Source organism: Hetaerina americana, unplaced genomic scaffold (genome assembly GCF_022747635.1).
Source record: "Hetaerina americana unplaced genomic scaffold, ioHetAmer1.1.p SCAF_3, whole genome shotgun sequence".
NCBI classification, from domain to species: domain Eukaryota; kingdom Metazoa; phylum Arthropoda; class Insecta; order Odonata; family Calopterygidae; genus Hetaerina; species Hetaerina americana.
The window spans coordinates 109,302,470-109,374,558 of record NW_027286874.1 but is presented as its reverse complement, the minus strand read 5'-3'; the positions used below and the strand labels follow the sequence as shown (position 1 = coordinate 109,374,558).

General features: G+C 39.3%; 5 protein-coding genes across 5 annotated transcripts in view; 3 read left to right on the top strand and 2 right to left on the bottom strand.

Annotated features, from left to right (window-relative positions):
- The window catches only part of LOC139690580 (mitochondrial glutamate carrier 1-like), a 40,424-nt gene extending 20,984 nt beyond the window's left edge, over positions 1-19,440 (bottom strand). The window contains exon 1 of the mRNA XM_071588057.1: positions 19,191-19,440. Coding sequence (XP_071444158.1) covers positions 19,191-19,216 — 26 coding nt within the window. The 5' untranslated portion in view covers positions 19,217-19,440. The remainder of the gene's footprint in view (positions 1-19,190) is intronic.
- Positions 19,441-39,476: 20,036 nt separating this feature from the next.
- LOC139690501 (PR domain zinc finger protein 5-like) lies at positions 39,477-42,367 on the top strand. Its single transcript, XM_071587958.1, has 2 exons — positions 39,477-39,739; positions 40,448-42,367. The coding sequence occupies exon 2, from the start codon at positions 40,592-40,594 to the stop codon at positions 42,365-42,367; it is 1,776 nt and encodes a 591-aa protein (XP_071444059.1). The 5' UTR covers positions 39,477-39,739; positions 40,448-40,591.
- Positions 42,368-45,823: 3,456 nt separating this feature from the next.
- Positions 45,824-56,190, bottom strand: CRIF (growth arrest and DNA damage-inducible proteins-interacting protein CRIF). Its single transcript, XM_071588423.1, has 3 exons — positions 55,615-56,190; positions 47,411-47,510; positions 45,824-46,439 (listed from the first exon to the last, which is right to left on the bottom strand). The coding sequence occupies exons 1-3, from the start codon at positions 56,100-56,102 to the stop codon at positions 46,215-46,217; spliced, it is 813 nt and encodes a 270-aa protein (XP_071444524.1). The 5' UTR covers positions 56,103-56,190; the 3' UTR covers positions 45,824-46,214.
- Positions 56,191-58,504: 2,314 nt separating this feature from the next.
- On the top strand, positions 58,505-60,771 carry LOC139690549 (histone-arginine methyltransferase METTL23-like). The gene is made up of 3 exons (XM_071588017.1): positions 58,505-58,797; positions 58,962-59,204; positions 60,323-60,771. The coding sequence occupies exons 1-3, from the start codon at positions 58,693-58,695 to the stop codon at positions 60,659-60,661; spliced, it is 687 nt and encodes a 228-aa protein (XP_071444118.1). The 5' UTR covers positions 58,505-58,692; the 3' UTR covers positions 60,662-60,771.
- A 206-nt stretch (positions 60,772-60,977) lies between these two features.
- Positions 60,978-62,108, top strand: anox (acyl-CoA-binding domain-containing protein anorexia). The gene has a single exon (XM_071588015.1). The coding sequence runs from the start codon at positions 61,094-61,096 to the stop codon at positions 61,922-61,924; it is 831 nt and encodes a 276-aa protein (XP_071444116.1). The 5' UTR covers positions 60,978-61,093; the 3' UTR covers positions 61,925-62,108.
- The last annotated feature ends 9,981 nt before the right edge of the window (positions 62,109-72,089 follow it).

Here is a 72,089-nt window from a genome sequence, read left to right as displayed (position 1 = left end):
CACGAAGCGAAGGAAGGCAAATAGACAAGATTCAGGAAATTAACAAGAGCCCTTGAAAAAATGTTTGACACAAATTGGTGGCTTCCAAATGTCGAGTATGTGAACCCGTGCACACATGACCGGAAAAGATAAGAGAAGTATCTTACCGTCCCGAAAGTTTTCTTCCATTGAACAACTTTTTCAAAGAATAATATGCAGTACCTACGTTACGATAGCAACAAGGATAATGAACGAATTGATAGGATCTGATGAATCAGCCCATTATAATTATTAGACATCGAAACAAGCCCTCCTGAGAATTGAGGAGAGCGAAAGAACAACTTTTAGGCCAAAATATCTCATAACATGAAAGAATTTCTCAACAAACGCCGCTCAAAGTAATTTCGTACATAATTACACGAGGTTACGCCAAGTGAGCCAGTGTTAAGCTCAGGACTGGAGTGGTTAAAAAGGTACGAGCCAGAATGCGAACTTTAAATAACAATGGACTGCAAATTAATTATGTGAAACCTATAAACGTTTTAACCTCTGCACGTCTTTCTTCCAAAATTTTTGAGACATAAATTAGAATTTTGGAACTGAGGACTTTCATGAACAGTCACGGTTCATGTTCTGTCAGCTGTTCGGGCAGTTTCATCATCAGGATGTAAACAATGTTCTTTTGGGTTGGTTAAGCGGATATGAATGCACTACGACCCTAGACACAAACACGATTTCGGTGGGAATTCAAAGCCTGACCTCACAGGAAAAAAAACTGGAGGCCGTTGAAATACCTCAACGGGATACGTTGATAACCATCGCATTCGGATTTGAACCTTGGTCAACCCTCGGGACGACGCTCAAGAGCAGCCCGGCATACTAAAAAGACACCAATTTTCCCTCTCTGTCCACCCAAATCCAATCCCCGATTTCCGTGCGTGCCAGCTACTTTGAGGCAGCACTTATTTTTAGTCTTCAGTATATTTCTTTCGCCAAGTGACCCAAATACTGCGCACAAATATGTCAAACGCACACCCAACTTCCTGGATTCCCTGGGCGCAACCATGAATTTGGCATCGATATCCCCTAATTAGAAAAAAAGGATTTATTTCCCAAGCTGTTCCATTAATACGCCCCTCGGAGACAAAAAACGAAGACGCGGAACTAATTTCCGTGGAATAGAACCTTAACCCTGGCTCGCGCGCGCGACTCATCAAGGCGAGCGGGACAAAGAAAGCGCGGCTGCTTGGGAGCCCCACGGACGAATTGGAGCAACCCTGCGACGCCCAGGAAGCGAATGGGGTCGTCTGAAAAATCCGACATTTCCTTCGGAAGAGAGTGATTCGCAAGGCCGTGATAAACCACGTGGGGGATGTGAGAGAAATATAGGACGTGACATCGCAAATGCTGTGCCCTATTGTTTCAAAATAAATACCGTGACCTTTGTAATTCCAAATTTCAATCTCTTCTTAATCGTCTGCTCGAACGAGAAAACTTTCCTGATTGCTCTAGTGGAGAACTTGATTACATGGTTAAAATGTGACCTCTGGAATATCAAAAAAAAGTAATAGTATTCAACTTTGTGACCAACAGGAAATATTACGAAATGTACATTCATATACAAAGCGAAAAAAGAAGCATGCTTGGGTTTTGAAATTTAAATGTAGTTGCGTAATTTGAAGAAACGGTCACTTCATTGATTGGTCGCCTACATTCTCTCGATAATCCTGCGCATGAAAGTTACGTGTTTCGAGGGCGCGAAAAAGTGCGATTATTCATATCGAGTTGATTACAGTAAAGAAAATTGATTTCATGGTGATTACAGCAGTGAGAGAATTCCTTTTACTCGTTCTTAACTATTTGATTAGATTCGCGCAGGGATCTTCCTTTTTTTTCTTCTTTTTTCCTAACATACTTGTTCATCCTTCCGGTAAATCTTTCAACCTCATGGGTCCAAGGCAGAGGCGATGATGGCCTCATTGTGGGAAAGGGCAGACCATGAGGGCGTGAGCCAGGGCCTGGTGCATTTCCCGGGTGACGGAGGCGGTTGAATCGGCGACTGCGGGTCGCGGTCAACGATTCCGAGGACCACGAATCTTGGGAGATTCTGCATTCCTTTATGGAATTGAACTCAGAGTGAAGAGGGTGGGTGGGAACAAAGGGGTTGATGTGTCGCTTCCGATCTCTAGCCCAGTCCCGAGGATTGATCGTGGACCTCTGGTTTGGAGCCGAATGGAAGGCATAAATCGAGAGGTTCCGTTATTTCTGCAGGTATATCGGCGCCTCCGTCGTCGACCTCCTGCCTATAATCCAGTCTTGTTTAAAGCCTTTGGACCGCTTTGGTGTTCACTATACGTCTGAGGCCACTGAACGCGTAGCGGGTAGGACATTCGAGCACTGCAAGGCTTTTTTAGATTAAAGTGTAGGACAGCATTTAGGTCAAATAATTTACGAGCTTTAAATGAAGTGAGGGTCAGTGCTAGATATGCATACAATAGGTCACTTAACATTAATCATATAGCATCGGACGGAAGATTTTAAAAAGGATTCTACATAAAAATAAGAAAACGATCCCCGTTAAATATTCAAGCAAACGTAATTTCATGGTAACATTATCCGTATTAGTAGTTAGTTGCCAATGTTTCAATTAAATAAAGTCGCTGAATATCATCACCTTATTTGAATATATAGAACACATGGACAACTTATATGAATATAGGCGCAGATATAATTATTGGAACTGAAAGCTGGTAATCCACTGATATCGCCGACGGTGAAAAGTTCCCAAATTCCTTTTCTGTTGACCGAAATTATTTCCTGGAAAACTGCTGATGTTACACCTATATCTTAAGAGGGAGACGGGGAGGAATCGAGAAATTACGCTATTCCCCTCACATTCATATTTTGCTGGAACGTAAAATTGTTAATTCGATAGTGAGTCACTTCGATATTCAAAAGAGTAATTGATGAAAAACCAGCACGCTTTCCGAAAGAGTTAATTCTGCGAGGCACAACTTTCGCTTTTTTTTAAGATATCTTTGGTTCGGGAGAGAACGATGTTCCAGAGGACGTGGTTTTTTTAGTTCTCAAAAAAGCTTCAAACTAAAGTGTCTCGTAGGAAACTTCTCACAATGCTAGAAGCCTATGGCAAAGATGAAAATACCCTGTGCTGGATTAAAGAATCAAAGACAGGTCAGGCATAAATGGTATTCGCTTTAATGCAGTAAAAGTCACTTTGGGTGATCCCCAAGGAAGATTTTTCGAACCTCTTTTATTCTTTCTCAACGTTAACGACATTGACTCCGTAGTTGATATTAAGATATATTCATTTGTCGAAGAACCAGTAGTTTACCAACCAGCAGGGCAAATGATTAATTAGGGGATGATCAATACGTGTATGGGTTCAGGAAGGGGAGAGGCACGCGTGATGCCATAGCAATGATGAGGTCACTAATAGAGAAGAACATAGCACACAATCAGGGCTGTTTATTTCATGAATTCCGATCGGTCATTTCACAGAGTAACTTGGGTTTATGTTGATGAATGTGTTACGGAAAATAGAAGTAGATTGGAGGGATAGAATATTTATTAGGGCCCTGCAAATGTCGTGGAAGCTCAGGTGGGATTTGCAGATGGCGAGTCCGGGTGGGCAGTGTTAGGGAGAGGGGTTGCAGATGGGCGCCCATCTTCACCCGTGATTTTCATCGCATGTGTGGAGGAAATGGCAAACATGGCACGGGAAGAACTGGAGGTAGAAATGAAAGTCATAGAAAAATTCATGGAACCAATTACATGCTCATGATGAGTACAAGGACATGCCTCGGCGAGTTCCTGCGGATCATGTTCCACCCACATGCTGTCTACGTGGGTGTATCGTTTTGAAGCAATTAATAGTAATATATTTTTAGCAGTAAAATTATATCAGCCTAAAAGGAGATTCAAGTTGAAAATGAAAAAAATTACCCACAAAAATAAAACGAAATACATTACAGATAACATACATTCAGAAATTGGAAATATCTCCGACGTAAAAGTGCTGATTATTTCTATTTCGGATAAAAACAATACCAGGGGAGGATAGGATTGTAATAACATCAATAGCAAACTCTATAGAAGTTCCCTAAAACTAGTCCTACCAAATCTTACCGGAACTGGAGATTCGTAATACAGGAAATACAAAAAGTGGATGTATGACGCGAGTCGCTTTGGGAACGGCCATCTATGGCGACTTGCATGCGAGAACTGTGTGGATCGGGGCGATTATAAGATTGCGAAGTGCCCCCAATGATTGAAAGAACGACACTCTCCAAATCTCTTCTACGTTTCTAAAATGAATCCCCGGTAGAATTGCCACTCGTAGCAGGAATGCAGCCGCGCGAATGTGTGGGCTCACGTGTCGTCCACCAATCAGAATTTAAATGGAGAAATTGAGAAGCTTTGTAGAGGGGGGGCCGAAGGGAAAACGGAGGGGGGAGGCGGCGAGAGGGGGTGGAGATCGGTACCGCCACTCAGCGTCAATAGGTTAGGAGAACAATACAATGTGACGTAAGCAAGAGGCTAGTCATTGAAGTCAAGGTCAAATTGAAGAGACCTCAAGGATCGGGAGTTGCCAAATTCCCACCATCGCCAGGATGAAATTGGGTTTTTATTCATCAATAAATAATAATTCGTCAGTGTTCAGAATGGACGAATGAAGCAATGTGGTGCACACGTGTAATGAAGTTGTTAATGTGGGGTACGAGTGTTTTTGTTATGTTCTCCATAATGATTGTATAAGATTTCCGGGAACCGTGCAAATCTTAGCTCTCTCACATCTCATCCGAAGTAAAAAAAATAAAGCAACAACGAATTGATGAGAATACAGTCTTCAAGTAACTAGTTTCAAAGTAAAAGGGGGCAAAACATCCATTTGATCCATAAAATAACAAGACGTCGTTCGTGCGTGACTCATCAGGGCCACGCGAGGCAGTGGCATGGACCCCCGGCCCTGGCAACGGACATCTCGGCTTATTTCTTTCTCCACACCCGCACTAATTCTCTTTTTTTTCAAAATAAATTAGAGATTCGCAACTAACTATTGACATGAACACATCCTGGGCTTCACGCTGAAGACAATTTGATGGCATCATCGCCCGAAACATCTTCATTGAAAATGCCTCAAGTGCTACTGCGGCGATCCCAGTTTTAACCAATCCAGCCACCTCATACGCTGGAAAAAAATACGTCCCATAAAGATTTGATGCTCGGAAGCTAAGTGTCGCTCATCAACGGCGGAGAATAAAGATGGTGCAATTCCTACACTTGATGTTACCGCTACTTTTCCCAGCTCCAGTTGCGGCGGCGAGAGGTTCTCGCCGGACAACCTAGAGATCGCGGGTTCGACTCCCACCTAGGTGAGTTTCCTCCACCCAGAGCTTGATTACTTGTTATCATCCTCAATGTTAAATGAAGCGATTACGTGGAAGAAGGGACTATTACATCGTCTCCATCTCGCCCAAATAAAAGTAGAGACGAATATTAATTAAAACAATTAATTTTTACAGAAGAAGCCGCTAAAATAGCAAAATAAACACAGAAACGAGTCATTACCCGTGGATGGATACTTCGTTAAATATTTATGTTTCCATTCGTAATGGAAATATTAGGTATCATACCAAATTTAGGGTTTCTCATTCGTGGAGGCAACGTTTTAAGCAATTATTACTAAGAAATAACCGAGATATCTGGGTAAAAATTCTTCTGCATATTAATTAATCCTCACGTACTAAATGTTGTAAATTAAAGCTATTAATGCAGAGTAGTTTTGTTTCAGGAAGCCATAGATTGAAGTAACGTAACCGTGTCCGATGTAAAGGCAAGAAAGTGCTGTTTTTCGGACTAAGACTAAATAAATAAACTCGCAGTATGGAGAAGATAAGAGGCTCGCAGTGTGATTCAGGTTACTTCATTTGAAAGGTTAAACCGGCCGGTAAATCCATGCCGAAATGATGGCTCTTTACGGAAATGATAGTCCGTGAGATGATGCAGTTGTGTGTGATGGATAAGGAATTTTCAAAATGGCTTCCACATGTCCCCCACAGACGACAATCCAAGAAGTTGAAGGCCATCACTCACGGACGAGGCTGCCACAGGAAAGAAGAAAGTGGAGGTCTTTATCCTCGTGTTAGACCGAAGAGCAACCATCCAACTGATCACATCAAGACTGATCTTAGCTACGATAGCGAGTGGAAAATTATTCGCGAAGAACTGCACGCGGCATTCGCAAAGAATTTGCAAAGGCGGCATCCACGACTGCTGACTCCTTTCCAGAAGCAAGCACGGCGCGACCTATCAAGGGGGATGCTGAATATTTCGGAGCAAGATGAAGAGGATTTTTTTGGTTGCGAGGAAACTATGGATGACTCTTGGATCTATTAATACGATCCAGAGACCAAGAAGTAGAAGCAGAGCGACTCGCCTCTCTCCAAGAAGGCTAAGGCGCAGAAGCCCACAGGGAAGGTCATGCTGTCTATTTTTTGGGTCTGTCGTGGAGTCATCTTAACAGACTGCCCGGAGGTGGTTCAGTCCCCGCAACTGGTGCCTATTAACACACACTGTCAAGCTAATTACGTGATGCTCTGAAAAAGAAACTGCATGGTTTTATTAATTCCATAGAAACTGCGGGAGATGCCTCAACAGTAACTTTTAACGGAGCCATCCGCTAATATGCATTTCAATGCAACAATTCCAGAGTGTCAAAATCATTCGTCTTGACCGGGATTCGAACCCGAATCTCTCAAAGTCCGGTCGAGTGCTTTAGCCAGTTAAGCTATAGAGTCGTCCTCTTATACTTTGACATTTTAAGAGGACACCTCAATAGCTAAACTGGCGGAGGCACTCGACCGGACATTGAAGGATCCGGGTTCGAATCCCGGTCGAGACGAATGATTTGTACACTCTGAAATTGCTGCATTGAAATGCATGGTTTTATCACTAAAGCACTCGCCTTTTACCCGACAATGCACCTGCTCACTCCACTCGAGGTGTGGTTGAGGAATCAAAGCGAAGTGGCTTTGAGATTTTGCCACATCCGCCCTAGTCCCTCGATCTCACCCAAGGCGACTCTTTCTCATTCCCATGACTAAGAAAACCATTGCGGGGTCAAGGATTCGATTACGGTCAAATTAAATCATTCTCGAGGTGGAAAAATGGGTTTAGAGCAAATCTACTGAGAGACAACGGTCTTCGAAAGATCAAGAAACGCTGCGAGAAATGTAAAACTCAGGATGGTGACCATAGAGACAAATCTTAAATATAAAAAATTAAAATTAAGCTTCTATCGCGATTATTTTTAGTAGTAGGTATGAGTTCACGATACCCCCTCATACATACTACAGAATGCAGCGATCTGCAAGAATCAACAAGATAATTTCAAATTACTAAACGTGTGCCATGTCTCTGGAGAGGGAACTGATTCGTGAGTAGAAGGAGATGAAGTAAGGAGAAAGGTGGAGTTACCCACTTACAAAGTTTTCAATCGACCGGTGTCGATGTTCCAATTTCATATGTGGGTCATTCGTTAACTCATTAGAAAATCTGAGAGATGGCACTCGCAGTATCAGGAAAGGTTTGCTTTTATTAGTAAGCCTCATATCTCACCAGACTGCTGTTAATATTTCTTCTACATCCATCACGTGGTTTCATTTTCATTATCGATTGAAACACAAACTGTTGTTTATTTATAAAAATGGAAAAAAATTGGTGCGTGTGGTGATTAAATACTTCTATTCAAAAGATTTAAAACCTAAAGAGATCGATGCCGAGATGGATGAAGTTCATGGAACATCTGCTCCTTTATTTGCGACTGTTTGCAATTGGATAAATTACAATGCAACAATTTCAGAGTGTAAAAATCATTCGCCTTGACTGGGATTCGAACCCAGATCCCTCAATATCCGGTCGAGCGCTTTAGCCAGTTAAGCTATCGAGGCGTCCATTTAAACGCATTGAAATGCACATTAGCGGATGACTCCGTTAAAAGTTACTGTTGCGGCATCTCTCGCAGTTTCTTTGGAAGTTGGATAAATTAGTTTAAAATTGGCCGTACATTCACATATGATGAACATCGTCCTGAAATTCCAATGGAAGTGACTTCCTCTGAAATGATTGACAAAATCTACGATATGGTTTCGAGTGATGGACGAATCACAGTTCGCGAAATAGATGAAGCCATAGGCATATCACAAGGCACAGTATTTTCAATTTTGCCGACAAATTGGGAGTGAAAAAAATATCGGCAAGATGGGTGACGCATTCGCTTTCAGTGGCGAATGCATAAACGCAGTCGGTCAGTCAATTCGGAGGCCGGTTTGGCCCTTTTCCGTCGTAATCCACACGAGTTTCTGCACCGATACATAACTGTGGATGAAATACAGTTGAAATGCAAAGGAATAGTCGAAGCAGTACGTTTCCAAAGGGCATTCGGCTCCAAATAAGGCGAAGACGGTGAAATCGACCGACAAGGTCGGTCGGTCGATACGTGGTTACTGCACCGGTGGAGCGAACGCATTGTTTAACCATTCACGTATTATCATTATTATGAGATTGATAATTGTGTAGAAACATCACCCAACATATTTTTGAGAAGAAAACCGCAATAACTCTCTTCACTATAGAAATGTCAGTGCACATTGATATTATGATGATAAAAGAGGATTTGCAGCTATGTAGGCTAGCTTAACCATGCTGAAACCGATACTTATCACGCTTTTAGGACCTAATCCGGGAGAGTTGATGAAGAAGGACACTAATAATCCGAGGGTAGGCCGAAAACTAATACACACATGCTTGAAGACCACACACAAAATCACTAGCACTCCTGGTGGAATGTGTAAGTAACATTCCCCTAAACAGGCGTGCGCAGGTTTGAGGTCGTTTCATTCATCCAATGTATTTCGTTAACGCGAGTTAAACAACGTGCTGTTATCGAATTTTTAAAGGAGGAAAAGTGCCTCCTACTTAGATTCATCGTCGTTTAAAGGCTGTTTATGGTGACGATGCTCTAGATAGGTCTACTGCAAATCGATGGGTAGTAAACTTTCGTGGTTGCTAGCCTGGAAAAGCCATTATTGTTGATGAAACACGCAGCGGGCGTCCGATCACTGCCACAGACGATAAACATCGCAAACTCGAAGATTTGATTCAAATTGACCGGCGAATCACTCAAAAGCGCATCGCAAACCCTATTGGAATGCCCATGGACCTTTAAAGGTAGCCTGGCGCCAATAATCTCGCAACATGACAACGCTCGTCCACACACCTCGCGCGCAACTGGAGAGGCTCTGCGAAACCTGAACTTTGAACAGATTCCACACCCTCCTTATTCCCACCCGATCATGCGATTGTTATTTTTTTCTTCAACTCAAGAGACACCTCAAGGGTAATCATTACACCTCGAACGATGAGGTGAAGGCAGCTGTCAAGTCCAGGATTCGAGAAAAGTCGGAAGAGTTTTTTAATGACGGGATGGATAAACTTGTTACACGTTGGGAGAATGTGTTAGCCTAAACGGTGATTATGTTGAATATACGTAAAGATACGAATGATTTTGAAACTTAAGAATTTTACTTTAATGTACTATTCGCCCGTTCTAGCTATTTGTTTTTGTTCGCGTTCTACAAGCATGTGTGCTTTACTTTTCAGCCTACCCAGCCTTTTCGTCAGGGATACCAAGCCCAATGAAATAGGTTACTTTAAAATCCCTCGGTTCAATTCATGGTCGCAATGGACAGATAAAAGATTAAGTTATCGTTCCGCAAGGATTAGATAAAACTATCCCATTGGCACAGTGAACGTGACAGCATATTAAATGTCGCCGTAGGTGAATGTCGGTATGTTGGGCGTGCTCCGCCTCCCTCTCCGCTCGCTCGCCTTTACTATTCTTGCCATCTTCGAGTTATTATTATCCTTCAAGAGCGCCGATTGAGTTAAATTGATGCAATAAAAGAGCGGGAAGCATTGATCCAAGAGTTAAAAGGCCCTCTTACACAATTCGCCGACGACTGATCCGTTCAGTTCCATGCCAACCGCTCTTTGGTTCCCAACAACATGAACACTATTAATTTCACGCCTAACGATCTCCTCAATGATTCTCACGTCCCGGTTCGCCCCTTTCCCACTCCTCATTCAATGACATATTACGCGTACGTCTGCGAGTTCCAGAAATAATCAACGAAATAAATAATCTCTTATAACTTTCCATAATAATCGACATAAACGAAACCTTGGCGCAAACCGTATACCCTTTCATTTACCTACACATCCCTAACGCGCATCTGCTTTCTTTGTTTTTTTTTATGAATGGAAAATTTGATTCCATTGCGTAACCGGCCGATTTCCGCAAATTCTAGAATACAAGAGATGGTGGGATATGCCTACATGTAGAAAACAGAAAATGGTTATTGGGTAAAAAAAATTAAACACAGCAATCATTTGCTTTTTTTACGTATAGGCGTTCGGAGCTTTTTTCGAAAAACAGGACGCCCTTCAACTCCAGCTCGAAGATTGGTTGACAGCAACTATTTATCCTTCACCTTCAAACGCTTTCTCTCTCTCTCTCTCTCCCTCGCACAAAAATAACTCCGCCGTCTTCAAATGAGGCGCACACTAGGCCCGGGATCTTCTTCGTGGGACCAAAACATTAAGTTCGCTATTGCGATAACGACTTCTTTCAACATTAAGTTCATTATTAATTCGTCATCTCCGTTTCACCGATATCTCCTTCCTCATGGAGTGCTCCAAATGAACCTCCCTCACCGGCGTACACACGACGCCCTCCTCATTCCATCACGTCTTCCGCATTCGCCTCGAATACCGAATTCCGAAGGTGCAAGTCTCATACTTCAGGCTCCATTGACCACACGAAATGCATTCTGATGCATATCTACCAGATTCCGCATTTCAACAAGTCCTACAAAGCTTGCGCTAGAAAGAGAGAAAGATATTCAATTGACTATTTTTCCACTGCATCTTTTTTTACAAAGTCGGAATAAATTCGACTACGAACAGGGTGATCCTACAAATCACGGAGGGGATCGAGATGGTGCGGGGGCTAACGTACTGGCTTCCCAAGGCCCGGGTTCAAATCCCGGCGATGATGAATATTTTTCAGAGGTATCATGCTTTAGGTGTCTAAGCTACCGGTGGAAAAAGAAGATAAAATTTGAAATGAATCTGGCGATCGAGATGGTGCGGGGGCTACCCGTACTGGCTTCCCACCCAGAGGGCCCGGGTTCAAATCCCGCCGGTGTTGCATATTTTTCAGTGGTTTCTCGATCCCTACTTGAGGTGCTCTGTGGAGGGCACTTTGAGTGAGTACGCCGTCCGTCAGATGGGACGTTACACTGCGGACCCCTTGGCGCCTTTCGTAAAGAGTAGGCTAATGCCGGCGTCGGGTTTCTCTCCACCCTTCATCCTTTCCTGTCCATCCCCTATGGTGCAAATGACCTCAGCTGTCGGTCACCTCCCCTAAATACTACTACTACGAGAGACGGAGAAATGCTTGAAATGTTTTCCACCAGTAGCCAACGCAAATGAATAATCCATCTGGATACCAAGAAAAATATTCACGAAGAGTTCAAACAAGGGATATGGAAGGGCTTTCATAAAGAGCAGGAAAAAGGGAAAAACATCCACTTAAGAAATATTTTAAAAGGTGTGCATGGGGGTGCACACATATACATTTTAGCGGTAAACTAAGCGTTAAAGTATGCGTAACCTTTATAGGCTGCACAAGTTCTCGGTTATATTAAAAAAGAGGGAATTGAAATGAACATGGGACACACTTAAACGAGAGACCACCGCCATACTAAGACAGGTCATTGCAGAACTGGAAGGCAATAAGGGGAAAATTTTGTCCATTAGCGGTTTATCGGTCCCCACCCAGAGAGACGCCGCCGGTAGAAAATGTCCAACCCTTCTGCTGGAAGTTTAAGAAGATTTCTTTGTCTGCTAGTTATGCCGTCTATTTCTCGCATTGATCAACCAAACGACCTTTGTATGTCGGATTGCGAATAACTGACGAGACATCGGCGCTGAAACATTCGGCTCTGAATTTATTTAATCGTTCAACCTAGCGTTACTTCTTCGTTGTTCTAATGATTCCCACAAAAAACTCTTAGTTGCATTTCTATGACGTTTTTCGTTTTGTCGCGAAACATTTTTTTCGAGCAACGGGCCTCACTGTCTTAAAAACCGACTCAATTTCCTGACTTTCGTCTGATCCCTCACACAGCATGCATACTCTAAATGGGACTCCTAAGACCACGATAGCACATCCCCTGACCTTATTATATTTCCGTTTCAATTTCGATACGTAACTGCGGACGAAACATGAATACTACACTCCAGAGACAAAGGAACAGTGGGTTTCTAAGGGCGATCCGGCCCCGAAGAAGGCAAAGACGGCGGACAAAGGGACGACGGCCTTGGTTTTTTGGGATGCAGCCGGAACCATCTCAATCGATTACCTGCATAAAACAAGAAACGATGAATTCGGAGTATTATTCGTCGTTATTGCACCACTTATTGAACGACCCACGTGTTTGCCTGGCCGCAGATTTGACGTATGTGATGGTGACCATGGTAAATCGTCAGTAAGATTTACATCTAGGTACTTCACCATATCAACCACTTCTAGATAATATTCGGGAGTTCCTGGACCTTCAAAAGAATTTTCCACCGAAGATTTGTTATGGTTTAACGTCAATCCCCATTTTGTGCAACATTTTGAAATGTAATCGAGATCCCTTGCTAGTATTAATCAATCCTCTTCCCCAGATATCGCCCAGTAAATCACCGTATCATCCGCTAAACATCCTAACCTTACTTTTCACCTCGCGGTTCAAAAAAATCAAGAAAAGCAAGGGCCTGATTACACTCCTCTGAGGTATAGCAGAGGTCACTCTAAGAGAGGTCACTCTAGAGAGGTCACTTTATCAGAACTAACGCCGTCAAGGACTACCCTTTGCTCCCGTTCTGGCAGAGTCTCCGACCCAATACATTGCGCTCTTATTTATGCCGGTTAACTCTAATTTAAAAATTGGTTTACCATAAGGGAACCTTGTCAATTATCTTCTGAAAATCCAAAAAAATCACATTCACTCTCCCCGATACAAGTATTTTTATACAGGGTATGTCCTTAAAGTATCCGACCGGCGTTTTTAATTATTTTCTTTAATTTTGAGGGTTCATAAATTCATCGAACCTTGAGCAGCAATTTATGGCGAAACACAGGAGATTATACAGCTTCGCCAGCCTCCTCCATACAGTGCCGAAACATAGCTCCCTGCGACTTTCGGGGATGTTCCCAAAATTGAAAAAAGGCGCTCAAAGGAAAGCGGTTCGACGACATGTGTAGAGTAATGCGATGCGCGAGCTGAAGGCCATTTCAAAATCTGCGTTCGAGGACTCCTTTAAGATGTGGAAGCACCGCTGGTAAAGCGTGTGGTTCAATCAAATGGGCAAAACTACTTCGAAGGAAGGATGCCACACGGTCCGGGAAGACCATAAAGATTAGCACCAATGCGGAGATATGAACACAGGTCGGTTATTTTTCGGATACACCACGTAGGTAATCTATCGATTAAAGTAGGTGAACACAACTAACAAATAATTCACTTGTACCTCCTAACAAAACACAACCCAACATTTTCCTCTACAACAAGCCCCTCTTCTTACCTGAATACTTCCTCCCTTAATTGCGTCCAACATTCCCATCCTATTTATGCCCCCTCTTCGTTCGCATAACATTCTACCCTCTATCACAGTCTTCAACATCCCACTGCCAATCAATATCTTTCGCATCCAAATTGTCAGCCTCCTTATGATTTCTCCCAACAAACTCCTCTCCTTCCCCACCACACTCATTTGTTTTTCTTTCAGTATACTTAACCTTCTCGATCCACCTCCACATTTCATAAGCCTCCAGTCTACTTCTATTATCCTGCTTCAATGACCACGTTTCCGCGCCGGACATAGCTACGCTCCATATCAAAGTTTTAAACGACCCTTTTCTTAACATCCTTATTAACTATACCTGTCATCAATTCTCTCTTCCTTGTGAAAGCTTTTTTGCTTAGCGCAATTCTTCGCCTTACGTCCCTAACACTTTGACCATTTTGGTCCAAAACAATTCCGACATACATAAACTGTTCCACCTGCTCTAGTTTCTGCCCTCTTAATTTAACGTTTGCAGTAAAAAAGATCACCGTATCCCATTATCTAACGGACAATAATGCATTCTAAAATTTTGCAATAAATGGCCGTGAGGAGAAATGAGTCTGCAATTGCTGGGAACCTCCCTGTCACCAATTTTTAAAAAATAAGCGAGGTTTTCCAACCCTTAATAGGGACTGGGCACTCTTTCAGGGATTTCTTCGATATTAGTGAGATATACAGTAAAATACTATGAGCTAGTGGCTATAATGCCTTGGCCGATACATTTTCGGGACCCGGGGATTTGTTGGGTTTATCCTCTTTAACCCTAGAATGGTAACACTACTTTTTCACCCTATTCTGGTAACGCGGGGTGACAATTTTCAAAAATTCGTATCTCACACCCATTATGACTGTAAGAGTCCAATGGGGGGGGGGGGGGGATGATTTTTTTCGTTTTTTAATATAGAATCACGTGACACATAGATTGACGTGAATTATGGTATAGGTCTCGAGTCGCAAACGTAAGCCATTATCGTTTGGCGCGAGATTTCAACCCGCTCTGGGGTGTTTTTTAACCCCTGTTACCACTCTTGGGTTAAGCAATTCGATAATTCCTTGTTCGTCCGCTGTTACCATATTCATTATTTTGGTTCATAGAATATCTGGGAAATCCTCGGAGGCAACATCGTTCGCGAGAGCACTTTGGAAGTATGTATTGAAAGTATCAGCTCATCCATTGCTATATGTTTGAATGATATATCGTTACAATCCCTTAAGCAGGCCACGGTTTGCCCACACCCCCCCCCTCCCTCCCTGGCATACAAGCAGAACGCTCTTGGGTCACTGCCCAAGTACTCGCGGAGAACTTAGCGCTTAAAGTACCGCATCGTACCATTGCCTCGTTTCCGCTTAAGAGGGCTAGAGGGAACCAGAGAATGAGAGGAACCCCGCGCGCAGAAGGGGGACACCTTCATTTCACTCTGCTTCCTTACCAAGTGCTAAGCAGGACTACAGCGGCGAGCACGGCGTCGAATGGCTAACCGACGTGGACGAGTAAGGAGTGACTAAGCCCCATGCGGCCCACCAAAGGGTGTGTGTGTGTGTGTGTGTGTGTGTCGGACGTGGAAATCACAACCACGGTCGGGTTCTAATCGCCAGTCTCTAAATCCCCAGTTTCCCCTCGCAAATTCGAAGGCCAAAGAGTCAAGTGACGTGACAGTACCAATTAGCGAGTCGCGCACCGACAAGGTGATTATTGGCTAAGGCCATCGAATGTGAATGCCACATTACCACGTTGGTCCAGTTGGAAAACCGCTGGGAATACGGATTAGAAACTGGCGGACGGGATTCTATTCGCCCGACATTCATCCTTTTAATATCCATTCAGATTTTCTCAATCGGAACGTTTCATCGGCGCCGCGCCAATCCCTTAAAAAGCTGACTTCCCGCTCCGAAGGAACTCTTCCGCTGTCCAATGCATGCTCCCATTCCCATTTCCAGTTCTATCTCAGACTGATGAGGGGCGTCCATGAATCCGCTCGGTGCTAACAAGGGGGCGATGGGTGATCGTTGAGTCGCGGTGGACCCCCTGGGCGCAATACGAGCGCATTCACTCGACACCCTTACAGTATGTACACCTAAAGGCTGAAGGCGCATGATACGTGGGATACGCTTGAACCGAAATGGTCCAGCGTGCTGAGATACCACCCCGCACGTGACCATCCATTTGATACCCCACATAGTGGTGTATACATTCACTACGGATGAACACTTGTTTGTTGAGTAATTAAGAGGAGAAAAGTGGAAATTATCAATGAATAAAAGTTGGCGATTCATCTCTGTCACTCCCAACAAGTTTGCACGTGCACTAGGCATCTTCCTAAACAGCATCCACAGTGGACATACATCAGTGGACACACAGTGGACATCCAATGGCCATGAAGATTACCTTCGTTGGATATACAAATGTCCTCCAATATCCAAGCATGGATTGCAAAGGAAACACTTGGTTTTTCCACATAAAATATTTACCCCCCCCCCTCCCCCCCCGGAGACTAACCTTGACTCCTCCTTCTCAGTAATACCCCAATCCCGCTCCTTTCCCTCCCCCACCATCTCCTCTTCCTTTCTTACATCCATACACACCCCCCCCCCCACCTCCCCATTCCTTCTGTTATATAAAGAAAGATTTTGGCCTGTATTTCACCTGAAGATGACGCTGAGCGTCGAAACCTAGGTCGTGAATAAATATTTTATGTGGAAAAACCAAGTGTTTCCTTTGCAATATGTATCGTTTCCACAAAGTGACGCCTGAAGCTATCTCCTTTTCCAAGCATGGATATTGAGGGACATGGATATACACTGCATATGCGCTTTCTTATTCAGTGGAGCAGCTTCAGATGTGTCTTTCAGGTTATATCCATCTAATTAAGACACGAACCTTTCTTTTCTTTAGAAAAGTTTGGTCTACAAGGTTTGTATAAAGAATACCGCTAACAGTTTTTTACAGACATGTTTGCGTTAAGTGCTGAATTCAGACTGTCGGTCAGGCATGTTCGCAGATCGTATTATTGGCATTGATAAGATGACAGTGCACACACGATCATCACTGAAAATTTGGCGATGCGAAATATCTGCGCTAAACTCGTTCCGAAGTTCTTTGAACGGACAATCAAGAGCGGGGTCTAATGTCTGCTTGAGAAGACCTTCTGCAACGGCATTGCGACGATTTCCCAACCCCTTTACAGTTTTTACTAGGCAGCAGGAGACTATCTTCTACTCCCAAAAGGGAAATACCTCAAAGGACACCACCATGGGACCCTAAAAGCCGTCAAAGAAGCTCGCACTCGTACCCTTAAAGAATCTTCCGGAATCCGCCTACCAGGGAGCCTTAGAGTGGTGGAACAGCCGCAGGAAAAAGTGGGTCGACATCCAAGGGATGTACTTAGAATAATATTGAGGCATTGTAGCAATATCTGAAATAAATTATTTTCCCGATACTTTTTATACAACTCATGTATCCCTGGATGACCAATGCATCATTATGCGTCGATTAATATGTGATACTGTATATTCATACATGGGTTAACGTAATTATATTAAATATAAGCTCATGGAGTGGATATGTACCCTATATTGTGGATATCTATTCGCCATCAGATAAATAGTGAGGGGTGGAGAGGGTGGGGGCGGAAAATGTCGTGAATCTTCTGATCTTCAGGAGACAGACAAACGATGTGCCAGATCGTTCTCCATTCTAAATGATACATCGCCACTCGATTGAACAAATACAATTTTTGAACTAACAAATTCACGCGATATGCTCCGCATGGAACCACATCCTCCACGTACGGAAACTACTGCCGCACTAAGACACACTATACTCTTGAAAGAATTGCAAATAAATTATACGAGGGTGTTAACGTTTGGGAAAATTCACAACAGTTGCAAATATGGGCGTCGGGAAAAATCACTGGCATCAAATAATTATTAGAAAACAGCATCTTTTTCATTGGGACTAACAATTTTGTTTGTCCGGTTATTTGACTATGGTGAGATCCATGGTTTGATAACTGTCCCACCGTTAGTAGCATGGTGCCAGAAAGCGATGGTGTGGTGCAACAATAGCGTAAATGTGCCAGCTGCACTCGCGTCATTCACCACAGATGAACACTTGTTTCTTCAGTGATGAAGAGGAGAAACGTTGAAATTCATCAATGAATGAAAAGGTGTTTCATCGCTGTCACCCCAATGAGTTTACCTGTGCACTAGGCAGTTCCTAAACAGCATTACTTCTTTACGAGACTCCCCTTGACCAGGTCAAACGCACCAAGAATTGACACCGATGGTAGCAGTTGAAGCCATAGCTTTCCTAAAGGTATTGTTAACTTTCAACAAACTGGAATATTTATATTGCACACCATGGAGAGCACATATGAAAATTATATAACTGAGAATATATTGTATCCAAGAAATTACTACGTTAAAAATGTATGTTTTAAGGTTTTCATTGGATTCTGTTTGGTATATACAGCCACGACTGAAATACAACTAGAAGGCTAGATTCATATGAATTGATATCATTAAAAATTCAGATTTTTTCAGGCGTAAATTTACAGAATCTGTTGATCTTGAATTGAAACGCATACACGCACTTATTCCGCACAACACAAATATATTTCGTCGCGACACGAGGTTTCAAATGCTGCATACCTGAACGAACATCATCAATGAGGCGAAATCGGAACAAACCCATTTTTAATATCTGCAATAAATAGGCATCGAATGAATGAAACGACCTATCGAATAATGATATCCGTTTATTGAACCAATTTTTAATTTTAAGGCATTTGGATGCTAACTAGGGCAACGGTTAAGCAGGGGCCCATCAATTCTGCGCTCATATTCGGCGGCATAATTTTGCGAGGAATTTTAGAAAAACAGAGGTGAAAGATAAGTTTGAAGACAAATCATACTTAGGACATTGCGATCGAATGATGGGAGGAAAACTGTTCTTTGCCAGTTTTGAACAATTGAGTTATTAAAATGCACAGATCAACGAGAAGTCAATCTCTTACATTACCTCGGACAATGTAAAATCGCATCCAACGGAAATTTAATAATTCAAGTATGCAGAGGATGTCACCAATGATGTATTATAGAATGCACTTTGCTTAATTCGGAGTACACTGGCGTGATGGTACGATTTACAATTTTTCCCCCGTTTCATTAATTGATACTCCTTGCGAGGAAGTTGAAACCAGCGGTACGCATCGCTAATGTACCACTCGAACCAAAGATCGCACTGTCTAAGACTCGCTTAAACCTGGGAATGGCATAAGCAAGGAAAAACAGTAGCACGAAGTCACATAATTCTGTAAAAATTAGAATAAACTAATAGAATATGTATCAACTCGTGGTTATCTCAACGCAGTTCGATAAAACTCGAAAAGAAAGCTCTCCGGGGATTTATAACTTATTACTTTAATGCTAAGAGGAGAGAGTTAACAACTTACGTGAATTTCGGCTGCTTTTCGTCCATTGGTCCCACTTGAATTACAGTGGCCTAGCGGACTTGGAGTATTGACAGTATAGTGATTTCCACTTGTCCTATAATTACTGGGCTAACACGAGTTGTCCTGATTAATGCGGACTCAATTGGAAAATAATATACCCTTGAAATCCCGTCAGTATTCACTCATCATAAACTGACACAGAGCGACCAAGGACGACCACGCGAACCACCACCACTATACTAAGACGACTTTAGAATACATGACATGACCTGTGCTGACATCTATACAAGTGTATTGATTTCTCAATAAAACAATTGCCGCGAAGTACGCGGTGCGCATGGGTAGTTGCCCATTGAATCATGCCCGTGTCACTCGGGCCATCTCTGAGAGGATTTTTGAACTAAAAAAGCCGACCAACTCAAATGAAGCGTCATCCAGGGAGGGAACAGTTTTCATTTCAAACTGAATCTTTGTATTTTATTTATTTATTTTAGAATTACGTTGCAATTAGGCCATTTTCCTAGTGGAAACGGTCAAGTTTGGTCAAAAATAGCTCTTACAATGAAAATTACATACATACACGCACTAGAAAAACAGATAAGAGACAAAATATTTTTACATACAATGACACTTCCACATCACCTACAAAATCCCGTCCACATCACATACAAACAATATTTTAATAACTACAATGAAGTTTATTACCCAGTGGCTGCGTTACATTTATACTTAAAACTTCTAAAATTGGATGGAAAGGGCTCAAACAAACCTCCAGGCAGCTGGTTCCAATCAATTATAGTTCTATTTAAAAAAGAGTATTTTTTCTTATTTGTTTTTTGCGTCCTTGTTTTTATTTTGAAACTATGGTCGTTTTTTCCCTTAATGTAAGGCTTTTCTATCCCTTGCTATAAATCTTCCCACGCTTCGTCCTTTTTAACAATTCTAGTATATCTGTACATCGCGCCTAACCTACTCCTTTTTCTTCTATTTTTCAGACTCTCCCATTTCAGTATATCTAACATTTCTGTGACACTATCTGTTCTTTTGTACCTTCCGAGGATATATCTTGCTGCCTTTCTTTGACCTTTTTCTATCTTTTTAATATGTCCCACCTCATATGGATCCCACACTATGGAGGAGTATTCTAGGGTAGGGATAACCAGTACCTTATATGCTTTTTCTTTTGTGGCTACGCTACTTCCTTTTAAATTTCTCATTACCCAATGCAATACTTTAAATGCCTTCCATGTCAAATTATCTACTTGGACTCCCTACCCAAGATCCCTAGTTAAGTAAATGCCTAAATATTTGCATTGACTGGTACTCTTACTCATATTAATTCCCATATTATTATTTGTAACCCAGTCACCAAGGTGATCGATGTCATTTTGTAGTATTACGTGGTCATTTATATGCTCTATCCGTCTGTATATAATGCAGTCATCAGCAAAGAGACTTAATTGGGAATGTAAATTGTTTATTAGATCGTTTACGTAAATTAGGAAGAGTAATGGCCCTAGAACACTGCCTTGTGGAACTCCTCCTAAAACACTCGCCTCATTTGAAAATGTATCCCCTAATTTTACTTTATGAGTTCTGCCTCAAAGAAAATTTTTTATCTATTGTTTTACCCTCAAGTCCAATGGTAACGAATCCAACTTTAATAATAATTTATCGTGAGGCACTCGGTCAAAAGCTGTATACATACAGGGTCGCATCCAAAAGTGGTAGGACTGATTTTCTCTGGCGCGAACGGAGCGGTGGAGGGGGGTCTGCCTGGCAGGGTAAGGTGGAGGGGGCTCTTAGCAACAGACCGACACCAACCTCAATCGCCTGCCGGTTGTCGTTGAGTGAGGACGCCGTTTTTAGTGAAGCAAGTTTTTTGTCCGCGTCGAAAAACAAAATGAATCTGAATTTAGAGCAACGTTATTCCGTGAAGTTTTGTGCGAAACTCGGGAAGACGGCAACTGAGACCCTCGATATGATCAAGCAGGCTTATGGGGACACTGCCTTAAGCCGTTCCACAGTATTTGAGTGGCACAAGTTGTTTACAGAGGGTAGGGAGCTCGTTGAAGACGACCATCGCTCCGGACGGCCGTCGACGGCAAGAACCGACACGAATATGGACAGAGTGAGGACTCTGCTGAACACAGACCGACGCTTAAACAGTGAAGAAATTGCAGACCAGTTGGGTCTGTCTGCATCCAACGTCCAACGCATTATTTCACAGGATTTGGCCATGCGCAAGGTGTGCGCCAAGATAATGCCGAAAATTCTGCCATGGCGCGCTCGTCGTCAGACAGCTCCTGGCCAAATACGGCGTTGCCACGTTGCCGCACCCGCCCTATTCTCCCGATCTGGCACCACCGGACTTCTTCTTCTTCCCTCTGATGAAAAGACAGCTCAAGGGACGACGTTTTGACTCGATAAAGGCCGTTCAAGAGGCTTCGACGAGGGTCATCAACGGCATCCCCAAAGAGAATTTCCAGCGGGCGTACGGGGAATGGGAGTAACGTTATACTAAGTGTGTAGCAGCTCAAGGAGCATACTTTGAAGATTATTAAGTCGATGTAAGTATATCGTCAATAAAATTCTTGTAAAAAAATCAGTCCTACCACTTTTGGGTGCGACCCTGTATATCTCTTGTCCACCATACCCCAATGTAGTCAGCAATTCTTTTTTCCATTATTTTGCAAACAACTGAGGTTATGCTTGCCGGTCTATAATTGTTGACAGTTGTTTTATCCCCTTTCTTGAAAATTGGTGTAATATTTGCTTTTTTCCAATCATTGGGCAAGGCATCATTATTTAAAGTTACTTTGAATAGATGACTCAGGTACAAAGCTATTGCGGTATCACCCAGTTTTAAAATGTCAATTGAGATATTGTCCGGTCCCACTGACTTATTTTTCCTCATCCTCCTTATTTTTTCACAAAATATGAGTCCTCCAAGATAATACCGTTTGTCGAGGGCAGTAAGCTATTTGGTGCTGTTATGCTGATGAAGTTCTCTGTCGTTTCTGAGCAATTTAGGCAAGCCTTATTTTCCTTTTTGTTTTCTATTCCCCGAAAAAAATACGTAAAGCAGGAGTTGAACATATTTGCTATCTCTACAGTGTCCGTTATAATGCTATTGACCTTAGTTTTTAATATATTCACGCGTTCCCTGTTATCTTTCCTCGTTCTCATGTATCTATAAAAGTTCGTTGCATTGTCTTTCGAAATTGCATTTATAAGAAAAATTTCCCTTGCCTCCTTCTTTTCCCTATTTAGGTTCCGGACCAAGGTCCTGTAATGGTGTGACATTTCTTTACTTTCATTCTTGAATCTGTGCCATTCTTACCGCTCTCTTGAGTTTTTTTATGGTTTTGTTGTAGTACTCCGGATCCGTGTTCTGTTTCAAATTTTTAATGGGAACATACTTAATTTGCTCTTCAAGAATTAATTGCGGGCACAGTAGCTTTGAAAGAAGTTGAGATTTCCGTGCTCTTTACTTAGTCAAAATTATAACGTGGACCCTGAAAGATGTTCTTCCGATTGCAAAACAAGAGGAGGTACACATTTCGATTTTTCGAGGGGAGTTGGTAGGTAAGTAAGTCGGGCAATGAGATTCATAACTAATCAACTGATTGCCAATCCATCAATTATGGAATCACCTGTAGCTTTAGTTGCCACCAAAAGTTATTTCATATGTACATTAATCATATGGTACACATTAGGTTGCCGGTTAGTGAAAAATGGTTTTACCTTCAGTTTGCTCCGAAGTTGTAATGCGAAAACAATTCTATTATAATGAGCTTAGGGTCATATGTTGACTCTCTGGCTGATATTTATTGATATGTAACAGAATTTGCGTATTTCCTTAAGTTTTAGTCGACTTACTAATTAATGGAGTTGTTGTGCAAGTGGATTGCTTTAACGACGTTAACTATTTGCTGTGCAGTTTGAATGCCTTCACAATAACACTGAAATTAATATCAGCGTTAATTGTAAAGCCTTGATATTGTCATAACATAATATGATTCATATTAATTTCATATGCGTGTACACATTCTCTCATGCTTGATGTTCTTCAATTCGAAATAATGAAATGCTTTCAAGTGTGTAACGAGTCAATTTCGGCGGAGATAAACCGAAATTATATAATTAATAATAGAATTAGAGGTTCATTTGATAAATTTCCTCCGCATTCTTCAATTCCATTCTTAACCTAAAGCTAAAGAAAAGATTTAAATTAACGCTAAAAAAATTATCAATTCACACGGCTAAAGTTTTACATTATAATGGTTTGAAATTTATCATTAGACTGACTTCGTGTTTCACTTAATTCCTGATTGTGATTAATTATTTATTGAGGGATGAAATTACGACCTCTATCAAAATACATGTATGGAAGCTCATTTGTCCCCAATATTGTAAAAACTGAGCTGCAGAAGTATTTAATCATCCTCATGCAGCAGGAGAGCATGCATTAGTTGAAAGAGGTGAGATACGGAGATTACAGTAGAATCTACTACAACCAGTGTAGTTCATTCTGCGACCTTTCTCGGCAAGCGAAACCCTCATTTGGTGAAAAAAACCATTCGCATATGAGTCAATGTAAGATATGATAATGCGTCACATGCCGAAAAAAATAAATCATGTTGAAGATTTATTCAAAGTAAATTAAATACTTATTGTTTGGAATGGTGGATCATGTTCATCTTTTCTTCCATCATGGAATGAAATAACCAGGAATGCAAAGTCGATTTGTGAAAACTAAAGAGAATTCAATTAAATAGTTTATTATTTAGGATTTTTACCTAATTACCTTTTACTTGGCTGCTATCTAGAGACATTTTTTTTATGCCAACGCTTCAAAATTTTGTAAAAATATGATTCAGAATTATGATTAAATGCCACTGCCTTATTAGGATGATGCTTTGTACATATTGTGCAAAAATATTCAATCACATTTAGCCTGCTCTTCTGAACTCTACTTCCATTTTTTGAAGGCTCGTGGAGTTTCTGAATATTAAACAAGCAGGGGTTCAATTTTCAAATCGCCGCTGGCATTTGTGCAAAATAGTAGCGTGAGACAGCCTTTAATTTTGACTTGTGGCCAGACAATGTATACTTTTCTACTGTTACGTGCACAAGTATAGGTTCGTTTCGGCATCTTCTGCCTGAAGAGACCCGTCTCGTCACAATTGAAAACGTTTTGGGGCAGGTAACCCTCCGGATCTACGAGCTTCTGGAAGTCACCGATTAAGTTGTCTGCTGACTTTGAGTTTAAGCTTGCTGCTTTACCATGGCTCACAACGCCGTGTATGCCGGTTCTTCTCTTAAACTTCTTGAACCATGAATGCTCCGAGGAAACCAGAACCATGGAATTTAAAGTAAAATATGAATAAAGAAATTTCATTATTTAGGCTTTCAAGAAAAGAGAGCACTTCGTAGCTCGCGTAGAGCTGGGTAAATAAACTGTTGCATAAAAATGCTGATATTCTTAAAGAAACAACGCATTTAACGTACTTTTAAATAGACGGTCTAAATTCTACATCTCATGGGAACTTAGCCAAAACATAGAGGGATTCCAACTGACTGTCATTACTCAAACTGATTAATGTTTCAACCATCTCTTCCATATTTCCTGATACTTTTATCACGTTGAATAATGGTATAAGGATGGAAGGACATTGTTTTCTTATAAATTACGATTTATGATTGGGATGGAGAATATATTCAACAGCATATATGATTGGACCCCTACCGCAGACTACTACCTTAACATAGTCGAAGGGCTTGGGCGTTGCGATGACCCCTAGAGCTGTACTGGCGGGAATAATGATAATTACTCCTTGTAGGGTCACTCTGCCAAATAGGTCGAAGGTTAGGAGCACTACAAAATTTACAAGTTAACGTATACGAGTAAAAGCCACTTTTATTTTGTGTGCCTATTTTGTCTTTTGTAGTACTCAAGAATTATTTTAAGTTATTCGTATTGTAAAAAGCTATTCGAAATGTTTCCTTAGGAAATAGGTTGGCTAACTTTTGTGAAATAAATCCATAATAAGGGAGTTGGCACCATTAGTAACCTATTCCCTCCACGTCAATTGGTTTGAACTAAATATTGCAAGCTTTAAAATGAACGCTTTCCTTGTAGTATTTTTTCAATTGAATTTTCTTTGTAGCCGTTTTTCATTGCTAAACCTTTAATCGTTTTGAGTTCTTTAACAAAACTACTTTAGGAAAGAGGAATGGTCAACAGTCTGTTTAGTAGGAAATGTAAAGTGGAAAAGCTTGTGTGATATGTGATGGCGGGAGTTGAAGGGGATGATGTGTTCTGCGGTGGTACTTTTCCGAAAAATTGCAAATTCCAAGTCCCGTCCCTCTCTCGACACTGTGATACCTAGAAAATTTAGTTGATTATTTTGTTGTTTCTCACAAGTGGAACTGGTACTTTCGCATTGGGAATTTAGGTTGTTCATAAAATTGTCTGTCTATCAGTGTCTGTCCATATAGCAAAGATATCGCCAACGTATCGAAACCAACAGTGAATAAATATTCTTTGTAAAAATTGAGGGGCTACTGAACATTCTTCTTTCAAAATCCTCTATGCACAGGTCAGCAAGTAGTGGTGATAACGGTGACCCCATGGCTAATCCTTCCACTTGTTTGAAGAATTCATTGTTAAATTGTAAATCATTTTGTTCAACACACAATCTCAATAGTGAGATAAACTCATTGGGGAAGGGTGGTTCGGCACTTTGCAGCACTTTTTCCGCCACTACCAATGCTTCCAAAACCGGGATATTTGTAAAAAGGTTTTTGGCAACAAATGACACTAGGATATGTTTGGAGGACGGGGGACCTTTCTAGAAGAGCTGTGCACAGAAATCACTGGAATTTTTCACTGCTAACTTAGATTGGAAATTTGTCAATTCTCTGAAGAGGGAGTTCAAAGGGGAGGCTAGTTTTCTCGTGGGGGCGGATACACTGGAAATCACTGGCCCCATTGGAATATTTTCTTTTTGAATTTTAGGAAGGCCGAAAAATCTGGGAGCCCTCGGATTCATAACTGTTGCTTTGTAAATTTCTCGTCGTATGAGGATATTGGGGGTAGTTTTTAAACACTTTATAACTATTCTTTGGAATTTCGTGGTGGGGTCATTTGGGAGTTTCAAAATTTTTTCACTGGTGGTGAAGTCATAACACTTTTTTATGTAGTCGCTTTTATTCATCACTACCACTGTGTTGCCTTTGTCCGCTTTTTCAACGATCAGATTGTTGTCTTTCAAAAATTTTTTGCACGAGACGATCGAAGTTAGCTCTTGAGAATAGAACCTACCTTTAGGGAATTCCACATTGACAAAGGATTTAAACTTCCTAGCTATGATCGTCTTTAAGCCGATGTCTTTCTTCCTTAGGGTAACTTCACAGTTCACGGCTACATTTTCCAACTCTTTCGTTCCAATTGGAATGTTCGGGACGAATTTAAAACCATGATCAATTATTTTTTTGTGCTCGATATCAAATTCTACATTTGACATGTTCACAACTCTGCTGTGAAAGAATATGGTGTAGCTTCCTCTGTGGGCTTTTTTGAGGAATGCTTTAACCTTTCAAGACGGTTAATTTTATCACAGATGACTAACCTTTTTTGGGCGCAATTTCACTGCTTTTTTGTCGAACGTAGTCATCCAATGACGTCCATTCAATCCAACTAAGCTCTTTGCACAGCTCCGTGTGTAGCCAAGGTTGTACAGCTTCGCCAGCCTCCGTAGAGCCCCGAGATAGCTCCCTGCGACTTTTGGGGATGTTCCCAAAATTGAAAAAAAGAAGGCACTCAAAGGTAGGCGGTTCGACGACATGTGTAGAGTAATGCGAAGCGCGAGCTGATAGGCCATTCCAAAATCTGCGTTCGAGGACTGCTTTAAGATGTGGAAGCACTGCTGGGAAAGCGTGTGGTTCAATCTAACGGGGACTACTTCGAAGGAAGGATGCCACACGGCCCGGATGACAAAGATAGCACCAATGCTGAGATATGAACGCAGGTCGAATAGCTTTCGGACACACCTTGTAGACCTGCAGCGTGTGAAGATCACGCATCTACTGAAGAATTCTGAAGGATACGTGAAGAAGCGCTGCGATAAGAGAGTAAACGTTACGGGTATAATGGCTGAATCAGATTGAGGGCTTCTTGATTTTTGTAGAGACCAGACAAGGCACTTTTAGAAAGATATTGGACATCTGGATTTTCTGAAACACAGTGGCAAATTGCCATAGTGCCACCGGCATATTACCAAATTATGTGATTAGATCCAACCACCGGGATAAAATAAGCGAGATAGACCTCGCAGACACAGGAAGATTCCCATTAGCTTACTTCTCTCCCACTACATATATGCCATCGTCGCAAAATCCAACTCAAGCGCTACTACATTAACTTCAACTCTAAAATATATGTAACAATAAATTCAGATACAAATTAGTTCATGAGGTGCAACACCCACCACCACAAGCCCTTGAGGCGGGATATCGTGCGGATGTTTAGGAGGCAGTCCAAATGAAAACCGAACACCCGCCTTTAAAATAAACCCGCACACAGTCAGCGTGACAGGTGGTAACACTGTGGTTACATATTGACTCCGCTGCCATCGCTGTGGTAGGAGGAGAACGGCATAGTGACAACTCACAAGCGCAAACTGTTGTTGGGTTATGTCCTTGTTGGTGCGCGGACCGGTCTAATGTGTTCGTCCTTCAGGTTTCATTTCACTGCCCCTCATAGGTGAAAAAGATCCAATTCATTTCCTTGCGTCCGTTTCCACGAAAATTTTGGTGAATTGTTGAATCGAACCCAGGCCCTCCTCCGGGCATTATTTCAACGCTCTACTCATTAAGTAGCCTACCGCGTCCCCAGAAGTAAAAAATACCTAAAATGCATATGTTAAGATAAAATATATTTAAAATTATGACAGCTTTAACCTCCGCTAACTTCTGGTAATTTGCAATCCTCCCAGGATTACACGAAAGAGAATTTTTGAAATACTTATTAAACAATATGTAGGGCTTTTATTTCACTGAAGATACGTACACGTGATCATTCCAAGCAACATTTTTATTTCATCACGACCTAGTTTCGGACGCCTAAACGACGACTGAAAGTTTCGACGTCCGAGGATTGCATCTCATGGCAACACCCGGGTTCGAACCGAAAAAACATTGCGTGGGATACCAACACGCATGCATTTCAATGTTATAAAATTCATAGAATTCAAATACTCACGTCGGAAACTACTGTTTTCATCATCAATTCCGTTTATTCTCCCTGGGTCAAGCGATCAATACGCCATACTGCCAATACGACCTCCCAACAAAACTGAGTTATGTTTTGCTTTAAAAAGAGGCGAAATAGGCAAACAAATTGACAGACAAGAAGGAAAATAGTGGCGTATTTGGATTAATTTTTCATCCAACCATTGTATTGTATTCTGTCCTCTTCATATTGGTGGAATAGAATACAATTTCAAAACTATGCCCTTCAGGATCTGAAGAAAAGCCATTTTTACAGAAGCCAGAAAATAAGTCAAACATCAATTGCTACGAGCGAGACATCATGCATGTAAGACTCATTTACGAGCTATTGAAAAAACTAGGACCTTTACATAGCTACCCTTTACATTCCTCCAATATCTCTGTCCTATTCCTGCCCTTTCCTCGTTTGCCTAACATTCTCCCCTCCCTCACAATCTTCAACATTCCACTGCCGATGAATACGCCCTTCATCCATTTCTCCTGCCTCCTTAGGATTTCTACCGATAAACCCCTCTCCTCGCCCACCATACCAAGTACTTCCTCATTTGTTTCCCTTTCGGTCCATTTCACCTTCTCCATTCTTCTCCACACCCACATTTCAAAAGCCTCCAGTCTACGTCCATCCTCCTGCTTGACCCTGCTTGACCTGGTCAATGACCACGTTTCCGCGCCGTACATAGCTACGCTCCATATAAAATGTTTTTACGAGTATTTTCTTAATATCCTTACTGTCCCTGTCATCAATTCTGTCTTTCTTGTGAAAGCTTTTTCCCTAACGCATGTCTCTACTACTTTGACCGTTTTAGCATAAAACACTTCGGATAAACGTAAATTGCTCCATTTGCTATAGTTTTTGCCTTCCTATTTTAAAGTTTAACTTAGCCTTTCTCTTTCTGTAAAACTACATAACCTTAGTTTTATTTATATTTTCGTTCCATATATTTGGCATTGCATTTACAATTTACTCGGCAATGCTTGCAACCTCTTGGCTGACTGACAAACTAAAGCTTGGTCATCAGCGAACCTAACTGATTTTACGAATTCCCCGCCCACTTTCATTCCTATCTCCAGTTCTTCCCATGCCTCTTTAATCATTTCCTCCACATACAGGTTCAACTGCAACGGTGATAATGGGCAACCCCGCCTTACACCCCTTCCTAACAATGCCCATTCGGACTCCCCGATAGAGTGCTCCCAGCCAAAGTAACCAATAAAGGATTAAGAAAATGTATCATAATTAATTAGAACATTTATTTTAATTGCTAGCCTACTAAAATAAGTATAAATTATTTACCTGGTATTGCTTGGGTATTACCTTTTCCCAATGAGATATTACTTTGCGAAAGATTAAGCTTATCTAATTCAATAAAAATTAATACCTTCCCATTTGGAGAAAAGGAAAATAGAATAGTTCACCGAGATTAAATTTTAAGTCTAGTAAATGCATTGATGCATCCGACTTGGAGAGATGGGTATTTTATGGGAAATTTATTGCCCTTTTTTCGACCCTTCGTATTTTTTGTTATTATTTCCTTGAACTATTTGTTAATATAAGTTTTCATAATATCCATTATTAAAGTTGTATTATCAATATTCAGCTTATTGTAATGGTGCTGTTCTTTTATTTTTAACTGAATACAAAATATTTGAACAATTATTACGTTCTCCAAATCTTGTGCCCTTCATGAAATTGAAAATATCCGAGTTACGCGAGGAAGAATCTTTCACATATTTTCACAATCTTTCCCATACATTAGCTAAATTATGTACATATTAGTTGCTTTGGGTTCTCCCGTATCCTAAACGTTAGGCAACTTTACAAACATTAATTTGTTGTTAAAAAGCCTATACTCCAGGATATATGGATATACGAGGGCGGTTCAATAAGTACCCATGTTTGATGACAAAGGGCGTTCCTGATGGAAGTTTATGTTATCATCGTGTCCTGCCGTCTATCAAGCAACGGTGAAACAAATTTCAGACTGATTTAAAGGTTAGTTTGGATTTGGCAGCCATTCGAGTAAGGTGCGTTTCGTGATTTTCGCTAAGATGGAAAAAGAGCAGTATCGTTCGGTAATTCGCTTTTTGTTTTTTGGATGTGAAGAAATGCGAGGAGATAAAAGCAAAGTTGGATGCTGTTTATGGGGACACTTCGCCATCTATGACCACAGTTAGATATTGGTTCAACGAATTTAAACGTGGGCGAACATCTGTTTTTGATGAGGAGCGACCAAGACGCCCGGCAGACTTGGTTACCGAGGAAATCATTCAAAAAGTCCACGCCCTGATTCTCGCTCATCGACGAACGAAAGTGCGCGAAGTAGTAGCAAGGGCCGTGGGTGTGTCGTCCGGAATGGCAATTAATATTTTACATGATAAGTTGGCGATGAAATAATTGTCGGTCCGATGGGTGTCGCGATTGCTCACGGTGGACAACACATTCATCCGGAGTTGTCGTCGCCAAACGGCATGAACTACGTTATGAATTGCTGCCGCACCCCCCGTATTCACCCGATCTGGCTCCTTGCGACTTTTTCTTATTCCCTAACATGAATAAATGGCTCACGGGAAAAAATTGAGCTCAAACGAGGAAGTTATCGCCGAGACAGAGGCGTATTTCGGAGAGTTCGACAAATCCTATTTTTGGAGGGGTTAAAAAATTGCCGGAACGTTGGGAGAAGTGTGTCTTTCTAAAAGGGGACCATGTTGAAAAATAATTTTTTTTTTAAACAATGGTTTCCTCATTTCTAACACGGGTACTTATTGAACCACCCTCGTAAGATATAAAAAACACAGTAATCAACCCGAAGGTCGGTTTAGGAGGTGATGGTAGAGATCACCCAGTACTAAGCTCTATACGGCGTGTGAAAATTCACACATCAGGGTAGGGGGGCCAGTTCCTTTCCCTGTGCCGGTATCCAGGAATAATGTCCAAGTTTATTGGTTCAGCTTTTACCTCTGTTAGCAGTGCTATTTCACTCAACTGCTCTATGGTCACTAAGCTTCATCCTACCTGTTTGTTCAATACACATATTTCCCCTCTCCATCTCCCACTTTAATTTCTAATATTCCTGCCCTAAACATCACCATTATTGAATGTCTCGTTATCAGAAGAAAAAAATTATCAGATAAAGTTTTCCTATATTTCATTAACACCAGGATGTTTGAAATAATGACTAATCCGTCTTCACTTCCATTTGAAACTTATTTCCTGATGATCTTTTTAAAGAAATACAGACTATAATATCTCTAAAAACAGTGGCCTAATCCGTGGCGCAATCGGCTGGCGCGTTCGGCCGATAGGTTAGTGGTTCGAGCCCACCCGGGGGCGTTTAATATTTTTCCAACATGGCCGCAATACTGAAGACACGCGCTCCTCTCTCTCTTGTGTGTTTCTATCTCTTGGGTGTTAAGTTCGACCCTTTTTGTGCTTTTTTCTGTCCGTGTGGGTGAGAATTTATACGGCAAATTTCCCCAGTTAAAAGTGGGCCCTGTTCCCATCAGCTGCTTCAGCTAGAGAAAATTTAGATTTTCCGGGCCCTCTTGTGATTTGTCGCCTGTCAGCCTACAGTACCCCGTCACCTCGCCGTTAAGGCCCCGGCGATCTGCCGGCCTATCCCCGGCAGACCCGTCGCCGAACCCCGGGAACAGTCACACCCTACTAATCTCTGTGATCCTTTCAGGTGATGAGTGTTAACCCCGGCCCTTCCGGCTCTGCCTTGAGCACGTATTACCAAAATGTCCGGAGCATAAACAACAAAATATCTACTACTATCCTATCCTATCTACTAGCAACTCCTACGTTCATGAGCTCTCCAAATTTGATATTATAGCTCTCCTCGAGACATGGCTGACTCCATCTTTTAGTGACAGTGAATTGTTCTTCTCGCGCTCTCACTCAATTTATAGACTAGATCGCCTCTCTAGAGGAGGTGGAGTGTTACTCGCAATTAATTCGGTGTTTCTTTCGAAAGGAAAAAAAGACTTCAAGTTCAACTGTGAAATTGTATGGAGTGAATTTTCATTACCCAATGTGAAAGCGTCAAAGGCCAATTAACTACTCATGGGCTGTTTTACCATCCTCCCGCAAGTGACTTGAGTGTACTTGAAAGTTGCCTCAACTCAGTGTTTCGGGCCATAAATCTGGGACCTGTAATTCTTGTGGGTGATTTTGATTTATCCATTTAGATTTTATCCATTTGAGTTTAATCATAACAAATAGATTAGATGACAACATTTTCTTTCGATGCAGCAATTAAGTGATAGTGTCATAATAAGAGAATACAAGAAACTCAAGTGCTTTCTCATTGGATGTTATCAAGGTCCTATGTTTGTTCATTAGTCTTAGAATAATTAGATAAGTAATTTGTATCTCATGAAGTAACTCGCCAAAGTAGTTTTAAACTGTTCATAGTGTAGCTGGTTACAGTGGCTCTGCTATCGTCCTTTGAGATATACTGCATAACATGTGGTATGAAGTTTTGGGTGGTGGGAGGAAACCCATACACCTATTCTCCTTTGACCCTCCTCCTCGGGGAAATTTGGGACACAACGTAACGGGCTCCCTGAGCCGCCTGAATGAAACATCAGCATATTGTACTAAAGGAGCAACCATCTTTGGAGTATCAGTCCATTTTTTTCATGCCCTGGGTTAAAAAGTTTCTATGGGTACTAATATCAAATACCAACATTTTGGTACATAAACTTTAATATGTCTGGCTGCTGAGATATTTCAACTGTTGATCCCCTAGGCAATAAAAGCTAGCGTTAGACTGAAGAGACTGGGTATATTGAGGATAAATTGCCTGATCAACTGCTCTAAGGTGCAATGAGCCATTACTTTATTGCTCAAATAGGGTATCAGTGCAAAATAAAACAATTGGTCATGGATTATTAATAACAACATATTATGACAGCCGAATTAACTCTATTTATGAATAGGAATCTCATGTTTGCAAATGTAGTAGAAGGAAATATGGAAATAAATTTTACATATATTTATTAAACCTTATCTACTATCTTTGTTACCAAATGTTCCTCTCTTATAGGTAGAGCAGTACAGCACACACTTAAGTACTGTAGTGCATGTACATGTACTTATCATGATTTACACTATTTGAATTAATTTACCTATGCATATATTGCAACTAAAAGTTAAGAAAAGCCATGTTTCATGTTGAATACCTAGTTTTGAATAAACTGACCCTGCCAAACACAATGGAGGTGGCTTTCTATGGTACCATGCAGAAGTACAAATAAATGAAATATTAAGCAATGTATGATTGAGCAACACTCTAATGCATGATATAGATATGTTAGTGATTGCATTTTTTCCTCCCCGTGTCACAGAATAGAGGGTTGTAAGAGGGAAAATGACTGAACGGCAACCAACGACTCATGTCTGAAAACTGAAATCAAAATATTCCATTCTCTATTGAGCAATGTACTGACTAACTGCTTGATATTGAGTCATACCACGTGCTATTGGATAAAGATGAATCAATTGAGTGACACAGGAATTTAGATAGGGGAAATGAGTAGTACCACCGTTCTGTTTGCTTACTGTTTGGGATACCAATGACATTACTCTCATAATTTTCAAATGAATAGATAGATAAACGTCTTTATTTGGGCAAAATTGAGACCATGAGATCCCTGAAAGGAGAGAAAGAAGTGAAATGTTAAAAACACATTAGCATAAGGCAACATACTTACCATAAACATCTCTTCCTTCCCCTCGAGGTTCTGACAACAGGCATCAGATGGGTCCGCTTGTTATTGACCGTCAGTGCTTTCTCATTAAATGGCATCTTCTCACTATTGGGAGCCAGTTGTCACTTAGACCATTTCCCATGCTTCCACATTTCAAGATCAAAAAATCATTTTTTTCAAAAATGATAAAGGGCCCTCACTGTTTATAGGCAAGCTAGGTAATTGAAAGGTATGTAAAAATACAGATAATTTATTCCCTCTGGTGGTACGCAAAAATGGCATAGGTTGTGGTTACAATGCAATGTAAGTACAAAAGAACGTTTCAAATATATCTTACATCGATATATTATTTGACTTCCTTTCATGCAATGTGTCATGAGTGAAGCTGTTGGTTAACAATCACCAAATTTCCAAGACCTACAATAACATTGATTAAATTAATATTTTACCCATTGCATCCCGATTTCTTCCTCATAGATACTACAAATCAGGCTATATGGGATGATCCGTAGTATTTATGAGGAGGGAATCTGGCCGGAAGACTTTGTGAGATCAGTTTTAGTTCCTATTCCGAAAAAGGTAAAGGCTACATCATGTGAGGACTAAAGGACAATAAGTTTGATATCCCACGCAGCTAAAGTTGTTCTAAGGATCATAAACAAAAGGATAGAGAGTAGGGCAAATTATTACTTAGGGGATGATCAGTTTCGGTTTAGGAAGGGGAGAGGTACGCGTGATGCCATTGCAGTAATGAGATTATTAATCGAGAGGAATATAGAATACAACCAGGAGGTATTTGCCTGTTTCGTAGATTTTGAAAAGGCGTTAATAGAGTATATTGCAGAAAATAGGAATAGATTGGAGAGACAGGAAGCTAATCCGCAACCTGTACATGTGGCAGTGTTAGGAAGAGGTGTAAGGCAGGGTTGCCCATTATCACCGTTCCTGTTCAACCTGTATGCAGAAGAAATGATCAAGGAGGCATGGGAAGAACTGGAGGTAGGAATGAAAGTGGACGGGGAATTCGTAAAATCAGTTAGGTTCGCTGATGACCAAGCTTTACTTTGTCAGTCAGCCAAGGGGCTGCAAGCATTGCTGAGTGAATTGGAAATTCAGTGTGACAGGTATAGGATGAGAATCAATATTAATAAAACAAAGGTTATGCGATTTTCTAGAAAGAAAAAGGCTAAGCTAAACATTAAAATAGGAGGGCAAAAACTAGAGCAGGTAGAACAGTTTACGTATCTTGGAAGTGTTTTGGACCAACAAGTTCAAAGTAGAAGGGACATAAGGAGAAGAATTGCGCTAGGCAAAGAGGCTTTCACAAGGAAAAGGGAGTTGATGAGAGGACCGCTGAGGGAGGATATTCAGAAAAGACTCATAGAAACTTTGATATGGTGTGTAGCTATGTACAGTGCGGGAATGTGGTCATTAAAGCAGGAGGATAGACTTCTGGAGTGTGGATTGGAGGCTTTTGAAATGTGGGTTTGGAGAAGAATGGAGAAGGTGAAATGGACCAAGAAGAAAACAAATGAGGAAGTACTTGGTATGGTGGGCGAAGAGAGGGGTTTGTTGGGAGAAACCCTATGGAGGCAGGAAAAGTGGATGAAGGGGGTATTGACCGGTAGCGGGATGTTGAAGACTGTAATTGAGGGGAGAATGTTAGGCAAACGAGGAAAGGGAAGGAACAGGATAGGGATGTTGGATGGGATGAAGGCTGGAAGAAAGTACTCAGAGCTGAAGAGGGACCTGATGTAGGGTAGGTTTCTGGATTGTGTTTTGTTAGGAGAAACAAAATCTTTATTTGGTGGTTGTGTCCATCCAAAAACCTTCCTTAACCAGTAGATTACCTTATTATAAATCCCTATTAGAGTAAACAGATTTTCATTTCACAACTTTCTGAGTTTCTTCCCCTTTTTGCATGGCACATCTACTTCTTCCAGCATCCTTCATCTTCCTGAATTCCTAGGCATTTTCCATAAATGCCAAAAGTTTACTCCATTCAATTATCACTACATCAATTGTGGTGTTTAAATCAAGTATTCATTATGATTAGACCATTTTTCCTGTTGAACTCTATTCCTTTCTTCCCATGGTTAATCCTTGTTCCCAAGCAGTAGTCTCCTACCTCAATAATAAGATCTCTCCTTTTGCCTATGGCTAGGTTCTCACCTCACACAGCCCTCAAATATCTATATTTACTCTCTTTATCTCTCACTCTATACTTTCTAATTTCCTGGTCCCCAGCAACATCCTAACAACCAAACACAAAACATGGCCCAAAGGGTCAGGTTCTTTAGGACTCATTTTCTTAACCAGAACTCATTTTCATGTTTTGAACCATCATCATTTCTTGGTAAAAATAATTGAGGTAGTTTCTCATTGCCTTCCTCAATAGTGCTATATTTGCCTTTGCAGCTATTTAACTGAGTAACAGATTCTATGCAGTCTACCTTTGTCCTGGGTTCTACTCTTTGACCTATGACATGGCAGACCCTACTGGGAGAAATTGCCATTGCTCCTCTGGGCAAAATTCTAGGGCTCATCAGAATGTAAGGCCTTTTACCAACTCAGGGTTGTAGTCCATTATATATGGATATACACATAAAATATAAACATGGTGCAAATATTGTTCTGCATGTATTATTGTACGTTAAGTATGTTCATACTTTCTGAGTGCATTTTGATGACATCTATTCTACAGAATGTTGGTCAAGCAATCACTAACATTTGTTTACTATTACTTGTGGGTATTGTTTTCACTTCAACTTGAGAAATGCAGGGATGAGTGGAAGAAATTTTGCTGAGCAATAGTGGATTTGAAGACGGCATTTCACATGAGAAAAGACCTAGGATGCCTCCAGTGAAACAGAATGGGACTATTCAGCAGTGGAACCATGGGAGCAGGGGGCGGCAAAAGATGAACCAAACCCAATTTTAGATGGTTGCACAAATTCCAAATTTTGAAGGACCGAAAGTTGCTGCGACATGATCATTCTAGAACAAAATTGAAAATGATCCAAATATCAAATGGTGGGAAGCAATGAATGATGAGACTACAACCCTAGAAGCTAATGGGATTTGATCATCAAAGGATCAAATGAGAAAATGAATTTGGCAGCTAATAAGTTAGGACGATCAAAGGAATCCAGATAGACACATGGAGATACAAGGCATGGTTAGTAGCACATGGTTACAACTGATTACCTCAACTTGATGAACTAGAAACATCAAAAGAAAGACTATCATCACATTGGCCCTCTCAGCAGAAAAGAAGTGGAAAGAGCATCACATTGATGTCAAGCGGCTACAAATTAAGAAAACTAAATTAAGAAATCTACAAAGAGCAACCAAAATACTCAGCAATAGAGTCACAAGAACCTGCTTATTTATTATACAGATAGACGTAGATAAAAACCATAAGTAGTGCTGCCCACACTTATACTTCATACAAATTACTTCAATCCTAGGCATCATAATCAGGTATAAGTGAGTAGAAATAGATTTATCACAACTTTAATTACATGAGCCAGTGTCGGGAAGTGGAGGGAATAAGGCTAAGGGAGGGTGAAGGTTGAACTGGTTTTCATTGTAAAATGCACTGACGCCTGGTGAATGAAATAAAGATGTGGGCAGTATAACTGAAGGCTTTTATTTATATTAAATGCTGTTATACCTCTTCTCGGTTACCACAGATACTGAAGTCAAAAAAAAGTGTCACTCAGGTGGGAAATTAAGGTTAAAATTGCATAAATTTGAACCTGAGAAAGATGTCAAAATTTATACATCCACCAAACCCCATACATAGCTAAGACACAATCAAACGTTGCTATGATAAACTTAGTAGTGTATCCAAAATGCTTGAGCAGCTAGGCTGGGAACCACTCACAGAGCGAAGGTTATATTACAGATTAAATCTCTTGCATAAATTGGAATGAGATCTCTTTAGCAATGATGTCAAACATGTACTATTACCCCCATTGTACTATGGTAGGAGAGATCATGCCAATAAAAATATAGAGATTAAATGAAGAAGATATATATTTAAGAAGTCATTTTTTCCAAGAATGATAAGGGATCAGAGTAAAATTGTCCAATTGGGTTAGGGGTTATATTTGGGTCAAAATTAGTCTGGTGTGTATTCACCCTCAAGCGGTGGCTTGCAGGGTACTAAAATATCTATCTAAAAATATATATATAAAAGGGGCACTTCGCTTGGAAAAAAAAATGAGTGGCCTATAAATAACCAAGCATGTGATAGATTTGGACTTCTACAGGATTCAATAGAAGATTATAACGCTCTTTAAGTATATTCATCCTGTAATAAATATTGTCGACCATGATTCATTAAACATGTCCCTGGTTGAAGAAGAAAGCTTTCTCACTCGCTAGCATTCATTAGTATCATCTCATACCCAATTGGAAAAATGTTTTAATTGGATCATTCAAGTCTAATTTCACCAGATATTGAAATGCATTTGTAAAGGTTTTCTTGTTATACTTGAAAATCTAGTAGTTTTCATGAAATGCTCATTGAATGGCTCTCACTAATACAGTGCTCCTGCACTGAATATTTGAGGAGTTTTACTTGTAGAAAATTCACCAGAAGTTGTTTTACTAACTGCAATAATGATAATACACAATTCACCAGTAGAGAGCGACACAATTCCATTTAATTTTTTAAATATTATAATTATTCAATGCGTTTTTGGGTGGGTGGCACAATAGCCGAATGCCTCGAACCCCTTTGGCATGAAACACCTTCCACAATGCAACGCAATAGCGGCGGCATATTCGCGGCCAAAAAAGTTCTTTGGAGGTTAATGAAATCGTTACTTCGCAGCAGACAATATATATTCTTCTTCGAGTATTTCGCTATGATGCACTCGCATTATTATATTGATTACATTATCCCTAATTAGCCTAGTTATACGAGAGAATGAAATACTAATTAAAATCTCACTTCTGTTCACGGGCATTAGAATGTCCCATATCATTAACCATTTATTTTTAGTTATTTACATTGCTTCTGGGAATTTACAGAAAAGTCAGCGGCAATGAAAATAGTTATAACACTCAGTAAGTTCTACCGAAACCATACTACTTCTTGGTGTTTCACAGCCAAAGCAGATTTGTCCGTTTTCAATTCAAGCGGAGATGTGAATCGGACTTCTTTTGTCATGTTATGATAACTATCGATACAATCTCAACCTATCTAAATCTATCGACATGGTCTACACTATCGATATTAGTAGCTGTAAGGAGGGTAGAGGTAAACACCGTTGTTAGTAAACAAAGAAATGAAACTCTAAGAAAGTGTGGTATGAATAGCTACTAATTTATGTATTAAAACATTTGAGAATGATATAAGTTTCTTTTGAGGTTTTTGTTAACCGTTTATCGCAAGAATAAGTGACCATTGTGGCCAGTCAAAATTCTAGTGTATACAGACTATTTTTTGGATTATCTTAAGCTGATGTTATGACTCAACGGTTCATTCTGCCAACTGCGAACATCGCCAGGACTCAGCTCTTGAAAAAGTAAACTATCATGGATAAAACTTGAAACCTCTAAGTGTGGTGCTTCAAAGGGCCTAAGTTGAAGACACCACTCGCTACCCACTTCAATATTTTTACCTGCCCTGTGCCACCCCTTGATTCATAATATTTTGCGACGCTGCAGGTGAAATAAGTGACGGTATGGGGCTATATTATTTGGTCTAATCTGCCTTATGCGGTGGTTAATTGAGGAAATGTTGTGTGTTGCTACATAGACAATATTGGTTGTTTTGGTTCGTAATGTGAAGGAAATTTTTTCCCCTGCACAATCATTAAATTATTTAGCTATATCCAATGGCAAAAACTAAAACTACCCACCCTTATGTATACATATATTCACATTTACCAACCTGAAGGTTGGTTGGATGGGCGAAGGTAGTGCCCAACTAGTATTAAGCCCAACGGCGTGTGAAAATGAATGTTGGTAATTTAGTTAGCATTTTTATCATTGCGTACTGAAATAAACATCGACTCTGGCAAACGTACTCCAATATCCATCATTCATTTCCACACCCTTTAATCATATTTGCAATGGCAAAGAGGAATTTAATGCTGTATTTCATAAGTTATTTAATTACCCTTTTTAAAAATATATTTCATGCAAAGTTATGCCATTGTTTAGTTACAATTTTCAAAGGTATCTCGAACATTGATATTTATTAACTATGACTTTGTTTGATATGCTTTCAGGAAATCTTGAGAAGTAATTTCAAGGATTTTTTCAACCATTTAGCTATCAAATCAGCGACAGGATGAAGTGCTATCTGAAGAATGTCTGTGAGAAATGTCCACAAATTGCTGAAAAAATTAAGGTAGTCAAAGATAGAAAAAATAATGTTAATTTCTAACCCATGCAAGAAGTACGAGTGTCGCATATGTCATCAGAAGTATTCTAGGATTGAAGAGATCCGGGCTCACGTAAAGACAACACATTTGGTCCACATTACTTGTTCATTATGTGATAAACTATTTCCAAATAAAGACAAATTATTAGCACACAAAAAGTTACATTTTCAAGTTGAACTTGATTCCCTAAGCACCGCCCAGCAAAGCAATGGTATCATTCAGGCCTCCGAGGGGAAGAACAATGAGACAGAAGGGGAGCAGTCTTCCTGCTTAATTGGAGCTAATTTAGATTCACTTACACCTGAAAATAGCATTGAAGTTTTGTCCAAGAGTCCCCCATCTTGTCACATCAATGACACGGAGTCTGCTACAAGTGAGGTGGAACTTTCAAATAATCAGGGTAGACCATGTGATATAGTATCTTCAAGGGCATGCTCATCGCCAGAAGAAAAAACTTTGCAGTACAGTGTCGTTGTTGAGCATCTCCCTCAACAAGGAGTAGACGAATCCATTGAGTGCTTAGCTAAGAATAACAGTAAAGGAGATGAAGGTATCTCTTTGAGTTCATCCATATGTGTTCAATTGGAAGATGATTGGGGAGTTACATCAGTCGGTGCTACCTCAACCATTTCAGAAACTGGAGCAAATGAAGTGAAATGTGTTGATGAAGATAATCTATCAGTCACTATAGACAAAGATACTTATTTTATAATCCCATTCAAGGAGACTACATATTTTATCGACTCCTTGAAAAAGAACTTGGATTGTGTCAAGAAATGTTCTCAAAAGCCAAAAGAATTGAAGAACTTGGATTACGTCAAGAAATGTTCTCCAAAGCCAAAAGAATTGAAGAACTTGGATTGTGTCAAGAAATGTCCTCAATCACCAACAGTATATAATTGCAGTGTGTGTGAGAATACGTATGATAACATTGAGAGTGTGCAGTCTCACATAAAAATGGCACACGTGAATTTCCTGACATGCTTGCTATGTAATGAAAAGTTCTCCACTCGGTCTGAGTATCTGAGTCATTCAAATGCACACTTGAATAATTCTTGGGCTGAACCGGAGGAAATAGGAGAACCATGCCCCAATGGAAACTTGGGGAAAGAAGCTTCAGGGGAGGTGGGGAAGGGGAAAGAGCCTTCAGGGGAGGTGGGGAATGCCATGGCATCCAAGGCAGAGGTTACTTCCATGAGGAAGAGTAAGTCTTTCAAACCTAGAAAAGAAAAGGAATATAAATGCAGACTATGCCAAAAGAAGTATAAATGTGTTGAGGATGTTCGGACTCACATAAAGAAGAGCCACCTGACTGATCTGATATGCAAATTATGTAATCAAGAATTTGATAGCAAATATTCTTTGATAGACCATGCAAAAGTACATTTTGGCAACTCCCCTAAAAGTATGCCCGTGGATTCAGATGGCACTTGCCCAGAGACTCTACCCATAAAAGGATCCAAAGGAAATTTCGTGTCATCAGAGGGCAAGAGCAGAGATTGCAATGACGGTGATATTAGTGTTACTGGGAAAATCAATGAATCATTTAGTGTTGGTGAGATAAATGAAGTGTGTCATAAATGTGAGGAGTGCAGCTTGTTATTTGACCATGCATCAGCATTAATTTCACATCAGAAGACGCACAAAAAAGTCTTGTACAAATGTGGAGTTTGTGATTTTTCATCTTCCTTAAAAAAGTCTGTTATTGTGCATTTGAATCAAGAAAAACATTCATTTCGAGGTGAATTCAATGAAGACGAATGATTGAGGCTTTATAAGCTTTGACGAGAACATTTTTGTTTTTACATTTTGCCTCAAATGCAGGCAGCGTGGGAGTAGAAGTTGCAAAAATGTCTCGGGCATGGCAGGTCCAGAAAGCCTTTATCACATCATATCTGCGAAATTCTCTTTGGAGTTGATTTTAATGATTGTTCTTGAAGACGCAGAACTATTTTAAATCCTTGTGTGTTTTGTAAATGTATAAGTTCGACTATGGCACTGAGCACGGTTGCATTTAACATAAAATTAAATATCCCCTTTTTCTGTAATTAATGACTTCATTGTTTTGTGGTGTTTTAGGGCATTCATTAACCTCTTTAAGTGAGGCCTCGAAATGTGGCCGTGCTCCGCTCCTAGGTCTATCACAAATGTGCCTTACACAGTTGATAACTATGACTAAGTGTAACATTTAAACCCATTAATGTGTTCCATGGACACTTGCATAATGCACATTTGCAATCCAAATAATGTATCCATATACAAGAAAAAATATTTTTATATTATTTCCAACAATGAAAGCATTCAAAAGTTTCTATTAAGAGCATGCATTACTTTTGAAAATGGAAAGCTATAAATGAAGTAGTAGCAAAAAATAAGCTGTTGATAAAATGTTTGTTAGTTGTGAATTACATTTTTCCCCATAGATAGAGAGGAATGAGGACAATGTAATCATAATATAAACAAACTATACTATACACATTTATGCTTTAGTTTTGTGCTGTTCATTATTCATTATGCAAAATACTTTCACAGGCATAAAGGCCTATATAATAAATGTTTCTTTTTACATTTGTTCATTATTGCCATTGTATGTAAATATCTAATTGTCTGAGACAAAGGTGGTGTGAACTATTGGCTGTGAATGTGTGACGTGTAAATCCTACAGCCAATATTGAATGTTTAAGAAAAACTCTATACTGATATTTCGGTCAACTAGATGGCCATTAACTGGAGTGGAAAATTTGACAACGTGGAAGACAAAGGTAGCCAAATGCTGCCTGTGGTCAAGTAATTTAAGTAAGTTAGTTCAAGGGCCCACTCCTGTTAATGGTGACCAATGAAAAAAACAAAATTTGCACTTTTCCAATGATATACTTCTTCTAAATAAATCTGTAGAAAAGTGAAAATTTTGTTTTTCTCATGACAAACTTCCACTACATCTTGCCTGAATCTGTTGACTGGTGACCTAGCTGGCCGAAAATATCACTATTAAGTTTTTCTTAAATATTCAATATTGGCTAAAGGAATGACCCCTTATATTTTTAAAAGTCTCTTTGTAAATGAAATCCTTAAGTTAACAAACTTACACCCAAGTTATAATTATGTATCAAATATGGTTTGTACATTCATAATCATTTTAAAATGCACTAAAATTTGTCTTGATAGAATGTATTATAAGAGAATTGGTAATTTTAAATGATCTTCATTGTTAAACCTGTACAAGTGAAATAAATACTCAATTATTTTTTTAGATATGTGAAAAGTAGCACCGGCTTTACTCTGCATTATTATTTATTAAAATTTATTTTTCTGGAATGATTTCCTGGGAACTCATTGCACTTGGACTTTTCTCCCACCACAACATCTTCAGGGGCTTGGAATGAAATCAAAGAAAAAGTTTCATTTTTTCAAAATGAAAATTTCACTTAGGGTGCACCTCTGTTGGCATCGATGCCCTCTCACTGCCTTCTACCATTCAAGGCAAGAGGTAGGTCAGGATCACAGCTACAAGTCGTTATCATAAGCAGTTTCTAATTTATTTTTGTTAAGTAATTCATTAATATCATTAGGTACATTTTAATGGCTTGGTCTTTGCTCATCTAAATGTGCTGAAGCCTTTAGGGCAGTAATAATAGTAAATATCAGCCAAAACCATAGGAAAACATAAATGAACAGCATATTGCTGACAGAGGCTACTGAAGAACCAATATACCTTCAATCTTTCATAGGGAAAAGGGCAATCGTAAAATAAGATATAAAAATTAAATTAAGCCTTAAATGGAACCGCGGCATGTCAAATTATTTAATCGACCATTATATGCAAATGCAAAATTCTATAATGTATACAATCATCCAGGTGACTAACGCAACATCATGGGTAATTCCAAAATGAGATATAATGGGAAGAGTCCACCCCAGCCGTAATCTTCTAAATGGGCACAGGATGGGTGAGGGAAATAAGAGAAGATTAACAGTCAAAAAGACCGTTACACTACACACAGTATATATAAGTCACCACATACGAGATGGCATCATCCCTTCTCTGAAGAGGACTGCTCTGCAGTCGAAACACTGTGTCAGCTTCTGGGCACTCCCCTTACCTTTCCACAAAGTGCCAGTTACAGTACTAATGTCGGAAGAGATTCCACGGTAGACCTGTGAGTGAGTTTTGCAAGGGTTAAGGTGTCTTCGCATACCGACGCTAGTGAGTGATTGGCGGGCCACTGGAGCAGAGGGAAACCTCTCGTATGCCCTGATAGAGGGCGAGTCCTCGGAACTAGCAAGGATCAATGCTGTATAGTATATCCAAGCTAGAGAGTACGTGATTTATTTGCATTTTTTCCATTTCATTGTTCTTACCATTTGCTTTATCTATTTATTTCAATTGTTTTTAGTATTTTTATTATATTTATTTTATTATTATTTTCAGTTATTTTTTATAATTTTTAATTATTTACCACATTTTTCTTCTCTAATTTCCCTCACCCATCCTTTGCCCATTTATAAGAGTGCCGCTGGGGTTGACTCTTCCCATTATATTCATACGGCCATAGTTACTGTTCGCTTTATCCAAAATGAGAGTATCCCAATTCCATTCCATCGCACAATCTTTAATCAAGAAGAGAATCTCACAAAATACTGAAAGTATACTTTAACTGATTAGATTCCAATTATATGTTTTGAGGCACCCACCCCACACTAAGTAAAAGTTCAGGAAAACCTGATACCAATGGGATATGCGTGAGGGATGGGCTGCTTTTCACTTTATGATACTCAACTTAGTCTGAAGGAAAACAAAAATACACCAAGTGGAGCTAATTTCAGCATGCATCTCAGACCATGTCAAAAAGTGAGATAATAAGGTCCATACAATGGAAAATAGTCAATATTGCTAAACCTAATGCACCACCATAATTACTATACTAATATCTGCTGTAGGTACTAGTTCAATAAAACACCTACAATTGGGGATACAGGGCCTGTCACCGAGATGGCTAGCTACTACGAATGACTCTGCTAAGGGCATAGGAAAGTATCAATCCGAATATGGAAAGTGTACACAAGCAGTGCATTTGCAAGGGGATAGCTTTACAGGCATGAGACAGTACAGTCTTCGTAAAATATCCAGAGCCGTTAATAATTAACACCATCAAGGACATGGTATTAAGAAATCTTTTTGTGATACCTTTCTAATTAAAACTTTTTTTGGAAATTTCTCATTCCTTCAGCAACAAATCAACGAGATTTACATTTTTTAAATTATTTACGTGGAATTTTTATGAGCTTTCAAAATTGATCACCAAAATGTTATAAAAAATACTGACTGTTGCCCTAGTAAGGATTGAATGACACATGATAAACCTGCATACTTCTCCAGGTATATTATACACCAGAAACCAAACACAATGACATGGATTTTCTCTGCTTTCGAAATGGGGGCCTGCTCTGAAAATACTTCAAAGGAATATGCATTTTTTTAATACATCATGGCATAATGCAATCATATGTCAAACCTACAAATTTATTTCAAAAGTACTGAAAGAATATACACAAAGTATGTACATACGAAGACCCACAAGTTAAAACCCAATGCTGTCTTCTCCACTCTCATTTAATTCACTATGTCTGAGGAAGGTGGAGATTCCATCACTGGCTTTGCTGCTCCAGCCAACTTTTCCAGCATCTTTGCCTGCTTCATCTTCTTCTTCTCAGCTTTGATTCGTTTACTTTCTTCCTTCTCCTTTTTCTCCAGCAATTCCTTGAATCGCTGGTCCCTCGGGTCAACCTTGAAGCCAAAATGCTGACGAACTTCCTCCAACAGCCTCTCTTTCTTCTCCTGTAAAATAAATGAATTATTCTGAAAACTCTGAATCCAATATATGTGCATATGTTCTAGAGTAACTTCTTGTGTCCATGGAATTCTTTCAATGTATGAGCAAAGCCACAGAATCAGATTGATGACCAATGACTTGGTTGAGTTTATTAAAATTCACTATCATTGAAAAAAGGACAATTTTGCAGGATTCAGAATAAATTCAACACACATTTTAAAACCATGCATACTAATTTTTAGATGTTTCAAATCAGTTAACTTTCAAGACAATAACAACACGTATGTGTATGTGTGGGGTAAGTATAAATCAATGGTGTGAAAGCAAAAGAAGATGCAATACAAGAGTTGAAAATATAAAATTGAAATAATTTCAGGAATTGTTGAAGTGATGGTTGGGCATTTCCGGGAAACCACCAAGATTAAATTCTTTCCCAAACTCTGTCATCTGGTACCAATGATTGTTCACAATGATAAACACTTAACCAGGGTAAAACTGACACCCTTTCTGAAAATATAACCACCTTCATTCCACACGCTTTCAGCCTGCCTTCGTAGAACTATTTTATTTGGTGGGTGCATTGTCACCTTTTATTATCGTATCGCACCACGCATGGATTTCTTATACATGTATGCTATAACTGGGCGGCCATCAATTAGAAATTTCAGGTTTATAAGGAAACAAATTCATTTTTCAAGGTTTTGTGTTGCCCTTTTCACTAATCTATTAACAAAGATATTCCCATCTAACTTGGACAGCCCTACGGGAGCAATTATAATTACTCCCGCCAGTTCAGCTCCAGGGGTCATCGGAACACACAAGCCCTTCCACCACTTCAAATATCAGCTTCAAAAATAGATGGAGAGACAGCCATAGTTTATGAAAAATATACTGGTTATACTGGTATCCCTGCTATTCTTTCCACCCCCATTTCAGCACTACTGCCACTCTGAATGCAAATTAGAAACAAACATACCTTTGCTGCTTGGGCCTCCATAAGTTTTTTATGGGTTCTTTGCTGCAGCTCATGCTTCCACTGCTCCAATTTTGCTGCTTTTGACCTGATCTCTTCATCCCTTCAAAACAAAGTTGAAGAGAGTAAATACAAGCGCAATGTTGTTTGCAGTAAAATCATTTCACAGTTTTATAGATAATTTTAGACATGTTCACATATTGAAACATAACACGAAGAAAATTAATACATGGAAGGGGACAAACAAAAATAATACAATTCAATGCATTTAAAGGTGGAGCCCAAAAGAAAAATTACCAGTTCATCGAATATCTAAATTGGGGCATTACATATACCCGAGTAACAGTTTTCTTGATTGAAATACACCTTCCAGCACCTTATTTCATGCAAGGCAATACAGGTCAAATGCATACTTTACTTGTTGCATGATGAAGATGCACTTTACAGATCAAATGAGCATCATCTGTTAAAAAACAAGGGATACATGGCAATTGCCCTCCCCATAGACCACAAAGCCTTGTCTTAGAAGGCCCTAAGTGTTCTGATAAACACTACAAATAGGCTGGTGGGTGTAATGACAACGGCTACCGGTAGGCCATTCCGGTCACGTCAGATGGATCGGAGGGAAGGAGGCAGGAAAAAGGGCAGTCTATGCAGCATCTGTTCCTAATTGTAACAGCTGCAATTGTATCTGCCATTTAGTGGGATAACAAGTAAAAATTATGGTTGAAATTGCCACTTAAGATCATTATAAATAAATGAAAAGACTAACTTTGTAGTTCCACACAAAAACGATTTATTCACACGACCTGGGTTTCGAATTAAAACTTCATCATCAGGTGAGCTCTCTACATTTGCAGCCCTTCTTATATATACAGCCATGGCGGGGGTGGGATGGAGATAATCAGGAAGGTTTGGGAGGGGTAAAGTCAGGATGGGTTTGCGTGCCGGAGGGGAGGGCAGTTTGGCACCACCTCCGCAAGGTTGAAGGAATGTGGAGCGGGAGGGAGAAGTCTACATTGTAGAGCTCTCGTGAGTCAGGGGATTAGAGAGGGTTAGATGAAGGGGAGGGGGGTGTGTCATCGGCTACCGTGAGGATTGGGACTTTAAGGATGGGAGAGTGGGAGGCATACAGAAATTCGTTAACAATATTTTCATTTAAACAAACACTATTTAAAATTTCTAAATGTTCTAAGGCGTCTAATCTATAGCCTTTGCTTTCAACATGTAAAATTTCGAAATCAAAATCACTTTTATGGTTATTATCAATCAAATGCTTTCCAAATTGGGAGTTCATCTTTTTATTTCTTGCACATGCTTGATACTCCTTCACTCGTTCTTGGAATTTCCTCCCTGTCTGTCCGATGTATATTGCTCCGCAATCGCACTTTAGCTTATATACTCCACTCTTTTCCTTATATGGGATTCTGTCCTTTGTGTGGGAGAGCAGGCCCCTGAGGCTTGATTTGTTATAATGGGCTATCTTTATTCTACATTTTGGAAGTTTCTTACATACTTTTTGTGAAAAATCGTCTAAATAAAGGATTCTGCGCCACTTGGCTGCGGGGTCCTGTGGCGGTTCGGTACTGTAAATATCTTTCAATGCCATTTTATTCAGTTTTTTGCGGTATAGTTTCTCTACTAGCTCCTCATCGTAGCCGTTGTTTCTTGCAATCAATTTAATTGTGGTAAGTTCTTTTTTGACGTTGTTTTGCGACATTGGGACGTTCACCAACCGGTGTATTATTGAATGGAAGGCGGAGAGTTTTTGCGAGAAGCAATGTCTTGACTTGAAATGGATAACTTGATCTGTGTATGAATTTTTCCGAAAGATAGAGAAATCAAGCCTGTTGTTTAATTTTGAAATTTTTAAATCAAGAAAATTCAGTGTATTATTTTCTTCTACTTCACAGGTGAATTTTAGGTTTTCGTTCAAAGAATTTAAATGTGTAAGAAATAGCTGAAGTTGCCTTTTGGAGCCTCTCCACACACAAAACACATCGTCCACATATCGATACCAACACAACACATTATTTGTTAGTTCGTTACACGAGGAGAACAAGTTCTTTTCAAAATGGTTCATATAAATGTCGGCCAGAATCGGTGATAGAGGGCAACCCATAGCTAGGCCATTGGGCTGTTTGAAATACTTTCCGTTAAATTTAAAATAATTTTGCGAAGCACATGTCTGTAGCAGTTGGATTAGTTCACAGATAACTGGGTAAGGCACAGAATTCTGGATAAGTTTGGTTTCGGCAATGTCTATAGCTTCTTTAGGCGGCACACTGGTGAAGAGGTTGGATACATCGAAGGACACTAGGAAGCACTTGTTGGGGATAGTCACTTTGGAAACACAGTTGATAAAGTCAATGTAATTACGGACACCGTATTTTACTTCAAATTTTGAATGCTCTCTAAATATGTCGTTAACTCTTCTCGCTAACAGGTGGTTGGGGGCTGTTACGTTAGAAATCACGGGTCTAATCGGAAATCCCGGTTTGTGAATCTTGGGTAACCCAAAGAACCAGGGTGCTGAAGGATTCATTTGGGTTAGCTTTTCTACATCATGCCACTTAAATAATATTGAACATGATTTTAACAAATTTTTGCACTCTTGTTGAAACTTGGTGGTTGGGTCTGATTTCAGTTCTTGTATCTTGTGCTCTTCGATAAATGTATCGCTTTTCTCAAAATAATCGTCCTTTTTCATTATCACCACCGCGTTGCCTTTATCTGCTTTTTGAATAATCAGCTTTTCTAATTTAAAGGTGCTCTTGATAGAATTTACTGCGTCAAACTCTGGAAATTGTCCTTTAGTTTTAAAAACTTTTTGTAGTTGACCTCTCATTTCCTGAGCGACAATATGTTTTACCCCTATATTTTCTCTTTGGAGGGCTATTTCGCAGTCTACAGCAAAGTTTTTTACGTCCTTCATCGAGACTGGAATTTTTGGAACATACTTTAAGCCTTTTTCATTTAGTTATAATGAATCGGTTCCATAAAGTTACGCCAGAAACCATTAATTAATTTAAGATCATTATTAAGGAAGGAAATGAGAAAAGCCCTAATTACTTAGCCTGCTAAATTATGATGTAGTCAAACAATAATGACCCCTATGACAAGAAAATACAGGGATCAGCACGATGAAGCATATCTAAGGTCCATTAGCACAGGAGGCAAGGTGATCATCACACAAATTCGTTACACTGCATAGGTAACAGGAGCCAAAAAGATGGTAGAAAAAGAAAGAGCATATTGTTAGCCAATCTGCCAAAGGATTGCTGCATTGTGTTGCAGTCAGCCGGCTGACTGCTGAACATATGAGAATCAGTAACAAGGAAAGAAGAAGTCAAAAGTTAGTAAAAACGTATTTACAGAGTATATCAGAACAACTCGGAAATGTAGTCATTGAGGTAAGAGGATGAGGTTTGATTACTGACCAGGGATCACTCAGTTTGAACCTTGTCAAGTTTCTGAAATCCTCATTCCAATCTGTAGCATTTATCTCTAGATACTAGATCCAAGTATGCACTATTCAGAAATACACACTTGAAGGATGACAAGATGTGAGCTCTCCCAATCAAACACATTAAAGACATCTTTTGAGTGATTAGTGCATTGGAGAAGGTTACACAATTCAAAACTATTTTCGCAAAACTGAGAACAACAAATTAATTATTTTCAAAATTTTAGGGAGGGATCAATTTTCTAATGATCTCTGAACTGGTTTATTTTGTACATTTATATACTATAGTACTCCTCATCCCAAAAGTTGCCTATCCAAAAAAATATATTTAACAATTTTACCATCACTAATAAATTGGAATTCAAGTTCATTACTTTTCTGTGAATATGATGGGTTTGAACAAAAATACTACCTTGATCAAAAAGTTCCCGGAATAACCACCGTGTGGCGCTCCCATTGTTCCGATTTGAGTTCTGTTTTTTTTGTTAAATTGGTACATCTGTTGTTGATATTCCCTTTAAATCTTAGTGTCATAACTTGACATTTGCAAAAGTTACGTAGCCAAGAGTACATCTATCTCTGTGTGTGTTGGCGATTTTTTACAATTTCAGAAATGGATTTAAATTTGCAACAACGAACTTGTATTAAATTTTGCGTAAAAAACGGATTTAGTGGCGCACGGACGTTGGAAATGTTGGAAAAGTGTTTCGGCAACGATTCTCTAAAAAAACCGGTCGTTTACCAGTGGCACGAGCGGTTCAGAAGTGGTCGTGAGTCAATCGAAGATGATGAACGCAGTGGCAGACCATCGACATCGAAAGTCGGTGAAAACATTGATAAAGTAAAAGAAATGTTGGTCAATAACCGCAAATTAACCATCAGAGAAATAGCGGAGGACTTGAACATTGCCTATGGATCCGCCCAAGACATTGTGGTTAATGATTTGGGTTTCCGTCATGTAGCAGCAAAGTTGGTGCCAAAAGACCTCAATTTCATGCAAAAAAGAGACCGTGTTGACGGCGCAAAAGACATGATTTGCGAGGCTGAATCCGATCCCACATTCATCAAAAGGATCATTACTGGAGACGAGACGTGGGTTTATGAGTACGACACGCAATCCAGACATCAGGCAAGTGAATGGCGTTCACCAAATGAGCCGAGACCAAAAAAACCACGTCGTTTTCAGTCAAAAAAGAAGGCAATGCTGACGGTTTTCATGGATTACAACGGTGTAGTGCATCATGAATTTTTGCCAGAAGGCCAGACAGTAAACAAAGAGTATTATTTGGGCGTTATGAGACGTTTGCGTGAAGCAATTCGCCGAAAGAGACCAGAAATGTGGGCAGAAAACTCGTGGATTTTGCACCATGATAACGCACCGTCGCACAGTGCTATCATTATTCGTAATTTTTTGACGAAAAATGCAACAAATACCATCCAACAGCCACCGAATTCACCTGATTTGGCTCCCTGTGACTTCTTTCTGTTCAATCGAGTTAAAAAACCATTACGGGGAATGCGTTTTAGCAGCCGAGAGGAAGTAATGGAAAAATCGCAGGAAGCACAGATGGACATACCGAAAACCGAATATAAAAAATGTTTCGAGGATTGGATCAAGCGCTGGCATAAGTGTGTTGCAGTCGATGGGGATTACTTTGAAGGGGACAATATAGATTTAGATGAATAAACTTGTATTTTTAATTTTCTGAATAAATTCCGGGAAATTTTTGATCAAGGTAGTATTTTCCATCATAAATAAATCTGCGAACAGAATTTGAACATGACCGACAGATACTTGGTAAAACATGCTAATGATCACTATTGACCAACATTTTCATAAAATGGCTGCTAGACATTATTTTTCTTGATATTCTCCAAAAAAATTGCACAAAAACAAAAAGCTTCAAATTGTAAATAACATTTGATTAGTTGTTTATAGAGTGAATCACCTTATTGTATTAGATCTACAAACAATTTGAAATGGCTTTGTTACCACTTATTGACTAAAAGAAAGAAATTGAATTTTTATAAGTTTACTAAATGTACAAAATATCTTATCTTATGAAATATGCATAAAAATTGTTCACTGTTGTTATAGAACTGTATGGCTCATATTTAGTTTTCAGAACAGAGCACAACTCCAATTTACCCCTTTTTCCTCCATCGATATCAGATATGATTAAGTTGCCCGAGGCTCATCAGCAGCAATTACACAAGGAATGAATACTGGGTCTTCTTGCCTTGCCTGTAAAATGTTGGCAATAGTGCATGACATAGGATTTATTACTAATGTCTCCCTCGTAAACATTTGCTTCAGCAACCATTCCAGAGTAACACAAGTTGTCATAATTACAAGTTATGCAACATGCTGGATAAAAGCATGTTGCATATATCAGCAGCATTTAAAAATGGTGTCTTTACATCGAATCTGTAAGAAGGCTTGTTGTCAACACTAATCCTTGTAACCTCCACAGTACCTTAAGTTTCTAACGTTTAAAGTAGTGGAAGCTTCTGGTACCAGGATGTGCTTGCACATCTTTAAAATGTCCTTAGAGGGTCAGATACATACTATATTGGGATGCAACGGTATTGATTTTTACGATGGCCATTTTGCAAAATTGAAAACCTTAAGATGCTGCAGTCGTTATCTGCCTCTCAATCAGTCTCTGGAGGCTGTCATTTCAATACAATATCATTTGCCTGTTCGCCCAATTCCATCACATTCCGATTTTCTAAGTCTAATTGCAAAAATGACTAGTATGCTTCCAGCCGGAACTTTTCCTCTTGTAGACATCGATTAAGAAAACTGCACATATTTTGGCACAGTGATGCACAACCATTACTAAAATAATGACTTTCTTCATTGGCAATGTAGTTTCCTCTGGGAATTTAACCACTGTTCGTTAGATTTTGTAAATACATTACACAGTGTCAATACCTATTTTTTCCTGCATCAGTGTCCCTAAATGTATTACGATGAGATGTACAAATCAGAAATCCCTCCTCTCATCCCCTGAGCTTCATTTATTTTGGATAGTTCAACAGTAGTTGGCACTCAAGTCAACTGAAAGCATTACAGCATTCAATGGTACACTAGGTTTTAGAATTTCAAATGCTGACAACTGTAATTTGGTTATATAAGTGTGGAATCAGGTATTCCATCTTGTTATGTCACTATTCAACAAAACTTTACAGTTCACCTGAACTTCTGTGAGTCCTATCAGTTGAAACCCATTAGGAACATTTAAATCGTTCACTTCAATTGTACATTGGTACCTTGCTTAGTAAGAATAATTTGTTCTGAAATCTTTCTGGCTAAGAAAAACAATAGTTTGACTAAACAATTTTTTCCATGTCAATTAATGTAAATTACAATAATGCACTCAAAGGCAAAAAAAAATTATGTGCAAGTTTTAATTAAAGAAGATTATATATTGTTTTACACACTTGAAAATAACATAATTAATTTTATCAATTAAATACAATAATTGTAGGGCATAAATAGTGGCAGAACTGCCACTATAAACCATAATTAAACACACAGGCATGATTGTCTCGGAGACATTCATGGGTAATGAAGTTTTCTCAGGTCCTCCACCAGGTCAGGGATTCCATGTTGGCTGACGTTTCGCAGCCCGACTCGTACATCGAAACGTCGGCCAATATGTAATCCATGACCCGGAGGAAGACCCGAAAACTTCATGAAGCAAATATGCCGGGAAAGCACCAGATCTTACTTCATTCATGGGTAAGTTTAGACAATCTAGTAAATCACTTGATTCATAGTTGAGGTTGCCAAATATGAATGATCAACATATCATTAATACATAATTAAACAAAGTATGGTTGATCTTATTTGATTTTACTCTGTGATTCCTGATTTGCACTAATAATAGCCCTTACATAGGCAACAATAATACAGCAATTATAATAGAATTCCACAATTTCTTTATTAACTTTACATAAAAAATTAAATAAAAAATCTATCACCCTAACTCCAACAAACTAAAATGTAAATTAAAACGGAAAGCATAGAAATTGGTAGATAGTTTAAATAGTAGCTTATCACAATCGTATGTGTTTTACAATTAAAATGGATTAAAAAAATAATGAGATTCAGTCGATAATTAAAGAGCAATAATAAATTTAAGTGTTTATTACATGTTTTTGTGTCCTATTTTTAAACCAAAATAGTGATCTTAAAGCCATTTTGTAAAAAAGGCAAAAAATTGTCAATACTATTGATGAGAGAATGATGAATTCATAATATCTAGGGCTGAGGATGAAAGAACGTATCTTAGCAATCATTTGAAAAATTATGATGCCAGGTTGTTCTTATTCCCTAATGATGTTAATTAAATTAATAATTAATCGCGTTTTCCTAAACAAGCTATAACATCATAAAAAACGTTCGTGTGAATAACTTACACTCTAATGGTCAAGGGATTTTTCAGATTCCGACTGACCTGGCTTAAAAATTAATTTTTTTTTGGCTAGGGAGTAAAATGTATATTATTTTTTATGAAAGTGCATCTTGTTCGGCATGCTTGGAAGCGGAAGACACAGCTACTTTCCTTTGTGTTTCTAACCAAGGTTTCATTTCAACAGTTATTATTTTGAAATGAACTATCGCACTATTGAGTAATTTCATGGTTTAATGCTCCTACAAATAAATATTACTATTATCATGATTACACAAAACTGTTGAAAATTAATTTATGGAAAACCTATATACACAAACCTCCTTTTTGTGGCTTCCTGTTCTTCTGCCGCTTTTAATTTCGCTCTGGCTACCATGACTTGAAAAGAATCTGGATGAGTGACTTTCTCGTACTCAAGTTTTTCTTTTAATTCATCTTTCGTCGGCCATAAAATTCCGGGATCGACGCCGCTACTCATGCCATACCTGCCGAACTCTCTTCGTCGATATTTTAATGTATCATGATAAGGTATCAACGGCTCCTTAAACGGCGGTTTTCCATGGACGATATTTTGGTGCTGTGGGGCTAAACCAGATTTATTCCTTCTCTTAAGAATGTCATCTTCTCCGTCATTACTAACTTCTGCTTCATGAAATATAGTCTCAGAAATATCCTGATCACTGGCATTTTTAATTTCATGCTCAAGAAAGTTCCACCCACTCGTATGAATCCGCCTTCGATTAAGGGAAATTAATTTCGAAGTGAAGTCACCATTTACTCTCAAGGCACGCAATGTAAATCCAGACATAACCGCATTTACCAACAGGGGAAACCGAGGATCATATAGATAGCAGGGACAGAAGACAGCCTACTCCTATGTAAAGGCATTTGCTCCGTTTTCTTGGTAAACCCGCCCGAAGAGGGAGTTGTTTTACAATGAAATTACGATGCAGTTTGCATTCTTGGTTGATAGATAACGCTGGCGTCACATTACGGCGCCGTGGCTCAAATTCCATCATACATATTCTTGTTATTTATTTATTCCCGTCGTCTACATATAATTAATTTTTCCATTTATTTATTAAATTTTCTCACCGACGCGAAGTCCCAACATGACTTTGTGTCTATTTGGAGGAAATAAAAGCATCTGCATTGGCAATTATATATTTATTTATTGACTGAAGGCACTCGTTTAAGTTCCATTCAAAGACCACAAATTATTAATTGAAAATGGACCTCACATTTAAATTCCAATATTAACAACAAATATTTAGTGGAAATGGAAAACCGATTATTGATAGGTAGCACTTAAATCTTCCAAAGATTCTTCCTTATATTCTAGTACCTGGCTCTACAATAAAGAAAAAGAATTTTATTAGAATTGTGGCGTTGTGCAATTTCAAATTGCACTTATGAGAAATGTACATGAAATCTGATCATTTCACTGTTGAAGGATAAGCTTTCTTTTCATAATTTTTTCAAAAGAATGGCTATGACTGCCCCAATCACCATGAAAGTAATTTAAGATGACAGCATCAAAAAACTGTCATAAAAAAACAAATATTATTGCAGAATATTCCACTACCACCCAAGAGGCTATCAGCTTGGCAGCATTTCTCTTGTTTCATAGTAAAATCCCATGTGGAAAAGAGATTCCTTGGAGGCAAATAAAAACACTATTGATTAATGCCACTACATTGAGCACTGCCTGAATAATATGAAAGACGCAGCATAAGATAAAACAATTATCAACTGCAAATAATTTAGGCCAATATTATTCATGATACTTTAGGGATAACCGAAATGAATTAATGCTCAAAATTAAGTCTATCAGTGACACCTGAAAAATTGAAAATCCACTGCTTCAGACAGTACTCGGGTTATTGATTTGGGCACAATTTTCCTGACCTAATTGTGTTCATGCAAACCTAGGTGTAATGATGCCTTGGCCCATAGCAGAAAGAATTTCTTCAAGGAGACAGGCTGTGTTCTGTTGGTCACCATCTAAAAGAATAAAAAAACAACCTGTATTAAAATAGGATTTGCTAGAAGAGTTCCTCTGTTTTGGTCACAAGGATGAACCTTCAGAATTTTCTGCACCACATAAACACCCACATGTGCAACTGAACAAATTTATCTGTTACTTAACATCAACTTTTCTTTGTCGTCAGCTGATTCTTATGTACTGTAATAAATATGTTCATGAAAAAGAGTTTAAGTCAGTCAAAAGATCACAGTCATCATCCATGGTATTTCCTTTGGTCTGGTTTGAAAGCAATTTTAAAAATTTATTGATTAATTTTGAATTAGTCCGAAAACAGTGCTTCATCCAGTGCACCGGACTTTGAACAATGATATATAACAGTTGACACAAATAGCAACAAACCATTATTCCCTATTAATCGCTGGCCATATTTTGGTGATAATATGCCAGTAGAGCCAGATATACGCCTATTCTAATGTTTTGCGTTTAACAAGGAATGTCGGAGGGGTGCTAGTTCCTTAGTTTCGAAACCCTCTCGCAGACGGCCCGAATTTAGGCCCAAAAATCTGACTGACTGACATCGGCCTGTTATCCACTTTACAACTGGTTTACATTGGAAAACCGTTCATATTTGGCGATGTTTAAGAATAAAACCACATTGTGGTTTCGTTAACCTTCCTTAAATGAAACCCACAGTGGATTAAAAAAATATATATTTATGTGTGTGCGTACAAAGGTCTATTGGGATTTTTTAAACTTACTTTTTGTTCGTTTTCTCTTCTATGATCTGTTTTTTGTCAAACCTTTGCTTTGAGAAGAAAATAAAGATTAACTTGAAATTATATAAACTTATTTAAGAAACGATGGAATGAAATAAAATTAATATTTCGTTACGAACTACAAGAACACTGTGCTCTTTTTCCAAATATATAATGAGCACAGCTTTTGCATCTATTATTTACCTTTAGTATAATGAACACGTAAGTTAACTATTGTAAAATGGGCCTAATCCTGGGAATGCGCACTAAAATGATGTTGCACTATTGAAGAATCGTATGCATCTTTAATAATCAGATATATGAATATGGGAAACGGTAATTTCTTTCTGAGGTGAGACATTAGTTGGAAACTAATTTACATTCCCGATCGAAAACGTTGGAAATTGAAACCAATCGCGCCAAAAAAACAAAACATCGCTTTCCGCAGTTCTAATGTTGACGGTACATTATATTTGTAATAGTTGAACTTCACTATTGTCGGCTCTGGTGGAATTTGTGATTGCCGGCTATTGTAATGGCAGAATTGTAGTAATTGCTGTGGATTCAGAGCTGCTATTATAGAAAAATACCATAGCTTCAAAATTGTAGGTCGAGTAACAACTTCCGTTCATGATACGGATATTCCGTTTATTCTAATGTCGGATGGAGTGGCTGAGCACGTGAAAAAGTTTGTATTTAAATCGAGTACGCATAGAGCAGGGGAAAGTGATACAGAGTATTTAGAAATACTCATCCCTGAGGTGGGTTTAGAAGTCATCTAATGTTACTATTGATTTGACCGACGCTACTAGTAGTCTTAATTTTCGTACTTCTATTATTGGTTCTGGCGAAGAATAGTATTAAATGGCTGATTCGTATTTAAAGATATCATATCCTGTTAACTTATCTGTACATCACTTTTCAGCAACTGCAAGCTAGCTACAGTTTTTATACTTGGCCGTCGGCTCCCATTCTCGCATGGTTTCTCTGGGAGCGTCGAAGAGATTTAATTGGCCAGCGAGTTGTGGAAATAGGGGCAGGAACGGCCCTACCTGGAATTGTTGCTGCTAAATGTGGCGCAATAGTTACCCTTACTGACAGTGCTACACTACCCGGAAGTCTCCGACATTGTCGTCGAGTCTGTGAAGCAAACGGAGTAGCTGACCAGGTATTAAATATAATTAAAAATAATATAATTTCCGTTGGTTTTAGAGCAATCATTTTATTTGTCAGGGTCAATATGAATTCGTTTAAAATATAGTCATATTTGCTTATGATGAGTAGAATGAACACTGATACATTCTGAAAAAAAACCATTTAGGAAATTGATTATTAACGTATGCGGCCATACAGTACTTATTCCTTGTAAATCGTGCCAATAGTGTTTTGTTGTAGACAGTTCCAAAACGTAAGTTTTAAAGAAATTTTGATGTGTAGTAACGCAGTTCTCCATTTAAATCATGTTGCTCGCTCTCGTCTGTTATTTTGAAAATGAAGTCTAAGAAAGTACATTAGTTGAAGTGATAGCGTCGAATTCAGGGATGGACAACGAATCACCTTCAGAAAAAGAAAGAATCCACAGGAAAGAAAAAGCGTATTAAGCTCGGGAATGATGAAAAGTGATTGTAATGTATCAGTCATGCCAAAGAAACATGTACACATGCAATGGTGAACTGCTGTGTAGTTATTGAATTTATACAATCCTCTTAAACTATGGAGTGTCTAGAGCAACATGATTGCAGCTACTACGAAATCGTGAACTTGTCGAAATGCGTATTTCCTACAAGATGTTCACTACATTCTGACTCATCCGGTGTAGTTTTGAGTTGATCCCAAAGGTTAAGCTCAATGCTTTTAATTATGCCCATGACTTAAAGAGTTATATCGCAAATCCTCGACTGCAAATGCCTTCTAATGTGGAATATTACTTATTAGATGGCAAAAAGAAATTTCATCACCCCACAATAATGAGTAATTATCAGTACCATTAGATCATGTGATCATTTCTTGTGAATAAAACAGATTAAGTGGACACAGTACCTTCCATTTATAACGAAAATCTCATTTAATCCACAAGATTTGAACATAAAAGTGTTGTCTTGCAACACATCTTAGAATTAATTAACCAAGGGAAAATTGGGTTCAAATTGATCTAACTATGATGGAAGCTTATTAGCAAGCCACACCATTAAGCGCTTTAAATGTGATGTTTTGTTTTTCATAAATATTATCATAACTTCCTATTTTTTCATTATAGAAGAAACTAATCTAAAGTTTTTATTTCAGGTTCGAGTATTGGGACTAACTTGGGGACTGTTTTTAGCAGATGCCTTTTCATTAGGCCCTGTTGATTTGCTTCTAGGATCTGACTGTTTTTATGAGCCAGCCGTTTTTGAGGATGTTGTAGCTACGGTGGCCTTTATTCTTGAAGCTAACCCACATGCCAGATTTCTTTGTACATATCAAGAACGAAGTGCAGATTGGTCAGCTGAGCATTTATTTCGTCGTTGGAGGCTGCGTTGTGAGCACATACCGTTGACTGGATTAGGAGCGGAAGCAGGGTTGGATGTTGATGAGTTAATGCAAGATCATACAATTCACCTTTTGGAAATAACTAGAGCATAAAAAAGTTGCTCACTCAAAAAGTGGTTGGAATTGTTTGTATTTTGTTAATCAGTTCATTTCTCTATTATGGCAGGACGTGTTGCAGCCAGAAAACTATTCGTAGGAAATTTACCCTGGACTGTAAGTCATGTTGAATTGCGCCAATACTTCTCTGAATTTGGGCATGTTTCATCTGCGCATGTCATCTTTAACCGCGAAACTGGTATCAGTCGTGGATATGGTTTTGTAATTTTTGGAAATAAAAGTGCCTTAACAGCAGTAATGGATCATACAAATCATCAGTTGGAAGGAAACCAATTATCAGTCCAATCTGCCAATTAATAAGATTATTATTAATTTGTTCTGTATGAATGATACCCTGTAGGAGAGCAATTGCTGCTTAGAATCCCGTAGGTATCTCCCAGACCATTTGTAGTGATAATAATAATCAAAATGGCCCACTCTCCCAGTAGTGATATTTCTGAGTCTTTTGAGCATGCAGCTTCATTGGTTCGATCACTGTCATCCAAGCTTGATACAAAGGTGTTGCTGAAGCTGTATGCCCACTACAAGCAAGCCACTGTTGGCCCGTGCCAGTCATCATCTTCGTTTACCAGTTGGTTTGGGCCCAATAAAATGAAGCAAGATGCCTGGCGATCATTGGGTGGAATGAGTAAAGAAGCAGCAATGCAAGGTTACATTTGCCTAGTAGCTTCATTGCTGAAGACAACGGAAGAAGGGGAATCTGTGGAGCAGAAGACTGAGGACAATGAAGAGAGTGATGACCATGAAGGAAGCGATGAACTAGAAAGTGAGGAGGAGGAGCAGCAACAAGAGAGGTTTGCCTGGGTGAGGGTCAGTCGTCCTGCAGTCTCCCAAGATTTGGAATGTGCCCTAATTGATGAAGAGAAAAGTCTTATTGACTGGGCTAAGGAGGGAAGCTTATCTGGATTGGCTGCTGCCATCAAGACTTCCACCACAGATGAAATCAACAAGGCAGATGCAAGTGGTTTGACAGCATTACACTGGGCAGCTGATAGGGGACATTCAGAAGCCGTCCAGCTGTTGGTTAATGCTGGTGCATTAACGAACTCGAGGGATTTAGAAGGCCAAACAGCTTTGCATTATGCAGCGTCTTGTGCACATGGTGAAGTCATAAGAATTCTCCTCAAAGCAGGCTCTGACCCGGAGGCTGTTAACAGTGATGGGGAGCGACCTCAGGACTTGGCATCTGGCGAAGACATTGAAGATCTCTTTAGAAAACTTCATGTCATTGCTCAATAAATCTAATTGCAAATTTTTTTTATCTTTTGTTGGCTAAATTTTAAAGTAATTTTGTTCTTAATCATTGCCCATGCAATTCTTTATGTACCAATAAGTCAATGTTGGCAATATTTTGTAAGGGAAACATGTGAAATATTTCTGTATTCACTGCTGAGTATTCAATAGATATCCTTATGAAGAATGATTACTTTTATTTCCTCATTTTATCTGTGCTGCTAACTACTTGTAATACAGGGTGTGGCAACATAACTTCCTTTTTTCAAATGCTTTCAAAAAAAAGGAAGTTATGTTGCCGCACCCTGTATAAAACATGCACATATGGTTGGCAACGGAATAACCCGAAAGTGACAAAGATAGTCTTGTTCTTTTTATTAACATTCATATCTGAGATATTTTTGGAAAATTTCTGCAATGGATTCAACTGATTTTTTAGTGGGCTTTGACAACTGAGATTAGTTACATTACAGCATCGATTACTTTTTGAGAAATTTGTTGCATGCGAACAAAGTTGAGTGTAGAAGCATGTGATATGAATAACACACAACTATATGGAAGTGGCATGTGTGCTGGAAATGGGCAAATTTTCTGAGCTTACACTGACAAGAAAAGAAACCTTGTCAAATTGCTTGAGAGTATGTATACACTAACCAGACTTAAGTCTCAGTGTCCAATTAAGATTGAAATTTTAAATGTGTGAAGTAAAGCTAAAGGAATCTAAACACTTGCGTGCACTGACAAGGAAAAAAAGACTTGTATAGATGTGAAGTATGTAAGTAATTAGAAGTAAATTTCTAAACGAAATATCATGTATACCAGGGTTTTTTGAAGTTATAGTCTATAATACAGAATTATTATTTTCGAACAAGTACAATTGTTTTTCCTGATTAAAGCATCTTGAAGGAAGGAGAATAGAACTGCTGCAAATCTGCATTTACAATTTATTACATAACCATGGTAATGTAATACATTGTAGATGCAGATTGCAGTGCTTTATTCTCCTATTCCTCGGGATTGAAAAATTCCATCGAGTGAAACCAAAAGCAGTATCATAATATTAGTACTCTACGCATACCTTCTAGTGGTGGTGGGCCATGGGTCAAGTTCTGTTAGCTCTAAAGGTAGGCTATCTTTCTGAAGGCATATTGACATTCAGATATGACTTGCAGTGTGCTGTAAATGTTAGAAGGGATTACTGCAGAGGCTGGTAACCTTGCAGGCCCTATCTTTCATTACTCATACAAGGTGAACAAAAGCCATACCATAGTAAGGAGGAAGTCGATAGGGTATATGATCAGTTAAGAGGATATAATCGCAAGTGTTTCTGGAAGGAAAAATTTGATAGTGATGGGGAATTGGAATACAATGGTAGGCAAAAGAAGATATAGGGTGAGTTAAGAGGAATACAAGTTAGGAAAAAGGAATGACTGTTGGGGGAAAGCAATAGAATTCTGCAGGAGGGAGGGGTTAGTCATCACCAGCACTTGGTTTAGGCACCACAAAAGGCATTGGTATGTATGGAAAATGCCAGGTGACTCGAAAAGGTATCAGTTTGATTATATTATGGTTAGGCACAGATTCAGGAACAGTGTGATAAATTTGCAGTTTCCCGTGAGCGGATGCAGAATGATCTCAAGTTAGAAGTGGTAAATTGTAGCGTCCCATTAAAAAAAAATAGGCAGGGGAGAGGGATAAGAAAATGGAATGTTGAAGCATTAACTGAGTGGAGCCGGAATATTTCATCAGTACAGTGTTAGTGCCTATTACAAAATAAGTAAAGGCAGCAATGTGGTTCTCAGGATCTTCAATAAGAGGATTGAGAACCCGAGAAAGAATTACTTGGGGGATGAATAATTGGGGTTCAGGAAGGGGAGAGGTATGCCATTGCAGCTATGAGGTCATCGGTTGATAGGATCATAGAATACAATCAGAATGTAGTTGTCTGTTTCGTAGATTTTGAAAGGGAGATTCATAGTAAATTAGGCAGAATTAATCAATATATTTTAGACAATAGGATTAAATTAGAGGATAGGAGATTTATCCACAAATTGTACATGTCTCAGACAGCTCATGCACGAGTGGCACAAACAAAGTCCAGATAGGCAGTGGAATGGGAAGAGGAATAAGATGGGTGTCCATTATCACCCTTGCTGTCCAACGTACATATATGTGCAGGGAATGGTTAAAGAGGCATGGAAAGAACTGGAGATGGGAATGAAAGTCAATGGGATATTCATATAATCAGGAGGGTTTGCTGATGATCAAGCTATGGTTTATTTTATGAAGAACGCAATCTATAGCTCCACTGTTCTTTATTTTTGTACCTTCATTTAAGTACCAAAATAAAGAACAGTGAAAATATACACTGTGTTCTTCATATTATGAACATGAACTTCCACAAAGTTGAACCTTAAAATGAATAAGCAGTGTTTTGTCAGTCAGCCAAGGGGTGGGAAGCACAGCTGAATGTATTGGAATGCTAAATGTTAAAATAGGAGGGCCAAACAAGAGCAGGTGAAACAGTTTACATATCTCGCAAGTATTTTGGATGAAAATGGTCCAAGTAGTAGGGACTTGAGGAGAAGGAATGTGTTAGACAAAGAAGCTTTCACTAGGTGGAGGAATTTGATGAGAGGGACATTTAGTAAGGATGTTACAAAAAGGCTTGTTAAAACTTTGATACGGACCGTAGTTAAGTACAGCGTGAAAACATGGTCAATGAAGCAGGATGGAAGGCATAGGTTGGAGACTTTTGAAATGTAGGTGTGGAGGAGAAAGTGAAGTGGGTAGAAAGGAAAACAAAGGAGGAAGTACAATAGAAATTCAGGTGTGATGCAGTGGGATAATTCCATAATTACAGAAAGAGAAAACACTTGCAATGTTCCACTTAATAGAATCTTTAATGCATACTAGTTTTGGTGTACTACACCATTTCCAAGTGTACTAGAAGACTTGAAAACAGTGTAGTACACCAAAACTAGTTGGTATTAAAGATTCTATAAAGTGAAAATTGCAAGTTTTTTCTCTCTTTCTGTCAAATGAGGAAGTGCTGGGTATGGTGGGGGAGGAGAAGGGATTGTTGGGAGAAATCTTAAGGAGACAGGGAAAATGAATGCATAGCATTTCGATTGGCAGTGAAGATTTTGAGACAGTGATAGAAGGGAATGTTAGGCAAACGGAGAATGTTTGGCAACTAGGATGGGATGAATGAAGTATGCAGAATTGAAGAGGGCTCTATGGTAATACAGGATGTTCGCTTGTATTTTGTTTGGAGAGAAAAGGGAGTTGTCACTGTAGCATTTGGTAGCTTGTGTCCATCAAAAACTTACCTTAACCAGTAGTGTAATGTTAGTGAAGTAAGCTTGTCAACTTGTAGTCCGCATTAATCTCTAAAAGCTGCATCACAGATTATTCTTAGAGATTTATTTTGTAGAAGGATGTTTCACACTAGAGGGATTGCCTCAGTGTTTCGATTCATACAACAAGTGCCAACGGAAAAATGCATAGTATGCATTAAATAAGGAACCCTTAACATTATTTTCAATTTCCTCAATAGAAGTTTGACTCAAAATAACTACACTGTGAACATGATCATCTCAGTTTACCTTAAAGTTGATGATGAGGCCTAATAATTTAGCATGTTGGTTATTTTTACTGCTTTTATGGAGATGTACAAGGTGAGTAACAGATGTTAGGTTTTATCCTCATTTAGGAGGAGATTATTGGTGAACTATTTATGTGATTGATCAAGAGTAGTGTCTGAAAGATTATTGATCAAGTTTGCATCTTTACTCCTGTGGATGAAAGTAGGGTTATCAGCAAATAGTCTTGATTTACATTATTGATTTAACCGGTAGTGGGATGTTGAAGACTGTGATAGAGGGGAGAATGTTGGGCAAAAGAGGAAAGGGAAGGAACAGGATAGGAATGTTGGACGGGATGAAGGGAGGAAGAAGGTACTCAGAGCTGAAGAGGGACCTGATGTAAAGTAGAATGTTGTGCTCTGCCAGGGGTCACAAATTATTTAATTAGTAATATGTCCATCCAAAAACCTACCTTAACCGGTAGATTACCTAATAATAATGTACCATCCTTACCTTCTTAAGAGGTTTTTTCCCCCCACACATTTGGGAGAACTGATTAGTTCAATTCAATTGAAATGGTGTGTGCATGATGACCATATATACAGGGACTAATAGTATGTAACAATATGGCTAAACAGGATGACTTACATGCAGGTTCAGGAAGAGGAAAAAAAGGTGAAATGATTTGAACAAACACTAGAGGCACTCCTTGGTTCTGGAGTTGTAATTACTCAACAATTAAATTTTGACAGCATAACCAACAATTCCTCGAATATCTGCCCGCTTGGAATCAGATCTCAATTAGATGACTGAGACACATAAGTAACAACTAAAGTAAGTTCATTGATGAGAAAAGCTACATTGCTGAAATGCATATCAACACAAAATAATAATAATGGTTTTTGGTTCCTATAAGACATGTTCGTGACAAGTATGGAATATGCCACATTGTCTGCTATATTCTTTGCAGACATCACAGAGTAGATATTACAAAGTCAGTGTATATCTAAAAAAATATAAGTGCACAGCATAAAAACCCAAAATAGGAGTCAGGAGCAGTAACAGGAGTATTTTCGTAGAGTTATTTATGAAGAAAATCATTTACCAAGAAAGGGACATGAATTCATCAACTGTATAGCATTGATGATCACAAAGGAATTGATATACAGGGTTGCACCCAAAAGTGGTAGGACTGATTTTCTCTGGCGCGAACGGAGCGGTGGAGGGTCAGCCTGGCAGGGTAAGGTGGAGGGGGCTCTTAGCAACAGACCAACACCAACCTCAGTTGCCTGCAGGCTGTCGTTGAGTGAGGACACCGTTTTTAGTGAAGCAAGTTTTTTGCTCGCGTCGAAAAACAAAATGAATCTGAATTTAGAGCAACGTTATTCCGTGAAGTTTTGTGCGAAACTCGGGAAGACGGCAACTGAGACCCTCGATATGATCAAGCAGGCTTATGGGGACACTGCCTTAAGCCGTTCCACAGTATTTGAGTGGCACAAGTTGTTTAAAGAGGGTAGGGAGCTCGTTGAAGACGACCATCGCTCCGGACGGCCGTCGATGGCAAGAACCGACACGAATATGGACAGAGTGAGGACTCTGCTGAACACAGACCGACGCTTAAACAGTGAAGAAATTGCAGACCAGTTGGGTCTGTCTGCATCCAACGCATTATTTCACAGGATTTGGCTGTGCGCAAGGTGTGCGCCAAGATGGTGCCGAAAATTCTGAGTGTCGACCAACAGGCAACGCATGTGCGCATTTCTGAAGAAGTGTTAGCCAATTTGCACCAAGATGAAAATTGTTTGGACAATGTGATAACTGGTGATGAAACATGGGTTTTTCAATATGACCCCGAAACGAAAAGACAATCCGCGGACTGGCACACTTCCGCGTCCCCACGTCCAAAAAAGGCTCGCATGAGCAAATTAAAAATCAAAACGATGTTGACTGTGTTTTCGACCGTCATGGAGTGGTTCACAAGGAGTTTGTCCCACCAGGGGAGACTGTGAATGCGAACTTTTACGTGCAGGTACTCACCCGCCTCCGAGAACGCATGAAAAGAGTCTGACCGGCCATCGCAAACTGCTGGGTGCTTCATCATGACAACGCGCCGTGCCATGGCGCGCTTGTCGTCAGACAGCTCCTGGCCAAATACGGCATTGCCACGTTGCCGCACCCGCCCTATTCTCCCGATCTGGCACCACCGGACTTCTTCTTCCCCCTGATGGAAAGGCAGCTCAAGGGACGACGTTTTGACTCGATAAAGGCCGTTCAAGAAGCTTCGACGAGGGTCATCAACGGCATCCCCAAAGAAAATTTCCAGCGGGCGTACGGGGAATGGGAGCAACGTTATACTAAGTGTGTAGCAGCTCAAGGAGCATACTTTGAAGATTATTAAGTCGATGTAAGTATATCGTCAATAAAATTCTTGTAAAAAAATCAGTCCTACCACTTTTGGGTGCGACCCTGTAGTTTAGACCTAAATAGCAAAAATTATCTATATCCTTTTCTTATCTTGGCAGCGCTTTCAAGAATTTCACACCGGCATATCCAGGATTCTTAGCAAACATGGATGAGTAGTGGGTAGTGATACTAAATTCGTTACAACCTCTTGCACTATACCTAAGTACATCAGAAGCGGTTTTCTGAGTGAACATGGCTTTGCTTTGCAGCACAAAGATTGCACAAGGGTAGGCTGAAAACTAATGCACACATGCTTGTGGATCACAGACAAAATGACCTTCAGGAGCACTCCTGGTGGAATGTGGAAGTAGAATTTCTCCTCAACAGGCATGTGCAGGTTTGAGGTCGTTACATTCATCCAGTGTATATCGAGAAGCAGAAGTATGGAGACATGTTCTAGAGCTACGTCAACGCGAGTTAAACAGTGTGACTTAAAAAGTTACTCCTACTGATATTCACCGTCGTTTGAAGGCTGTTTATGGTGACAATGCTATTGATAGGTCTACTGTAAATCAATGGGTAGTACAATGTTGTGGTTGCGAGCCTGGAAAAGCCATAATTGTTGATGAAACACGCAGGGGACGTCCGATCACTGCCACAGATGATAAATATTGCAAACTCTTCGGAGATTTGATAGAAAATGAACTGCAAATCACTCAAAAGCATATCGCAAACCATATTGGTCGAGTTTGTCATGTTAAAGGCAGCCTGGTGCCAATAATCTTGTAACATGACAACGCTCGTCCACACAACTTCCATGCAACTGGAGATGCTCTGCGAAACCTGGAATTTGAACTGATGCCACACCCTCCTTATTCCCTTGATCTTGCGATTTTTATTTTTTTCCTAAACTCAAGAGAGACAGCTCTAGGGCAATCATTACATCTTGAATGATGAGGTGAACGCAGCTTTCAAGTCCTGGATTCGAGAAAAGTCAGAAGAGTTTTTCAGTGATGGAATGAAAATACTTGTTGTTACACGTTGGGAGAAATGTGTTAGCTTTAACGATGACTATGTTCAAAAATAAATATAGGATTTAGAAACTTAAGAATTGGTCTTTAATGTACTTAATGCCCAATCTGCCTATTTGTTTTTGTTTGCTCTCTACAAGCATGTGTGCATTACTTTTCAGCCTGCCCTCGTAGTATTTCATATTTACTGACAGGGAAGAGTTAGAATGTTTGAATCTTTTAAAGTGAGATACAATAACTTGCCATCAAAATAAATGCATACTCCTTCATTTCTTTTATATTTACGGCAGTCAGAAAGCATTTTGTAGCCAATAATGTCATCTAGTTTACCCTCCCTAACTCTGTACTTGCATATGCATAAAGTGTCACATTTATGTTTTACAGTTGTCAACTCAAGCTCATTTAATGCATTTTGCAGATGCTATGATTAGACATTTATAAATGTAGAATTTTGTCTCACTGCTATGTATTCACCTATGCTTTGCTTTGACAATGCATTCATGTGCCCTTGTTTCTCTAGTAGACGCCAATGCTTCAGAATGTTTCACTTCATCATCTCAGATGAGTTCCATTCATCTTATAAGAAAGCTGCAACATCTGGAATGTTCTCTTCCTCTGATGAAGCTAGTTTCCAGGGTTTGGAAGATAACATTTTCAAACTCGAACTTTATCTGGCCGAAATACATCTTTTATGAAGATGTTCTCTTTGGCTGCACTGGGTACACCCACTTTACAAGGAGCTGTAAATCTCACTTACCCTCCCAAGCTTTCACATCTGAAGTCAGCCTGGGAAATAATCCAAACGAATGCATGACATATCATCCACCTTTGCACTGAACTGGACACAACCAACACAGATGAGAGCCTTCCACGTGACTCCAACAAGTTGAATGCTACACTTGACGGCTAACAATTTTCAAACACTATTTCATTTCAGTTTCTTGTCCCAATAGACAGTGGGACAGAAGGCATGACAAATAAGCTCAAGGGAAAATCAAGTGAGGTTTAGAAGTGAGGGTAATCCTGACAAAAGAATGACAGTGTTAGGAGACATAAATGCTTGGATAGGTGTTTGAAGGGATGCCACTGAAAAAAATGATGGTGCCATTTGGTGACCCCACTGAGTGAATGGTACCGAAGAAATGAGTATGCACATTGAAGGATTATTTATATTGAATATTTGGTAAAAGGATATTTCTGTTAATTTGTATGCATGGCATAGGGATGATTACGAGAGAATTAATTATTTGCTGTACATGATGAAAGACAAGAATTGTAGGACAAGAGGGCAGTGAGGATTAAAATAGTGCTGAGGCGACCTGTTTATACCTTATGATTGGGAAATTCAGTTACACCAAACAATTGGAAGAATACATTAATCCTATCTTTACGTAAATTGTAGTAAGGTGGATATAGAGAATTAAGTCTCAAGATTACACAAGAGAAAGTGTTTATTTAAAGAGTAGGGAAGATATCATTGGGCCAAATGTGTGGAGTGCAATGTGGTTTTAGACCTGGTTAGGAATGCACATGTGATATGCTTGACCTTAAGAAAATGGAGCTTTATCAAGGCACCTTGCATAAATCTCCATGAATTCCTTTGAATATTCATTGCCTATTCCTTGAAGTTTATAAAATGGAAGAAAGAGTTAATATGACAATTTTTCTGAGGTCAGTAATGCATCAGAGATACTTTGTGAAGGCTAACTCTTCAGGAGAATTTATGGAAACTTACCAAAGCACTAAATCATTTCCATGGCAATGAGGTACAATAATTCTAACTTTCAGGGATCTTACCTTGTAGGTAGTTTTATAAAATTGGCAGTTTCCAGGTTGAGAAATGATTAAGTCTTACTGTGTCCATTAGTTTTAGTCATGTAGATAATCAATTAATAAAATTAAACTCTACTAATCACTATGCATTTTGTAGTACCTTGGTTAAAGGGATGAATTTATTTATGAATCATAAACAATCCATATTAATAACTTCATGTATCAATTTTAAGTAATTATTGCTAAGGATTGAGATATCTGGATAAAACTTATTCTCCGTATTAATTGATCTTAGTATATAACTTGTAAAAGATGGCTATTAATATTGATTTGTTTTATTTCAGGAAGCCGAAGATTGAAGTAATTTGCAGTGTGGAGAATATGAGAGGCTCGCAGAGTGATTAAGTTCCTTCATTTGAAAGGTCACAGTGCCTGGCAAATTCATGATGAAACAATGGCTCCATGAAGTGGAAGACCATCACTCATGGGAATAGTTGCCACAGTGTAGAAATTTGAGAACTTTATCCTGTAAGACTGAAGAGCAAACATCTAAATGATCATGAATGAGACTGATCTTAGCTACGACAGTGCATACAAAACTATTCACAAAGAAATGCACAAGTCAAATGTGTCAGCACACTGGGTTCCACGACTACCTACTCCTTTTCAGAATCAAACACCGATCAACCTATCAAGGAGGATATTGAATCTTTCGGAGGGAAGCTACGAAGATTTTTTTAGATCACCTGATAACAAGGGATGAATTTCGGATCTAATAATAGGATTCAGAGACAATATTCCCTGGATCTCAGCCAAACAACTCTTTCTTATTCCCAGAATTGAAAAAATTGGTGGATCTGAGCTTTGACAATACTTAAATAAAGTCAGTCACGAGGTGGAAAAGTGGTTGTCTCTGAAATATGCTGAGTTCTACAATGACTGCCTTCAAAAGATCAAGAAATACAGGGAGGAATGCATATCTCTGGAGGTGACTAAGTACAGAAGTTTTGAGAATAGCAAATAAAGATTAGGGTTCTATCTTGATTTTTAGCAATAGTAAAAAGGTTACGATACCCCCCTTGTTTAGTCACAGTAACACACACACACACAGGAGGGTATTGTAAAGTTTTGGTTATTTTAGTAATATTGACAAAATCTGGCGTTTTACAATATGAATCATGGTGAATTCATAATAAAGAAGCTTAAAAAACAAAAATATTATACCACAGCAATCTAACATTACGATGTAAACAATCAATTTTAGTGTTTCGCTATAAATACTGATGGTAATATTTTCATCGCCAATATAAACCAAATAGACTACAACATTATACCGAGGCCTTTCAATTTTGCTTTGAGAATAATAATTAAAATAAA

Excerpts from the sequence above, each read along its gene's own strand:
- LOC139690501 (XM_071587958.1), top strand. The coding sequence starts at position 40,592 with ATGTTAATTTCTAACCCATGCAAGAAGTACGAGTGTCGCATATGTCAT.
- CRIF (XM_071588423.1), bottom strand. The coding sequence starts at position 56,102 with ATGTCTGGATTTACATTGCGTGCCTTGAGAGTAAATGGTGACTTCACT. Across the intron at positions 47,511-55,614 it reads CAGGAAGCCACAAAAAGGAG|GGATGAAGAGATCAGGTCAA; the intron begins GTTTGTGTATAT and ends TTTGTTTTGAAG. Across the intron at positions 46,440-47,410 it reads TGGAGGCCCAAGCAGCAAAG|GAGAAGAAAGAGAGGCTGTT; the intron begins GTATGTTTGTTT and ends TTTATTTTACAG.
- LOC139690549 (XM_071588017.1), top strand. The coding sequence starts at position 58,693 with ATGTCGGATGGAGTGGCTGAGCACGTGAAAAAGTTTGTATTTAAATCG. Across the intron at positions 58,798-58,961 it reads TAGAAATACTCATCCCTGAG|CAACTGCAAGCTAGCTACAG; the intron begins GTGGGTTTAGAA and ends ATCACTTTTCAG. Across the intron at positions 59,205-60,322 it reads CAAACGGAGTAGCTGACCAG|GTTCGAGTATTGGGACTAAC; the intron begins GTATTAAATATA and ends TTTTTATTTCAG.
- anox (XM_071588015.1), top strand. The coding sequence starts at position 61,094 with ATGGCCCACTCTCCCAGTAGTGATATTTCTGAGTCTTTTGAGCATGCA.